Genomic DNA, 72,089 nt, shown 5'->3' with positions numbered 1-72,089 from the left:
ACAATTTTTACGTCAATCATCTGCGTATGAAGAAACAAGGAACAGTTCCGAATTAAATATCAGTACCGGGCACGAGATTCCGGGCTAACTAAATGGGTCATGTGCACCTAGCGGTATGATATATGGTAATATGGCTCAATAATTTCACCAACGCAATGGATGTTTTACGGCAGTGTAGAGTATCTGATGGTGTTTGAAAGCATCAGACCTCCATCTGCCAAGAAAGCGTTGCTTGAAGTCAGAGATACCTCTAGCCGCTGCAGGGTTGCAGTCCAAATCCGGAAGATATGGCTCTTGTACAAGTGTGTGATACAATAATTGAAATTCAAAGCGTGGCGTAATTCAGATGATGGCTTGTTAAATGGGTGTCGGATACAGTAGTCCAGGAAGCGACTCCTTTGATTTCAAAAAGGCATAAAGGATATGTACGGAGACATTTTAATATCACTAGATGTTATGAGATGGAAAGGTTGACATTGCGAGTGTATAAACTGAAGAAATGTTATAGTCAAGGCAAAGAGATGGTCATTGTGAAAAAGTACATTAGAAAGCTGTAATAAATTATCCATTCAGTTGAAGGACACCACCTCACCGATTCTCAAGATATAATGCTTTTAAAAGCAGGAAGACAAATAAAAGTCAGCAGTTAATTATAGAAATAGTTAAACACGTTTTTGTACTTGCGAAGAACATTATATGTTATAGGAAAGCGAACATCTACTTGAGGATTATATCGTTTGCACGAGTAAAAGGTGTTTGTTTGCTATGTGAAGAGATGGGGTCTTGTCGGTTTTGTAACATATGTGCATAAGCAATAGCTGATACGTATGTGGCTACTAAAGATGTGGCAAAGGACTGAGAATGTAGATAAAACACAAATAATGCTATGTCAGGTAAAAAACTTGGAATTGTGTGCTGTGTTGTAAAGGGAGAAAAAAACCGAAAACATTGGGACAATTTGTTTTTCTTCCACCAGAGGTGGGTTTTTAGGTTAGGTCTTGAAGGTTGTGTGTTGCAGGTAGTGTGTCACTAGGTCACAACTGTGCATGAGATCATCAATGAGATGGGTGGTTTTGTTCACATCACATCATGTCAATATTGTGGTGTATCTGGTCGAATTGGGGTTTGGAGGAGAAGAAGGAAGTTGGCTGCAGTACACCACCAGTTCCCTTTGAAACTGAAAAGGTTGTACGCTGGAGTTGAACTTTCGGAAGTGTCGAAAGAACTATTTTATTCATTTATGACAACGAACTGCTTGGTTGTTTCCCCCACAGTTTAAATAAACACGTTGATAGTCATATGCAAGTCACTTGTCACAATTGTTGGCATGCTGATATGACCAACATACACATTTTGGGCATTATAAACCTTCAACCTATTTGGGTTTTTCCAGTTTGTGTTGCCAGAGAGTTGCTAGTTACATACTTCTGCAACATGCGCTTGCTATAGAATTCTATGTGCGTCATGCTCCAATGAACTGATCAAATCTCGGTATACTGTATCATATGCTCGAAATTTACACCCAATGTATCTCAAAATGTGCAACCAGTTTCCCATGTGTAGCAAAATGGGAAGCAACAGAAGAGGCGAACAGACCACTTGCTGCAAGGTAAATTTTTTAAAACTAAGGCTTCCTACGAAAAATGAAGAAAAAAGGAGGGTGAAGATATCACTGCTAGAAGGTTTATGTTTGAAAACTAAGGCTTCCTACGAAAACGACAAGTCAATATCGTTAAACTGTCGTTTGTTTAACAGTCTGGACACTTATTTGAGGTCGTGTCGCCTCTGCTGCTATAATTAGTTCATTATTATAAATCAATAATATGGCACCAGGTGCTAAATCTTACACGTCTAGATTAGCTAGAGAAAGATTAGAAGCGATCAAAAAGTTTTTGCCTGTTCGTGATTCTCTTAGACAGAATCTTCAAGAACGTCAAGAATGTCAAGTTGAATATGCAGAAGGCACATAACAGTTATTTAAACCAATTACAAAAGTTACTAAAAGAGTTGCAGAAGCAACTGAAGGTCTTCGTCCAACGTTATAACAGACTGCTAATCAAACTGAAAAAAATAGCAAAAAGAACTGAAGAAACAAGAGATATTTTGGAAACTATTCCAACTTATATAGTTGCTACTAAGCCTCCTCCTGCTGATGTAGGTGGTGCTGAAGGTGCAAAAAAAAGTGCAGAAATACAAGCTGAATTAATTGAAAAATGTAACGATATTGATTTGAAACGTAGAGAAAAATCATCGAATTTAAGTGAACAAGCTTCATTTGATAACAAAACTATGTATTTAAAACCTGAATATCTTGAAAGACCGGTAAGTCGATCGCAATGGGAAAACTGGATAGTTCGTATAAAATTGAATAAATCAAGAGCTTTCTATAACGATGTGACTTTTGTGATGTTTAAAAATAAAGTAGATAAGCAGCGGGAAAATATTTATATGACAATGATTCAGACACGAGGACAACCATCAAAACGTTTCCCGTTAAAACCTGTCCCTCTAATTCTGTCATCAGAACCTAAAGTGTCTCAACAAAAACAAACAATAACATTTCAACAGGAAGAAGAAGAGGAGGAGGAGGAGGAGGAAGAAGACGTACCAGAACTAATTAATATCAAGAATAAATTTATTCCTAAAGGTATTTTAAAAAATTCAAAATTTAGTATGGGCAGATTAAAAAATGTTGCTACTACAGGAGATAAAATGGAAGAATTTGTAAAACCAGAATATATTGATGATTATATAGCAAATCAAGAAAAACGGGCTAAAGATTTATATTCTATATTTTCTAATAACATTCCAAGTGATGATGACATGGGTTTTGAGCTTTCTAAACAACATGTCAAAAGAAACAGAGAGAGAATTTGGCATCAGAAGAGAGATTGAAAAAGAGACAAGAAAAATCAGCAAAACAAGCAAGTCTTTATCTTCCTCCAGAAAAATGGAATAAAGATTCTGGCACGCCTCCCGGTGCCACATGAAGTTGTTTTTCTACTCAAGGAATCGATCTTTTTACTTGTCCTGACAGTGTTCTTACCGACGTAGATAAATTAGAAGTTCTGATTGGAGGAAAACGTGCTGGAAATAATTCGCCGGAAATAATTAATGAAACACCTGATTTTTATCGAAGATTATTTACTGGTGGTGTTATGAATCGCTTATCGTTCTCTCATCGATGAAATTGCTGATGATTATCACAGCGACTAAACAATTAATTAATCAGTATGTAATTTAAAAAAATTATTGTGCACAATGCACAACGTGGACCTGTAATGGTCAGGGTAGTAAACTCACGATTGCCAACTTACAAAGCAATTTACGGAGATGGACTTGGTGATACATTTATGGGTTTTTCAGAAAGATGGCTCCAAAAGCAATACCGAAAAACAATTAGGGATGAAGGCTATTGATGCTATTCGTGATAAAGGTATTAATGTTATTGGTAATCTTGCCGGTAAAGCGTTCTCGACAGTCAAGGATAGACTAGCTCGATTAGTACGAAGTAAACCACAAGCAACAGTGAAACTGGCCAGCACTGAAGTTATGCCTGGAAATGTCAGCAAAATAATAAATTAAGCCTCAAATAAAAAACTATCACAGTTGACAGGTGAAGCAGAAAAAAATATAACTGCAAGTTTAATAGCAGGAAGTGGTCTTCGTGTTAGACGATAACAATTATAATAAAATGTTCAAACGCGTATCCGATCCGGTGTTCGATATAGACGCATCAGTTCTCAAAGATGAATCTATACGTGATTATCAATTTATTCTTACGATGCAAGACAACCAAATCAGCGTGGAAGAATCGAATTACAAGTTCAAGATGCAAGCCGATATTTCTTGCTCGCTGAAGCATTTATTGAGGTAGAAGGTGAAATTATAAAAGCAGATGATACTGAATATGCAGCTGATATTAGAGTTGGTTTTGTCAACAACGGTATCATAGCGTTATTTGACAGTGCAACCTATATCATCGACGGAAGAAATATTGAATCAATTCAGAAGGACGTTGACGTTGCCACAACGATAATAGGTCTAGCAAGATATTCTGATGATTACACAAGATCAGCCGGGCCGACAATGATGTTCTACAAAGACGGCGCTGACTTTCCTGACCACGGACCGTATAATATAAGACGACCAAGAAACTTTGCCGACAACACCGACGCTGATATATGGCCGGTGTCTAATGGTGATAATCAAGATTACAACTTAGGATTCTTTTTCACGACGATCAATGCTGAAAGATGTTCGTAGGAGACATTCATGCGCAATTCCACTGTCACATATTTTTGGATTTTACAGAAATGCTAGAAAAGTTATATTTGGAGCTAGACGTACAGTTGCACTTGTAAGAAAGGCTACTGATGATGATGCAATTTGGCGACCAAAAACTACTTTCTTTTATGGATTCAGGTGGTAAATCATTACTATCATGGTTGACAGTGACCACAGACTGTGTTCAAACTAGTGTTAATGGTTTATTTACATGGTACATAGCATCACAGCAGGGTGTTTCCGCACCACGACATATATTTGTTGCTTTTCAAGATTATGCGCGAATAAATTCACAAACACGTAGTCATATAATATTTGACAAACTTGGAGTAAATGGGAAAGGTGTGAGACTTCCAGAAACACTTCGTTAATCCGTTCAATGTCAAATTTTGATTTACTTGATGCTGCTAAAAAATTAAATAAAAAAAATCAGAGGTGTTTTATGCGTGACCAATTACCAAAACAACCAAACAATTTTGAAACAGGCATTATTAATCTTGATGATAATTCAGGGCGTGGTACTCACTGGGTGGCATACGCAATTGATCCACGTGGAATCGTTTATTTCGATTCGTATGGGCTTCCTCCACCAGTTGATTTTTTAAAATATATAAACACAATAAAAACTCCAGTTTGGTATTCAACATAACCAACACAAACAATGACAGATCCGCTAAAATGTGGTCGTGAAGTAATTAATGTACTTTACTCTCTATTAAAGTCTTCCAATGCACTTCATAAAGTCGTGCATGATTATATAAGTAATCGCGTCGTTTTAAACAGATCTTAAAGTATAATGGTAGATATTTACGGAAAATCCTCTTCTGTCAGGGCAAGAAAAAAAAAATTAAGACATTGATTTGTCAAATTACGCGACTAAAGATGAACTCGCTAAAATTATGAACCTTTCTGGAGTTGACCGAGACGAAGTTGTTATTTTTCAGGATAAATACAGTGTTTTAAAGACGAGCAACAACAAATAGAATGATATAGTTAGAGTTCTCGGCGCTACTACGGATAACATTCCAGTATTTACTGATGGTGGTAGAATCAGAGACTCAAATATATCACTCGCTACTATTAGAAATGAAATTACAAGAAGCGTTGATAATCGTTTGCGGAATACCGGTGATACAATAACAGGCGAGCTCAGTATGAACGGAAATAAGATAGCTGTTTTAAGAGATCCAACATCTGATGAAAATGCCGCGACAAAAAATTATGCAGACACAGTAGATACTAAATTATCCACGCTACGAGCTGAGTATGACGTTCACGTAAATATGTTTTTAAATACTCGTAGACATTTTCAAAAACTCAATAAAATTGCAGATGATGTCTTTGGCACCCCGTTGACTGTTCACGTGAAACTCGTTGATATCAAAACAGCTATTTCAAATATTGAAACGATTAGAATTAGATGTCATAAGTGGGATTCCTGATATCGTTAAAAAATTAATCTAATTCTAATCCCCCACGGGCAGATTACTAACATAGTATACACAGTATCATCAGGATTCTCAACATGGTCACAGCAAAATAAAACTCTCAAACATACTGCTGAAGTCACTGGTGTGTACAGGCTGTCTGTGTTCAGTTCTGCAAAATTTGAGATATTTCCTACGTATCCCTGGCAGCATTCAACCGATAAGTCTTCTGGAGATGTGTCTATCATATTAAATAAAGGAAACGAAGAAATATTTATTCTGGAAGTAGCTGATAAGAAATTAACTGCAACGTCTTACTGGTGGTGTCTGGAATTTGTGGCTGAAACACTTCAATTGGTTACTAAGTAAAATATAATGAGCACTTCAATCGACGTTCAAAAATTAAGGTACAATCAAGCACGTGAATGGCAGACAAAATTAAAAGATACCGTTGAACAGTATAAAATAAAAGTAAAGAAATATCGTACACGTGTAGTTATTGTTGATATAATTGTTTATTCAGCGTCTGCTGTTATTGATGGAACCGACGTGTTATTGTCAACAATAACAATGATGGCACCAGTAGCTGTAACAATTGTTGTTTCAACTACAACAACGATTGTCGGTGTTCTCAATATCATTGCAAAAAAAAAAACAATATGTACGGCAGAAATGCAAAACTGCATAATTATATAATAAAATTGCATACAACAACGCTAGCATGCTCGAAATAATCCTCATTATTATCAACGAGCCTTGGTGATGGAAAAATATCAGAGTTTGAGTTCATGGAGAAACCTACAAAGAAGCAATGACAGTGATTTATTTAGAAAATCAGGATTTAAATAACAATGACATCGCCAAGCGAGCTACTACAACAAATCGTAACGAATATGACTCCAACAAAAACAACGATGATATCAGTAAATTCAATTAATCAAGAATTCAGTGTTAACTTTCCAACTGCTATTCCAGTGAAAGAAATCGCAGTAGCGCAATTACTTGTATATTATAGTTGGACAAATATCAAATCAAAATCATTTGGTGGATTACAGGCGAATAATTCACTTGTATTTGCAAATAAAAATAAAGATGATGGAACCCCCGGCTGGTTAGTTGTTTCCATTCCTACAGGATATCAAAAACCACCATAATCAAATTTGGATGAATTCCTCACAAATGAGAAAATGTTAATAACGATTCCAGAATATAGAGAAGAAATATCTCCATTACACCCTGATCTTCATGTTTTCTATCTTTCTTCTATGTTCAGATCATTAGAAGGATATTATGCTGTTAATGAAGAAACATTCGGTTCATTAACCGGTAAAATTAGAAATGAATATAAAACTGCATATCATTAGTAAATTATTTAAAGATTATATTCTGGAGTATCCTAATAACAATCTAAAAAAGAAGATTATTGAAACTATACAGCATTTAAATCAACTTATATCAGACCTTGACTATATTAATCAGAAAAGTATTGAGTATATAACTAAAATAACTATAACGATTGAAATACCACAACTTAATGTAAAAGAAACATATAAAGAAATATTTATCGATTATTATAGATTAACCGAAGCTGAATTACCAACGTTTGTACTACCATGATTTGAAACCGACGGACTAAAAAGATCACTTAACGATCTTATCAACGAAAACTTTCCTAAAATCGTCGAATCATGGGAAAAAATATCGCCACCAGCATCTCTTCTCAAATATAATAATAATCCGTACGGTGAAGGTCTCCATATTTCACAAGGAATAGTTAATTCAACTCATCAACGATTGCAGTCAATCTTGTATGTGGCGTAATTGATGGCAGCTATCAAACTGATCTTGAAAAATCAAATCAGGCTCAACAAGGATATATTTTATATAACTCCGTAAGTACCTCATGGATATCTGATTGTACAATAACCAATCAATCCTGTTTATTTACGTTGTCATAATCCGTTATTATCAAGAATTAATTTCAAACTTACTGACCAGAGAGGACACTTAATTGACTTAAGAAATAAAAATCTGAATTTAACTCTGTATGTCAAATCTTAATGATTTTTACAATTAATCAAGAAGTATGTTATATAATGTACCAACATGTGAAGGGTTTTATACACGATAAGGAGGAGGTACTTGAAACCGCCATCAGAACAATAATGACAGTCTCCAGTCAACACATAACAATTTAGTGTTAATATAGTTATTGATGAATACTGTAACGAAGACTTTTTTGACGCAGGAACAATTAAATCAGCTCTGGCGAGAACATATTTCTATGATCACATGTGATAGAGGTCAGATTCTGAATTATGCACATTCCTGCATTAAACTCGATCAACTTAAAAAAATACTGCCTAGTTCTGAATTTTAAAAGATAATAAAATATATTAAACAATCTTATTTTTACTGATTTTTGCTAATCACTCTCACCAGTTAGGTTGTTACTACAGTCGTTGTCATTTTCATAAGCGAGAATGTTTTCGCTTTCAATATCATATAATTTTTTCAGTTGTCCCACGCGTGTGTTTATAATCTTTTCTGTTTCATATTCGTCATATAATTTTGATCTAATATTATCAATTCCGATAGAAAGAGGTACACATTTTTCTACTTCTATATCTTTCACTGTTGCTAAAGATTATAACATAATTTCGTGTATATTTTTCATCAGTCTATCTTCTGATGATAGTGTATATCCACCCAGATATTTAGATTTTGTAATGATTCAAAATCAGAAATTATCTTTTCAGGATCAAGTTGAATATTTATACCATCTTTTTCTAAAACTTTTATTGCAGAAATAATAACATTAATATTTTCAAAATTCATTTTCTTATATATATTTTATATATTTAAATTATATTACTTAACCAAGACGATAAAGTACATATGTAATATAGCGCAAATAATAATAATAATAATAATAATAATGAGGACTTTGTATAGCGCCTAATCTTTAGAAGCTCTAAGCGCTTTACAACATTAGACAACACCTATAACATAAAAAAACATATATAATGATATGATTACAAAAACAAACACCATGAAATTAGAAAACATAAAAAACATGCTGAAAATATTTAAGGTAGGAAACATTATTAGATCTTTAAGTTTTTTCTTGCAGTCTAAATAAGTGAGTTTTGAGAGCTCTCTTGAATGGGATCACTGTGTCTTTGTGTCTAACTTCAGTGGGTAATTCATTCCACGTTGTTGGGCCCTGGTATGCAAAATAACGCTGTCCATATGACTTTGTTTTCATAGTGGGAATACTGAGTATACGACTGTCAGAAGAGGAACGTAAGTAGCTTGCTGGTGTATACACATGGGTGAGGTCGGATAGGTATGTTGGACTGGAGTCCGTCAGTGAAACGTAGCACAGAAAGCAAATTTTGTGTTTGATTCTGGATCGACTGGATAACCAGTATAGGGTACAGAGCAGCGGGGAGGTGTTCTCTGATCGTGGTACTCTAAGTATGATCCGAGCAGCTGTGTTTTTGAACTTTTTAAAGTTTCTGGAGTAGATATTGAGACGAACCAGAGAGAATTTAGTTACAATAATCGAGTCTTGAAAGTACTAATGAACACAGGCAGTTATCGAGTTGTTCTGCTGTTAGAGGTAAGCAGGTTGTTAGGTTTGCTTGGATGTCATGCATTAGTTTGGTTCTATTTATCATACGGAGGTTTCTCTTAGTAACAGATAAAGGTGGAGGGTTAGGAACTGATACGTGAAGATGGCATATAATGCAGAGGTAATCTGATGCAAGTTCATGGGATACCAGGGAGGACCGTTGAATGTTATCATCAAGTCTATGAAGTGTCCAGTCTAAAATGTGACCATGTTTATGGGTGGGTTGGTTAACTGACTGTTTGAGGTTGAAACATTAATGGAATCTAGGAGTTTTGATGTGTTTGGGTTTCCGGGACAGTCAAAGTGAAAGTTGAACTCTCCAAGAATAATCAGGCTGTCACCTAATGAATTTCCATACTCCAGGAGATTCGGAAACTGCTTCAAAAAAAAGGATTCACTCAGCTTGTTTTTTCTACTAGGAGAAGGGCGGTGTAGGCAGAAAAAATGGACTGACCTTTGTTCAATTGTGAGTGTGGTTTGGACTAGTTCAAACGATGTGTGGTCGAAATTGAATGTTGTGGTGTGGTTAAGACGTTTGATCATGAAGTTCTTTGTGATGACAGCAATTCCAACTCCGCGAGAGTTACGGGGGAATGACTTGATGGAGTAACCAGTGGGTGTTAGATCCGCGCACTTGGGCTCATCGCCTGATGTTTTTAGCCATGTTTCTGTCAGGCAAAAGACGTTGATACAATTACTATTTCTGTGCACTTTTCCGGTGGTCCTCCTGATTGGGCATTGAATAATGCAATACGCAGAGGTATCTCTTGGATACTTGACACAAAGTTTGACGAATTAATAGGGATTTGAATTAGGTTACCTAAATAAACGGTCAAGACTAGTGAATAACTGTTTTACTCACCTCTGCTCTCTTTTGAATTCAGCTGTAGTCCGACTAGGGGAACAGAGAAATTCTGGTTGCTTTTATAGTCAGATATTTTGGGAAAACCCACAAGTTTCGAGAACCTTCCAGAGACTCATGTGATCAAGTCGTTCTGGAAAAACCGTATATCATCCACCCAGAACCTTTCGTGTGATCGAACCGTTTTGGAACGTTCCAGACGTTACGGTTTTTCCAAGATGTTTGACTATAAAAGACAGTGAATCGCTCTCTCTTAGTCAGTCTGGAAATTCGCATTTTGAAGTGGACAGGAGGTAAGTGAAATATCTTCTTAAATCACGCGTGTTAATTATTGCGCAGATAGTTTTATTGCATGTTTACAGATCGAAAAACTTGCATGTGACCGTGATGTTACAGATCGAAAAACAACACGTTACCATGATGTAATAGATCGAAAAACAACATGTGACCGTGATGTTACAAAATAACTAAATGTACGCGTGCTCTTCTGTCTGATTTCGCTTGCAAGTTATAAACCTAAATTATTTTTCTACTAATTTGAACTATTATATAATCATGTTACTTCACTGATATTAATTATGACATAGATGGTTATAATCACCATTTGACAAAACGAATTGCTATCTACGCAGAAACTTCAAGTCATTGACCTTAAGAAAGAGAGGTAACCGCTAAAATTACTCAATCAAGAAACTTCAGGTCATTGACATGAAGAAAGGGAGATAACCGCTAAATTATTCTGTCAAGGAGAGGAAAGTTATCTCTCTTCCTACATAATTAGCTCTCTTGTAAGTAGTACCAAGACGGGGTTTTCACACTTTCCATCTACAAACCCTCCACTATGATTTTTTAGTATCCCATCGACATAAATCAGTTTAAAATGACAAATCGACAGGTGTATCATATTTAAATACGGAATGATAACCAAAAAAATTAAATAAATAGTAAATACAATCGAGATAACAACTTAACTCTACCGGAGATAGCTTAGCTTGACAGTTTTTCTCAACAATAATGGAAAATAATTTTTTGTTTATATTTCTTAGAGATAGCAGATTTGATTACATTATCCGAGACGTATTTTACCGCACGCGAGTTAATATCAAAATATCTCCCAGCTGAGTTTATCGATTGAATTATTTTTTCTTCGCCAGTATCTACATTTAAAGATTTAACCGCCTTCCTTGCAACTGTTTTTTCATATTTACCAGTACCATCACATACAGAATTCTGACCCTGCATGATAGCTCTGAGATTATGCAAAGAATTATCAAGACTTTAAGCGTTGATGTGATCGATAACAAGACCTTTTTCGATCAATCCATTTAAACTTACGTAAATGAATTTATGGCAGAAATAATTTTCTTTCCAACAGTAAATCTTAAATAGCCAAGATTATTAACATCTCCCACTAAATGTCTTTTTCGTCGACAGTGCCTAATTACACCATCACGAGATGCGTCATGTTTCGTTATAATAGGATGTCTCATAAACGTATTTTGCTCAATTTATATATAATAGTATTTGTTTAAATAGTAATTTGTCTACATTATTACTTTGAGAATCTTATTAGATAATCTTCTACACATTTTATAACCTTGTCACTGTCATTCTTTTTTTTATCATACTATCTGTCCAGTTCTCTGTATTTTTACCACGACGTTGCATACACAACTGCATTTGTCCTCTAACACCAACACCGCATTTCAAACACGGTTTTGGTCCTATACTTCCGTCACGAATGTTTTGCAAATGATGTCCGCAGAATTCGCTTACGCGAGCTTTGTTACAAGGAGTCGTAGAACCTATCATTAACCATATGCATTTGTCCTTTGTTTGAATCATTATATATATATATATATATATATATATATATATATATATATATATATATATATATATATATATATATATATATATATATATATATATATATATATATATATCGATTTAAATATTTGTCTTAATTATAGTATGAACGAATTTGAGAGATTATCTAAGATCAAGCCTTCTAAAGATAAATTTAATTTTTGATAGAATATAACTGACTCACCGATAAAAGCTCTGGTTGATCCGAAGAATAAAACCTTGATTAATAAAATTCACGACGCCAAGAAGGAATTTCTCAAGGATGGCGAATCTCACGTATGGTCAACATTCAAAATCACCGTTGGTGTCGATGCTACGATGAATGACAAACGAGCGGCAACGATCATTAATTATCTCGACAATCGAAAATATCTTTTGAAAGCAAAATTTGTTGTACTAGCAGAAACAGACAATTTGATTATCCGTGACAAATATGATCCTGTCCTTCATAATGAAAAAATTGCCATACTGAGTAAAATTTCAAAACCAGGAATGTTGACTGGTATTGACAAGTCATATTATGAAAGAGCGTATCCTGTAACAGCAGTTATTTATGGAATTTATCAGATAAATGAAAAACCCAGCGTTGATAATCTAAAGCTTGAATTGTACAGTCGAACGAGTAACGGAACATTTTACCGTTTCGATTCGTGTAAACGGTCTAACAAATAAAAGACTTAAAATAATAAACGAGTGCGGAGAAATGGTTAAAGACACCGGAGCGTCTATCAAAGACGTCGCTGAACTAGGAAAGAAACTAAAATTTCCAATATAAGTAAAAACGATAACCGGAGAGATTTTTTTACGAATCAAAATATAAATCAAAAGGAGCTTCGATCGAAATTGTTGATCATAATGCTCATGCGTGGACTAAATTTCCACGAAAACGATCTGTTAAATTTTATAACGATGATATATTTGATTTCATTAATAAAATAAGTAAAAACGATCCTTTATCAGTATGGTTATTTCAGAGTTGTGAAGATGGAAATTATAATCAGTTTGTACGACCTAATGGTGAGATTCATCGAACAGATTCTCTTCATACAAAAACGAAAAATCTTGCGTTAAATTATACCCATGAACAATTACTCAGTAATTATTTTACTGTTCCGTCACTTGCGGCTCATTTTGCTAGAGAGAAAAATTCGTGGAAACCAACTCGGTTTAAATTTCCTCAATGGTATAATATCGAGTTGTGTCAAATACGGACACGATGGATTGTGGAATAGTAAATACGATCACAGAGATGTTATCTCAGTTGATATGGTTGCATGTTATGCCGGACGTTTTGTTGGTACGGGAGAGTGGTCTGTATATTTTAATAAATTCGGTCATCCGACACACGAAATGACCAGAGTATCGATAAGCGGACCATTACCAGATTTTGACCTGACTGGATTCGCCTGTATGGACTCATTCGAGTTTGCTAAATGTCTTCATCCTATTTGTTATGTTTGGTTTAGCAAACATTTTTCAGAAAAATATGGGCACCAACAGTATTATTACGATATATGCTCGACGTAAAAATACTGATATTTTTGACAGTAAGTGAAGCAATTATATCATATCGTTCGCAGAAAGAAGTTTGGTCATCACAACAAAAGAAATATTCTGATGATGAAAATCCTGATACAACCGATTACGAAAAAAAATCGGAAAACATCTCGGCAGAAAAATAATCGGTAAATTCACACAAGGAGTATCATATGATCATAAACGACATTGTACAAGACTGATTATAGACAATGCCGAGTTAGATTTTATAATCGCTGATATAACGAAGAAAAATAAGTTTATAAGTCGAGAAATAGCTTTCATGCCAAATGGAACAAAATTAGGTACAATTGTGCGTTATAAGGACGGTGAGTCTCCGCAGTTTACTCATTTAAGATCTTCAATGCTCGCGTACATTTCGATAAATCTATTATCGATGCTAAACATAGTTTCTAAGTTTCTGTCAGAATCGTTACAGATTCGTTTTATATTAATAAAAAATATTCAGGATTATTGGAAAAATTAAATATCGATAAGTATGCATCATGAGGCGAATGGAGAATAAAACAGGAAAATATACTCGATTATTCTGAATCCGCTGATGTTGAAATCAGAGATATGTATTGCAGAAAATATCAGACATTAAAGTTATCATCTGCACCGTCACTGTATGATCCCGTAGCTAGACATAAAACACTTTATCTTAATAGACCTGGGGTTCTGGTAAAACAACTCGAGTGATTGAACTATTTCGGAATTTTGATATGATCGTTTTAACCCCTACACACAGACTTGCAAGAGAGATGAGAGGAAGAAATATTAATTCATGTACTTATCACAACTTTTTTCGATGGAAAGGATACTCATGGACTTCTGATCGAATGGGCGAGACATACATTCCAAAGATTATCGTTTGGGATGAAATATGTACAGTTTCTAAAGATACATTAAAACAAAAACAAAAAATACTGCTGTAATAATGTGTGGCGATCATGGACAACCACCACCTTTTGTTGGATTAAGGGACTCTACCAGTACCATTGTGTTATCGACCGGTTGATACGCAACGGCAGAATATCGACGTTGATATACCAGGATCGTCAGAGAAACATAATATTGTGTTAAATGATATTGTTTTAGTTGATGTCAATGTTGTTGAGAGCTCGTTAGCCATGGATAAAACTCTGTGGACGCTAGGATACGCAATGACGATTAATTCATCTCAAGGGTTAACTATTTCTGATACGCGAGTTTGGATCGTCGATGATCGTATCGAATGGTCAAATTTAGTTTATCTCGCAGTGTCTAGAGTAAGAAAAATATCTCAGTTGCGGAGGGTTATTATAGACATTAAAGAAACCACTGGCGATGTTATTGACAATGATATAATAAGAAAAAAATTAGTTAACTATAAACAGTGTGACAAAAAAAATGAATGCGACATTGACCTTGATGCTGAATTTATAATGACGCTGAAACAACAGCAAAATAATCATTGTGCGAGCTGTAATAAAGTAATGTTGTGGCGATACTCGAGTAATGATCCAAGACAATTTACCATAGACAAAACTAATAGTAAGTTTGGTCACACACGCAAAAAAGTAATGCTGACCTGTCTTGAATGTAATCGACGTCGAGGTGCTAGTTAAATGAATGCGGTGGTAATTGTGTGTCTTCAGGAATTACTTGCAATTGTTGGCGTACAAATCCACGTTGAGGAGCAATTGAATCTAATATGTAGATTGCAGGTCTACCAGTAGATCTTACCACGCTAGATATTTTATGTGTCGTTACACTCCAAATAGGATCAGTCGCTTTCTTTTTTACCGCCTTCAAGTTCACCGGGTTCATATAAATAACTGAGAATAATATTAACTAATAATGGTTGTTTTGAAAAAATCGTGTCGTTTTATTGGTATATATATTTTTGTAATTGCATTAATAGGTTTCATAGAAGTTGTTAGAGTAATTTCATTATTTAGTGCAGCTATCACATTTGGTAATATTGTAACCCATTCGCGAGATCTCGTATCTTGAATTATTTCGTTCGCATACTGATATCCAAATAACCGCTCAGCGAGTGTTCGATTAAATCGTTCAACAATTGCCTCATCACTATGTATTGCAGTATGTCCTCGTCTGAATTCGACATTATGTTTTTTCATCAGAGATGATACTACCCCTAGAAATTCCTTGCCATGATCAACTTGTAATATTTGTGGCCATCGTAAGGATCCTCGTTGACAAATTCGCTCAAAAGCAGATATAACTTCAGCAGTTGTTTTAGCTGATAGTGGCTCTGCATCTTTATACCTACTTGCAACATCAACGACAGTCCATGCGTATTTGTATGCTATTTGACGTATACCAATTTTAATAGTATCATGTGGTAAAAATATAATATCTGCTTGAAGAACTTCATTAGGAGTGCTGACATCAAAACGTGCATGCCGAATTCGTTTAGGTGGTGGTAGATAATTTTCCATATTGCCTGTCGTCCTAACCAATTTACGGCGGCAGAACGTTCGACACCTGCTGCATCAGCGAGTTTACTAATTGCTGCTCTACCTCTCCAATATCCCCTTGGGCTATAATAAATTGATTCCATTATTTCAATAATTGGTTGATTAATTACCGGCTCCGAATACTAGTTTGCCTTTCATTGCAGATTTTATTATCAATCTAGCTATTTTCTCTTTAAAAGATAAATCTTTTATTGAATTTAATGCATGAATTAATTCCACATCTGCATTATGTCTTTTTTGTAAATCATTGTTTTTAAACGCAATATCATGAATATGACACGCTTTATCAATTTTATTTATTGGATATTCACCAGGTCTTGGTTGATTTTGGTTATCAAGTCGGATATCATGTCGGGTTCTAGGACCACAATAATTGTATCCTGGAAGATGTTTTTCTCCTGGGTATCTAGCCCATGGAGTTCCTGGAACTTTTGATATTAATGTAGCAATATCACTACGTCTTTACGTTGAATTTTAGGTAAAAACGAAAAGAAATTTCTGTTACATATTGTACATCTTCCACCATATGCTATTTTTTCTATTTTTGTTGAAAACGTGACTAAATCAGTGGTTGGAGTTTTAACTATACAACGTAAACAGTAGAAGTGGAAAGACACAATTACCCATTAATCTTATAATGAGATGGTTAACGTGAGATAAATTATATTTAGTTGCACCATCCGTTGATGATCAGACATGATACGATGTACTTAAAGATTTTAATGAAAATGCAAAATTGTTAAATGAAGATGGCGACGACATTATTATTTTTATAACAATATTGATGAAGCGCCGAGTGTTGATGAATTAGACGGATTTATTAATAATCTCGTAGTATAAGATGACGTGATGCTGGATAAACAATCAAATCCAGCTAGAATATTTTCCAGAGGCATACATAAAAATACGGATATAATTTATGTCACTCAACGATATACACAAATACCAAAAGTGATCAGAGATAACTGAAATATTTTAATTGTATTTAACGGAGTTGATACACATACCTTAAGACATATTCATCAGACTTGGTGTTCAGGAGATATGGATATAATTAAATTTAAAAACTTCTTTTCAAAAGCACAAGGTACCCCACACGGATTTATAACAATAAATTTACATGATCCTCGATCGCGATATCGTATAGGCCTTAATAAAATATATGGTTGATAATTATAGCAGCAGAGGAGGCGCGACCTCATATTAGTGTCCATTAGTGTAAACAACAGTTTGATGTTATTGACTTTGCGTTTTCGTAGAAAGCCTTAGTTTTCAAAAATAAAACTTCCAGCAGTGATATCTTCACAAAAGAACTCTTGTTTTTTTCTTCTTCATTTTTCGTAGAAAGCCTTAGTTTTCAAAAATGGACCTTCCATCAAGTGGTCTGTTCGCCTCCTCTGCTGTTTGGGAATACTTTTTAGATACATATACTGAAAACGGTTCTAAGCAATGACTAACTGATTCAGAGCCAGATTGTTCAGGTCTCTGGCAGAACATACCAAAGTTACTATCGGCATCCAAAATGGAGAATGAAGGCTGCTTATTGCGAGTCGTACAGGTTTTGTAGAAGCTGTGAAAATTCGATACACTCATTGGCCCATGTGACTTTGCTGATTTGGTATGAGTATGGAAAGAGGACATTTGAAGGTAAGATTGGGATCAACACCAACGTTCCCTCTAAGGTTCTCAAATATCCCCGGCGCAGCTGAATTGTTTTCCGCGCAGCAGATCAAAATTAACAAATATTCAATCCAACATTAATGCTAAAATCTATCCAAAATTATCATGTTTATCTCTCTTCGGATTTACTTTCGGGAAAATGATTATTCATTGATCATAGCAATCGACTCGGTTCGATGTAATTAACACTAAAACGTTCATTATATATCCATTAATAGTTATCGGCCCAGTGGGTTTGGGTTTACACTAATTCCAACGTAAGATGGCAGTCGGCTCTCTAATCTAGAGTGTCACGCCTGATGTATGTATATCTGAAGTTGGTCTTTACAGACGATACGATAGCAATTAGCAACTGAGTCACCCGAACTGACAGTGACATGTGCTTTACGAACGATGTACAGTTTTCCAGAGAAGCTGTATATCAACCAGAGAGGCTGTACAGTTTGTCAAAGCAAAAATTTCTGAACTGAAATGACAATATTTGGAAGGAAAGATTCCCAGATGGCGAATTAATCGACTGGGCAGCGTTTGATACTCAGGCGATTCAGAATCAAACAAACTTGGATTATTGGAAAGCTGAGCTAAGCAAATTAGCGACGAAATACGAACATTTACTTGGCCTAACTGGAGAAACGACACATGCAAAGCTTCAATCGGAATATAACGAGCCAACATTTATTTTAAAGGAAAAACTTTAATCTGGAACTTTAAAACTTTTGCGGATGTTATTTGCTTCGTGCTAACAGAGAAGTCTTCAACCATGGCGACATTTGTGGATACATGTGGTACATTTCAAGCTTCGAGTGCTGATGCTGATTGTGGTTTTAGTCTGATGAACAATATCAAAACAAAACTGCGTAACGGATTTGAGGTTGACCATTTTTACATGATTATGCGAATTAAATTTTATCTAACAAGTGGACAAACTGTTGATCTTAAACGGGTAAACCAATTTTGGAAGGGTTAAAAAAAAACAGAAGAGAGCACACCATATAGACATTATAAGAGAGCTTGTTCTTACTCAGTTTCTTTTCAACGTACGTAATACCGAGTAAGTACGAACTACGAAACTTATATAAATTTATCATAAAAAAATGTTGATTTAATTTTTCTATTACGTATTGACTCGTAATAATGATAGTGTATTATGCTCTTTTTTTGCAATTTGTACGAATGTTTTATGATGAACTAAAAATTTAGCTCAAGTCACCGCAATGCTTGCACAATGCAGCGCGCATAGCGCGCACATCTACCATTCGCTTAGAGGGAACGTTGATCAACACCTGATCTGATAGCGCATAGTTTATTATCTCAATAGATGCAGCACATATAGAAATGAAAGTAGAGGTCCTATACTGTCATTGGAAGGTTCGCATAGGACGCCATATACCCTTGCACCAGTCCTGACAGGAAGAACAATCAAACACTGAAACTAATTATCATTAGAGAGGTAGTGTGTATTCGCTCATTTGCAATTAAAGTGGGAAGGTGGTATACATACATTTAACGGCAGTGATAATAGCTCCGCGACAGTACTGACCTTTAGAGCTCAAATGTACGCCGTCGAAGAAAGAAACACGGCAAGAACTCAATAAATTTGAGTGACTTTAGAGAGGAAGGCTAAATTCAAATACATGAATAACAACGTGACTCATTAACCTCATGAAATAGTCTTGTGATCATGAAATCTTTTCTACATTTATGTATCGTATGCAGATGTATATTTTTGTTTGATATGTAGTAATATCGTCGTCCTCGACTTGACTCTGGACTTGTTTAACCTGCTGTTTTCTTAACCCAGCATAATTTGGTTGTCTTCGCTGCGCAAACATGTCAATACAATATATTTAGTAAAATTTCGTGGGTTTTTTTATAGGCTTTACGGTAAAAACTAAAAGGGGGAAGATATTAAGACGAAACCTAGGTCCTGCATGCCTAATCCACGACAAACCATTGATGTAAACCGTTTGACATTGACAAGGTCAAAAGGTTAATACAGCATGTCACGAAATGAATTGTCGGAACTTTATAATTGCGTAACGATTCAAGTATGATCCAAATATCAATGAAAAAGAAAATTGTATCGTTGACGTATAAACATTTTCGTAAATGGGACTGCACAAACGTACACATAAATTATGATGTAAAATATATTGTTTCCACTGAAGCTCGAACTCAGTACCTTATGCGTGTTAAGCATATGTGATAACCACTAAACCACAGAAACAGTTCACTTTGAAATTGTCAAACACAATATTTATAAAACCCTTCACGCTCATATATATTCTAAATTATCATTGTATTTGTGGATCCAAAATTGTGCATGAGTCGTATTGAACAGCCTTGTGCGAATTTAGCACCATCCTATTACAAAGGTCACACCCTGGAGTACAGTTTGAGCAAAACTTCATAACTTGAACTATTTACAACCAATGTGCAAAATACGTGTCAAACCCTTTTCATCAAATGACAAAGGAATTGTGACTCTTGTATGTGTAATACATTTTGAACACATTATTTAAAAATGTAGGCACATATTTGACGTGGCAAATCATGTAATGAACTTTATACTGAAATCGGGATTTTACGATCGTGCTGCATATATAAATTGTAAACCCCTTACTAAAATATTATACTGAACTATTTATGTGAGAATTAGATTATAATTACTTCTTCTTTTGCTATCTAACTTCAACCATATATATGTCATCTTCGCTAGCCAAGGTTACGATAAGCTTAGCGTGGGTCAGTGGTTCTTTCCGGGGTTTTCCCAGGTTCTTCCTCCACCATTAATACTGGCCGCCATGTATAGCCTATCGTGTGCTGAAAAATGGCGTTAAACCCTACAATAACAACAACAAGCTTACGATATGATAACCCTATCTACATCTTGGCATATCGAGCGGACATTTCGTGCCTGTAATTTCATTGGATGCAGCGGCAAGCAACCTCGACCATTCAAAATCTAGTTGTTCAAATTTGAAGCAAGTACTTAAGCATGGGGAAATTGAACAACTCAGAATAATCACATATATGTATGAATGTATGTATGTATGCATGTATGTATGTATGTATGTATGTACACACACACAGTCTAGTAGAAATGAACGTCGACTTGTACACGTGATAAAGACTGTGATAGCTAAAACATGGCAAGGACATGTTAACCTGATGTCATGCTGCACTTGATGACTAGGAGACCCGAGTTAATAATACTAAGCCAAGGTGGAGTGGCGGTTTATTGATATCATACGTTGCATGAGGACGTAGGCCTATAATCTGGTGGTAATTTTGCTTCAATTTGTGAAAATAAATTTGGTATGCATGAAAATATATCCAAACATGCCATCAGCATACAAAAAATGCATTTAGCTTACAAATCAAAGTTTCACAGCGTACAAACGTGGGGGGTGGGTGGGTGGACGGGGCGGTTGCACCGGGAAGCAGAGGCTTTGAGGCGCAAAAACAGATGACATGTAATGTGCCATTTGGTGAGAGAAAAAAATATTCAAGTCAGTGGTCATTTGGAACTTGCTGTTTATGGCATGTTTCTGCCAAAGAAATAATGGCGGATCATCTCTCCCACAGTGAGGCTCTCAGGTGTCAATGCATTCTTTTACAATTGTCAGGGAGATCTTGGACACTGCATTGGCACGAGTAACAAGAAAGATCACCCCCAAACAAAATACTGTATAGCAGCCACACTAACTGAGTGCGAAGATATATTCACCTAGTCAGGCCCGGCCCTAGGGCATGGCGAACGAGGCAACCGCCTTGGACTGAGCGCTTGCGGGCAATGCAATTTGTTTGCTTGGGGCCCCGCACTCATCACTTTCTGCCATTTGCCACGCATTCTGCCTTGGGCCCCGCACATCCTAGGGCCGTTTCCGTACCTAGTGATTAATGGACTGTGTTTGGTTTTCCCTATTATTCAGAGCACGTGTCGTCAGCTTGTTAACACCAGAAAAATAAAGTGAAACCTAAAGAACGAGCCAAACTTGATATTATAAGCCGATCAATATCTTTGTGACACACTCGTACTCAGTCCGCGTCCGAATTAATAGATTTTGCATTTAATCGCTTTATTCTTGTTTGAAATGTTATTCAGATGTTTTACTGTATCATTCAAATACGCACGATCGAGACTTTGTGCTATCGCTCTCCATCAAACAGTCTTATTGAGTTAAAAGACGTCTTCGTCATAGCGTATACAATAGAAATATGTCTTCAGAACGACAGGATAGCAACGCTTCTGTATTCCATAGAATCCTATTTTCGAAAATGCAAATCAAGAGCATATGTTTTAAATGATCTTTGGATATTTTACTGTATCATTGAGATATTCATACCCTCATTATTATAAACATATTTTAGATAAATGTTGAAAGGTAGTAAAACTTGCAACAAACATTTTAATAACAAAGTTCAAATTGAATTGACGTCCTCCAGATAGCATAGAAAGCAATTCATAATACAGATATTTAGCATGTACAACTTTTGCACGTAGCGGCGGCAATGGGACTTTATAACTTGTACTAAGCTGTTTGAGAGAGAGAGAGAGAGAGAGAGAGAGAGAGAGAGAGAGTGTGTGTGTGTGTGTGTGTGTGTGTGTGAAGTGTCGAATTTCGAATTGCAGTGAACTTTCAAGTCGAATGCATTGAGCATTAAAATGTTATCGCATTGAAGCCAGAAAAGTCTTTGCGAAAGGTCACTTCGATCTTTCTTCGTTTATCTCCCCCATGTCAGTGTAAACTTCAAAAGGGGCAGCTTTCCAACTCAGTGAAATTGACCGGGGTATCTTAACACGGTCCTTAGAAAGTAAACATTTGAGCTACCAACCCTAATCGCTTGGTAGGAACCTATGTCAACTTATCATTTTGTTCAAAGGGCAATTGTTGCGCACCTTCGTTCACAGATTCTGAGCTGTCTAAAGCTGATGAAAAGAATTATTTCTTTGGGAAAAATTAAGGACCGCTGCCTACGATTGGGCAGAATAAATTAATGCGTACACTTTAGAAGCGATCAGACTTCAACGTGACGACCTTAGTCGAAATTCTTTTGTCTGAAATTTCCTGAAAAAGGAATTGTAGTCTTGTCTCCAAGGGAGGCCTAAAGAGAATAGTGCTTTCCTCGTTAAACAAGAAAGGAACCAGGTGTCCATCTTGTAAAAAGAAAGACAGGTTTTAGTGCTAGGATGCACAAGTTCTGAAAGAAAACAGCAATAAGGTATGCAATTTTAGTTTCACTTAATATTATATTATTTGATTGTTTGTTTTATGCAAATGTGTTTGCTATGACTAGGTTTCCATATTATGTATCTTTTATTCAATATCATGGAAATGTGTTGATGCTAGAGTTGTTATGCAATTTATTTTATTCAATTTCATGGAAATGTGTTGATCTAGAGTTGTTATGCAATTTATTTTATTCAATTTCATGGAAAGTACCATCCTACTGAATGACGCTGCTTTTCTACAACGTGGTAATTTAAGACCTGCCGCTGGAAGTGAGGTCAATGTCCTATCGTACTAAGTCAGAATGTACGCAGTATGTGGATAGCCTTTTTGCTCTGAGTAACGTGAGGGAATTTTATGTACGTCTAGAAAGTGGGGTATACAGAAATTTAGGGGTAATTTTGTCCTTTAATGAACAGCTTTCTGGGAGACAGACGGGACAGCCTGAAGACAGAAGTCCAAGGAAAAGAAGGACGAGGTCAGAATAAAAGGACCAGGAAGACCATCAAGGGGCAAAGCATAGAGCTTAAGTAGGATGAACTAGGAGATGTTGATATACGGTCAAGAGAGGAAGGTGATGCAAATCAATCGTGGACATTGCGCTCTTTTCACCTCTCGTTATGATGATGAAATAAATCCAAATGGGACACTCCTGATAAATTCTATTGATATAATCTAACTTGAATTTGGAATTGCCGTTCTTAATTTGTTGTGATTAAATTTGTTATTTTCTTGTCAAAGGGGGCGCTTATTACTTTATTTCTTCCCAGTATTCTCGCTCAGTTCTCTCTTGAATTTCTATTCTTCTTTCACTCCCGCTGGGTTATAATATCGAGGAAGGTAATCCTCTAGATTACGCCAGCCAAATCCAATTAACAATCCCTCTTACTAAGAGGGCGACATTACAGTGTGTGTGATTTGGATTTTAACGTAGCTTTAACAATTTCTCAGTCATATCGCTACGATGTCTGCAATGTATCAGGTATCAGTTTATAGTGATGTCTAGTACGTGGGCATCACACCACTGACATGTAGCATCATGTCCCACCCAGTCACATTATCCTGACACCAGGCCGACCAGTCCTAACACTAACCACTAACCTCATAATGTTGAGCGCCAAGCGAGGCAGCTGTTAGTACCATTTTTATAAGTCTTTTGTATGACTCGGCCGGGGTTCTAACCCGCAACTTCCCGTATCCGAGGCGGACACTCTAACCATTAGGCCACCGGAACGAATTTTAGAAGCAAACGGAATGACACAAGGTGATTTTGAAAACCCGTCGATGAAAGAACACAAATACAATTTTTTAACTCCTCCGTAACCATCAGCAATTGAATTTGGTAGTAAATGCTTACTACATTGTGTCTCCAATCTTTAGGGCTCTGTGTGGTTGCTCCTCAGTAATTCACTCATCGTTCTATTCTACTCTTAGATGCGTGTGGTATTGATTTGGACGAGCCTTGACGTGTCCAGCGAGTAACAGGATCTCGAGTCACACTAACTTGTGCATCTCTGTGAATAGCTTTGGTAACATCATTTGGGACACTTGGTACTGACTAAAGTGTTTATCTGCTAAAGCATTTTACTTCCCCTTTAGTAAGTACTACTCCATATTTTCGAATAGTCTGGATCCAAGACCTCTCCTTGCATCCTCTTATTTCCGTGAGCGTCGCCTAAAGTTCTCTTTCGTATGCCTCTATTCCCGAATTTGCTACAGTTTGATTCTAAACATTATCATGCCTGAAAACGGTATATTATTCCTATTTGAGTCGGTGCTGGCAGCAGGACCAAACCTGTCTAGAAGTTGTACATCCTCAAAATCTTCCTGTCAGTAAATCGTATTTTGACAGCGTCGTTACTAGAGAGAAAATCTTGCACAAAATATTTTATTCTCCGAAGGAAAAGTCATAATAAAACTGTTTTTTCGAAACGATTATCCAGTGAAATAAAAAAAAAATGTATCATGTGTACCAAGGACTGTCTCGACAAAAAGAACATGGTTTAGACGTGTTAAAAGCAGGTTTCTTCAGTAGCACCCATCATAATAACCATGGTGATGACTCGAGGATTGCACGCTTTAAAACAAAATGCCGCTTTGACGTTAGGAAAACAAATTCTTCAAACTTTCCTCATTGACAAACAAAGTCCAAAAGAAACTTGTATCACAACATGAAGCACTGTGTTGATTAAAACTGGAAAAGACCTTTCGGTTGCGGAGATATCGCTGTAAATTGGTTTCACACTTCTTACCAAGGCATTACTACTTCTTCTATGCCATACCAAGGACGCGGCGGAAAGAAACGAGTAAACCCCTTTATATTTCATAAACACGTTCAAAGAAGAGAATAACGGGAGCAGCCAGAGAATTGGACGTTATTAAATACGAATTGAAACAAAAAATGAAAACAATGATGCAATGAGATTCTTGCGAATGTTCCAAGTCAGAACTCGATCTGTTTGCAATGCCAAAAATGATGATGACGATGCAAAAATCCCAATGGGTAGATTTTATCCTATGTCGTCTTTGACTACCTCAGCAACTATCAAAATTGAAATTAAAGGACACCCGAAGATTACATCCATATGAAAAATAGTAAAAATGTATACCTGACAATCAAGGTTCTCAATGTGGACAACAGTAATCCAGACTTCTATACCAGAGTAGCTCGCATTCATAATTTTATGCATTCGTTGTTATACGAATAACTTGAATATCAAATTGGTCAACACCAGCATTAATGTTTGCACTTACCAGGCGTACTTGGAAAATCTCTTGTTATACAGCAAAGAAGCTAAGTATACAAAGCTGTATGGCAACCTGACGCTGAACAAGTTGAACGACACAGTGTTAATTGTAAACGGTAATGCAGACCACAATGTTGGACTTAATGACCGTCGAAATAAAATCAAACAAGGACGCACTTTAGAACTGATGGATCGTTTGCATTTGGACATTTGGTTGCAAGACAATTATCTGTTAAATAGAATGGATGAACGCCTGACTTAAGAAAGAACCGTGTTCCATTTGGTGGACAATGTTAACGAGTACAAAACTATTACCGAAGAAGTACGTCGTGTAGAGGTCGTGCCTAAAATGAGAATCTGCATCAGTCAAGCTTTGAGCAGAACGATAGTCGGGTGTCAAATTCCTTTCAAGTTTAAACACGTCAATGTGTCCATATTAGAAGTGATTCAAGCTGGCCAGGCGTTTTTAACCAGAATCTTTGAACATAACGTTGCTATCAAACATTAGCTGAGATCTTACTTGACCCAGGTACCAACAGCAGCCGTTGTTTTCTACGAAGATTATGCAGAAATATATGCTTTATAGAGCTATGATTTTGCCACAGGCCAAGGCATCGACGAAGGACATTTCCAACCTGCAAAATTGGGCCAACTTTGTGTGGAACTTCAGTTTTCAATACCTCTGGCAAACACAGTGAAAGTCATCGTTTATGCAGAATTTGACAATACAATAGCAAAATGCCAGAACAAGAACACCATTTAGTCTCCAGTTTTGTTCACGTTTTGGCTGAAAGAATTACACGTTTCATCAGAGAACGTTGTAACGGATGCTTAATTGATGAGTGTATACTCTTGCTGCATGCAAGCATGCAATTCAAGGATTATTTTAATCATTCGTTAAATGGGAATTGTCCCTTCGACGCTTTAATGCATGAACAGCATGCTACTTAAAGAAAAAGAGAAGTCCTGGCAGCAGTCCCCAAACTCAGCAGAACCACTCTAAAATGATCTTGTTTCCCACTCGACGAAGAAATTAAGAAGTACTCATTAAGCATATTAACCGGTCTTTAAAGACCGTACGGTTGTACAAGACCTTAATCCATGATTGGTTGAATGAATAAATGATTCGTGCCATCAAATGCATAAGGATTTTCATTTTGGCTTGAAAACCCCATTTCGAAAATAACTCTTTTGATATGCAAATATCATCCATTTGCCCACCATTCAAATTATTACTCGAATATTACATAATTAAGACCACAAAAACTAATGGGTCACACTTACTTGGTATTGCACTCAGTTCTAAAACAGTACAAAGTAGGGAAATATTTCAGCTGCTTAGCTTGATCCTAATTGCAATATGTGGCTTACACAGAGTTGGTTTTTAGGAAACAGTCCGAATTAGATAACTAGGTACAATTTGATTGATAGTACATCCACAGAGTTTCAGAAAGATTCTGCTACCGCTTGGAGACATTAAATGGAATTCTTCTTTGTCGCTTCCAGAAATTTAAATTAAGGAGTATAGTTAGCATACATTTAAGCGTTGAATGGGTACTTGTAACCCATTCGACGAGTAATTAAGTAGTAATCGGTGCTTGCATTAACCAGTTGCACATGACCAACTGACCGAACGCGACGTTAATTCAAGCCAAGCCAAGAAGAGCCATGCTGATTGACAAGCACTGTAAAGTGGGCAAGATAATGAAGACCATCAGCTACATGGAAAGAGCATCGCAGCTCCTGGATCGGGTTCAAGAATTACAGTGTTACTCCAACAAAATACATCTGAAGAGGGATATCATCTCTCTGCAAAAGAATGTGTTCTAGCGGTAATGCAAAAGGACGGAGCGAAGATCAATGCGGCATGGGCGGAGGAAAGGAGACTCAATGAATAAGAGAAGAAAGAGAAGGAGGGGAAGAAGAGGGAGACGAAATTCCATCTTTTATATGCCAACTGGATGAAAATTTTCATCCAGTTGAAATTCCGAAGGATGAGCCATCCAGACTGGATTTGGAGGAGAAAAAGGAGAACGAGCCTATTTTAGGCCATGGTCTCAAAAAACATAAATCATGGGTGTGTGGTATCCGACTTAGGAGATGCAGTGGTCACAAAGGGAGTCTGGTGACAGAAAATCTCAACGCCCCTATTCTGAGCTATCCAGATCTCTAGAAATTAAATTTTGTGTTTACATATTATTTTGTCTTTGTTTGTATATCCTGTTGACAACTAAGTTTAAAGTTTAAAATCCCGTTATCCCTTCTGTTGTGATAGTGTATGTATACATGTAAGGGTATTGTGGTATCTATCTTCGCTTAATCGTAACTTAGTTATTCAAACATCTTGCATATGCATACATATATTTTACCTGAACAGGGAGATCAGAATGTAACAGAAAAGGAATAAACAACTAAAGTAGTATCATTCTTTATGCACTTATTGTGAAAGGCAATATTTGCACATAATACATAAGGTAAATAAATAGAACACAGTTGTCGGTCACTGATAAGGTTATTCACACTGTTCATTATCACTTAGTGTTACTTACCAATGCATGTAATTAAAAGAGAATTATGCAATTAATTCAAGCAACAGATGCTAGATTCACAGAGACAAGAGCAAGTGAGTAGACAGAAGGTGAGTAAATATATAGAAACACATCTTAACATTTCATACCAATAAATTGAACTCATTTTAAATGTCTAAGAATGATCTTTGATATTGAAAGAAAAACGGCAAAGTATATATCACGTTGATGACAAAGCTATGCAAGACATTGACACGTTTACATTATGTTACATTATAATTAAAACAATTTTCATGGCAATCATATTTTGGCTTAAAAGTATTTTTTAGTTCTAAATTTGCATCATCTGTAGAAGATGAAGATGGAAACCGACTGGTCACCAGGCAGTATATGTTACATAATAGATGGGCTTATTAATTTAGGTGTAAAATGAAAAAAACAGTCGATCAAATTTGTGCTCTACTGAATAGGAAGTGCTCTCTGCAACTAGTGAAAACTGAGTGACAACTGTGTGACCACTGTGTGACGATTGTGTGACAGTACATAACGCTCTACTCAAAGTATACAGGAAATTTTTGTATTTGTCCTTGTAACTGTACATGGCGAGAAATTGTATTCAGTAGAGTATTTCAAATATCTGGAAAGTGTCAACAGTAACAAAAGTCAATTACACGTTATATAATATCTTTATTTTACCATTGGGTTTGGATATACATTGGCATCGCTGTTCGCTTTCTTGTTTTTGCTTCTTCTGTGTTGAAGACAGAGAAATAAAAATATGACCAGGGTCAAAATCAGCAAAATAAAGATCCCTACTCCGATCAATAACCCAATCGTTACGCCTTCGTCCGTGCCCTTGGATACTGTTGGGGAGAAAAGAAACATTTATGGGGTTTTATTGTATGGACTCAAATATTTTTCAAACATGATAAATCATCGTCATAGTCGCTGTAATCGTCACTTTTGGCTGAAAGATATATGTAACCATAATCTTGTTGTAGAAAAGCAGCGTCATTCAGGAGGATGGTACTTTCAAAAAGTGTATAGAAAAGCATCTTTCAGTATATGGTACATTCAAAAAGGCTGCAACGTTTACGAAAATTTCTAAACGTGTGCACAGTATACACTAACCGAAAAATATGCCGTTCAACACAGCCGATTCAAAACCCAACCTTGACAACGCGGATTCCGTACCTCGCTAAGGTTAAAATTGTTTCCTATACCGTGCGTATTTTACCTCTTATTATAGCAGAATTAGTCCTGTTACATATCTCTGTTTAATATATCTGATAATACGGGTGAAACAAACTTTGGAATGTGGTAATACTGTTTAGTACCAAGACATACATGATGAAAACAATCGATGATGCAACTGGATTTAATGTTTTTCTGCGATCTACGACCACCTGAAAATTTTACTGGCTTACAAACTTGAAATGGTGTTTGCTTAAACAAACGTTTCTCTTCAAACGTTCTGCTAAAGAGCATGTTTTCAAAGGTAAATTAAGTTGTTTTACCATATAAATTGCAAGGTCACTAAGTCAACCTGGTATGTAATCTTATGTAATGTAGGGTACAATCAGTTTTTGTACACTGAGGCTTATTTTTTCCTTCTTTCAGTGTGAAAATCAACTATGCTTTAAGGAAAGAATTAGCAGCAAAAATCTTACCAAAACAATCTCATCAGAGTTGTTTAAGTGTAATTTAACTGGAACTGGAACGGATAGTTCCCGCGTCAATGACAGCTACAACTACGGCGTGTGTTCGTTTACATATTTACCGATTTTGTAAGTGCTGACAGGCACTAAATTAAAGTAAGCTGTTTACACGCGTAAACGTTACAGCCATATTCACAGACCCAGTATAACAAAAAGCAACGACCAACGTTTTGTCGGAAAGACCTATTAAGGATATCAGGATTTTGTTTTGAAGAATTTTCCATCATTCCCAGAACCATTTATTACGATAGAAGAGTAAAATGAAAACGTACATTGACTTTATTACGCTATTGAGTCCCCGCAATGCTATGCCATCTGTAATGAGGACAAAGAAGTATTATCATTTAAAATAAGACTCAGATGTCAGCCAACGTATTAATTTGCATCACCTAATGCAGGTGGATTCTTAAGTAGGTACACAGGTAGGTGTGTGAGTGGCTGGTTGATGTTATCTAGATAGACAGACACGTAAGTGGTGGGTGGGTGGAGAGGTAGGTCAGTTCGTAGATAAGTGAGCGGATATATTGTTAAATGGGTTTGAAGGTAGTTAGGTGTACGAGAAATTTACCCTGGCTAACACCATTCATGTTTTCATCAGAAACAGTCAGGTGCAGAGTGATCTGATACGTTGAGTTAGAGCTGGAGAATTCGTCAGCACCCCTTCTTCGTCGTCCATTAGAACTGCAATACTGAGGTTTGATATATATATATATATATATATATATATATATATATATATATATATATATATATATATATATATATATATATATATATATATATATATATATATATATCTGTGTGTGTGTGTGTGTGTACACAGAGACAGAGAGAGAAAATACAGTAAGAGGATGGAGAAACTGTATAAATAAAATATTTTCGTGATAAACTTGTACATTTCCTAAGGATTTGTTCATTCATTAATTTTCACACAATCCAAACGAAAATGTTAGTAGTGATTAACTGAGAGTTTGAGACTGCGTTTACTGGTCTGGGTCGGAGCCTTCTCCCCCTGTGACTTCACCTTTTTGCACACGCGATAGCAGCGTGTACGATTGTCCGACAGGTGCAACATGGGCTGCGTAGATTGAGTCCCACTGCAGTACTGATCAACGTTTGGAATTCACTGAACAGCAGCACATGGTTTGCACATGTAGTGGTTGACGGATTAAACTGAAATAGTTTTTGTATGCCTAAAATTCTCATATCATATACCGTTCAACGACACAGAGACGGAACAAATTCAAATGCTTATGCCTTGGAAAATATAAAATATAAAATTTCTAATACAGCATGTCAGTACGGATACTGTAAATCACACTCGCTCGCACTACGTGTCGGCACAGTCGCTCTCGCCCGGGTTTCGGGTTCAAGGTGAAAATTGTTCTTGTTGAAAACTTTACTATGCCGCGCACGTCCGCGGCAAGCTGAACTTCTTCAACCAACAACGGAGTTAAACTTTCACGTGGGTTGTTTCACAGCGGTACCTTTGTAATCTTGACTCGGGCAGACATTGAGGCCATGAAGAACAAAAGCGATAAAGGTTTTGAAACGATGCTCAAAAGAATTGATGATTACACCTGAGAAGATTCATGATGCACATAAGTTCATGCTAAGGTTTTCCCTGTGCAAGCCTTTCAACGGGACGAGTTTATATTTCAGCGTCAGCGTGTTTTCTACGGCGAGCAGTAATAAATGTAAAAGACTACGGCAAAAGGTGTTTCAATGAGCGACTTTACCTGCGTTGCATTCCTCGATCATTCAGCTTAAAAAACGTTTGGGTGAAATTGAGTTTGAGAGCATATAATTCCCAGTACAACTTACAGGCATCGGCAAGCTTGAGCGATTCAACACTGACATCTCTGTCAATGTGTTCTCTTGAAAGAGCGGTCTTCGGTTTATTGGACTCTCCATACAAACACAAAATAAAGATTCATGCAGGAGATTTAGCGTTGATCTGATGTTGCCGAGCATCATGGTTAGTCCAGAGACGTGGCAACATTACGTACAGATAAAAGGATTTATGTTAGTGGTTTACCAGTACAGCAAGTGCCATAGGAGAAAGTTTCCATGTTGACGCTAAATGTATGCATTCAACACCACCATCTTATTGGCGAACATGAGTTTTACTGCCGGCGATTCAGAAAAAAAAAACGTAGGGCTCGATCTTGCCGGAAGCTGACAAAACCGTTTTGAAATTACCGCATCACAACGGAAGACGAAAGTTCAATATGTGATTTCCGCGGACTTTGAATGCTAAAACGTTCCCGTGATAACTAAAGGTTTCAAGGACACACACACAAACACACACACACACCGCTGTTCAATCAAATATTATACACATTATTGAACAAGTCCCATGAAGGTTTCACTACACTGTAGTGAGATGCGGTGAAGTAACTGAGCCGAGAATGATATACCACGACCAGGGTTCAATTGAAGCATTATCAAATTGCTTGAGTTTAAAGCGAAATGCATTCGAGAAAAGCTCTCCTCACCCTAATTCTGGCCGATAACGACATTTGCGAATTTTTCGCGGAGACTTATTACTAGGTCTGCTTAGAAATTATTCAGCTAAACCTGTGCAAATGTGAGAGATCACTGCCACATCAATGGCGCATCCAGAGGATCCACGTACAGTGCATACAATCTACAGCTGAAAATATACCATAACCAAACAAGAATTCAAGTTGTGCTTCATTGTCAAGATCACCTCGAAGATTCAAGTCAATGTGATCTGTTGTGCCATCAATAGTAGTTACAGAGCTTCCGGATCTAACAAGTCATATCACTGTTACATGTTTGTGTTCTTCCCAAATATCCGTCGCTTCCCGGGGGAGTGGGTATCTGCTGTCGATTACTCCGGCGGCGCCCGTGTATTTTACCTTCGTTTTTTCCCCGTAGACCAATAGGGGACATGTCCTGCGCGCAGAAAGTGATATTTAACACAATGACGATAATACGCGTACGTGTGAGACCCATGCGTGTTGCCAACACGAGAAACTCCGTTTACGAGACATATTGCGGAAATGACATCTTTGATGTTGTCTATGGATTGTTGCAGGTGCGCGTAAGGTCTCGCGGCTCTAATCTAGCGCTTCACCATTTACTACACAAGTTAAAAGATGAGTTGTTGATAGTATCAAAAGCGCTACTGCGGACTAGTTAATAAAATCTTGGATAACGGGCGTTTAAAACGATCTGAGATCGACTACAACGATTAGTGACTCGGCAACTAAAGGCGATGGTGATTCAACTAGAAGTAAAACTATACTGATTCGATGATTGCAAATCTGACAATTGGGAGTGGATTACGGTTACGTAAATGCATTAGAAGTAACCAATATTTTATAAATGATTCCTGGATACGAAGCTGTATCCGATACCGCGTTTGATATGGGCGCGCCATGTTGCGAGGTTAAAGCAAGCGTGATTTTCAGTATTATTTGTACCCAGCTAGTGAACCTAATCAATCTGGACGAATAGAATTACAAGCGCAGGATATGTCCTGATATTTTTCTACCGTGTGAGACCTTTTTGGAACTTGGTGGAAAACCTGTACAAGCTGATGATAACAATTACGCCGCCTATGCCAAGGTTGAATTTGTAAAACAAAAAAAATTAAATAAAAACGGTATCATGTTGCTGTTCAGCAGCGCACGTTATCTCAACGATTATCGGACCCGCCTTTTTCACAGCGACGACTACGCGAGATTCGGATTCTGAGCTATGATGTTTGTCAGGCAAACAGCCGACCATGGTAATCATATTAAGCATGTTACAAAGGTAAAAGACTCAGAAGGAGATGAACCAACTTCGTGATTACTAGCATCAATCCGAATTTGAACCTTTCATTTGCACAGCATCGATAACAACTTCATGGAGCCACGTTGATGTTATCGTGTTTGTTTCCCCTCAGTTATATGTTCCGGTTTTGTAGGTGTCTGGAAGGCCATTTTTGGAACCAACCACACGTACATGTTTATTCCGAAAGGAAACTAAAGACAACGATGCGATTTGGAGTGATTATGAGCTTCTGCTGAAAATGTTGAATTATCAAAATTATTGTGGTGGATGTTTGTGATAACTTCTTCGCTAATAACAGAGATCTTGTTTGTTATCGTTTCTATGGTCACGAGGCACGTCAACGCAGTCATTCCTCATGGTCACAGGAGACTTAATAGATCGAAGTTTTCATGGCATATAACTAACCAACAAAGTGTCAGAGCATCCAAACATGTGTTCGTGGCGTTTCAAACTAGGGATATGGTAAATGGCTGACATACCACTAGTACGATATTTGAAACGTTAGTACTGTCTGAAGTTTCTTTGCGGTAATAAAAAATCATCTGAAACCCTCCGACGATTTTTGCTTGACTTCAAAAACTGTCATGTGGCAGTTACATATCACAAACTGTAGTCATAGATGAGTCGGGATCAAAACATGGATCAGTAGATTCCACAGCATAACTCTACTACGTTGTACCCGATTTATTACTTTACTCTCGATCATCATGACCTGTACAAGAAGTTTGTAGTTGGCATGAAATTGAAAGTGTGTGCAACTCAGCGTCACGTACCTTTTAACAAATATATTGTTGTAATTCTCTTGAACAATACTTGATTGTCGTAAGTCTCGTGTGGCCGACTGAAAGTTATCGACACGACTGTGGAATATTAAAATTGAACAGCACCATATAAAATAAAAATTGTTATATCACGAAGTTAATGGTTGTTCTTAATGAAAACCAACTTGCGAAAATATAGAGGTCAATATGAAATGAGTATGGGATCACAATGACACTTTCTCCGACAAAGTTAACTGGAAAAGTCACCGTGTGACTAACCCAAACGCATTTTGATCAGTTAAAGGCGGCCAATAAAAATATCAGCTCGGTAACATTAATGTTGTCCATGTATGAGGTGACGCAAATGCAAAAGAGCGGAATATAGCCTTTTCTCGCGAGGATTCCAGCGCTGTTTGCTGACGCTTTTGCAGCTACAAAAGTGTCCACGTCCGGATTGGCTCTTTGAAACGTGGATGGAGGCGGATCATCTAGAGACCGCATAGCGTCTATAAAAAAAAAACGGAAGTCTTCGACCACCCAAGATGGCTCAGAGAGGAAACACAATAGGGGATTATGGACTCTAGATTGTCATTTAGAAACTACGCTTGAAAGTTTACAGTGTCTAATGACATTTACACACTCACATAAACTCATCGCGGCGGCAATGTGGGTTTTACCAGGTTTGCCACCAAACGGATTTGTATGAGTTGAGAAACCGGGCCATCGTCGGTCTGGATCCAGACGAGATTATGGCTGTAAAAGCCCATTGTGGACATTAACGACATTGTTGTTTTTTAACGCCGTCTGTCGTCGTTGCAAAACAATAAACACTGGAAGGGATCAATGAAATCGGAGAATCCACGACTCTGATGTGTCGGTGGAGTTTTTCGTTAGCACACGCAATTGAACGTCAAAATGGCCGCTGACGTAATGAGCCGAGATTACCATGAACGAAAATCTAATCCGAAACATGCAAGAACCCAACTACGATGTCGATGCTGCGAATAACACTACTTGAATGTAATGGCTGCAGAGTTACTATTAGCAACCAGTACCCTATAACCAGTACGAGTATTAAATTCACGATACGTATTCAGTCGAATATTAATTAATTAGTGAATGGGAGGGAAACAATGATGACATAGCAAATGGCCGACTTGTTTTCACTACTATGATGTGATATTGTTAAGCTCAAATATTGAGTCTTATAGGTAATCGTACTTGATTATCTTAGCCGTATCTAAAAGCAGGTGGGGTACAATGACAATACTGATAAATGATCACCAGCATAATAGACTATTTTTTATGCGTACCATCACAGACGACAATGCTCAAGAAAGTTAGTTTCATATATACAGCATCGTTATCATTAGTCTCCATCGATGAAATCCATTTGAAAGGAATCAATGCCTATCCAAAACGGTACCTAACCATCTTTGGTGTTTGTGCTTAGAGTTATCATTTACTATAAGTTATGGACCCTGAACAGCTTTGCGTTGCTGGGAAATTTACCAATGGGGTGTTGGATCAGCTGGAAGATCATGCCAACATTAATAATGATTTATGCCGCTTGTCGACGAATATCTGCATGACAACATTTTTAACAAATCCTCGTATACGCTGAAATATAAACTAAGCGAGGAACAGATAGAAATCAACCGTTGTGACCACCCTGATCTACCAGTACCAACTCGAGGCCAGCTTGGAATCATCGCAAGAGCACGCGCAAATGCTTGGTCAGTGACCACGTCGATGTCAAGCGTGAAACATTCAGAGACTACCTCTACAACGATGGAGTGAAATTCACTTTAAAAAATCCACCGCAATAAAATTCTCCGTCAATTATACAAAACTATCAATATTAATTCGACAAGCCAAAGAATAACTGTAACTTACATTTACCAAAGACATGCTTGGTTCGTGAACAGTCCTTGGACAAGGACGATCGTTGAAAGTACAAAAAAAGGTGATATCGGTGTATTTCTAGGTAAACCTGGAAGCATGCAACTAATTGCAGGGCAGTTGTAACAGGAAGGGAAGAATATTGGTTGGAACTGCGTGTGCGTACTGCATCCGGTCGCGATGCATATGGACAAGATTTGCATGCTGAGCAATTATTTTTCGCGATAACTTGATTATTTTTAAAAATAATTGTGATAAACCCTCAAAATTACCGACGCGAATAAAAAATCGAAGCGAAACTACTGCTGCGAGATGAAATCGCCAAGAAAATAACTTTTCCTTGCAAAGTACAAACGAGTATGTGCGACTAGCTGCGGCAACCACCGTTTGCATTGGCGTGGCGGGAATTGCGACTTTCATAGGCACGCCAATCGGATTTCTTCTAGAGGCTATATAGATAGTAACGATTTACGTGGGCGGTGCTAGAAAAACAAGTTCATTGCGGATACATCAATGAGCACATGTCTATTCGGAAATTTTCGCGGCCGCCCAAACCGGTCTCACTTCAATTAGCGAATTATAATGGTTAGTCACCGAAGATGAAACTATTTCCATGGTGGATTTTGAGACGATATTTGCGGAAATGTATAACTTGTGAAGCCTTTGCGCACAGATATGAAACATGTGCGCTAGCGCATTGAAAAATAAAAACCAAAACCAGAACAGTGATTTGATTTAAATGCAGTAAAAATCGAGCAAACGGTTAAAATCCTCAGTGATCGCTATGGCTTCCGGAGAAAAACGTTGTAGCCACAAATCGTGATAGCTTCCGTAAAATAATTGGGGTTTAATAATCAATGAGGCTCTCGCAGAGCATTATACAAGGCGCTCAAGGGCCTTGAGCCCGCCAGACCCGTGTTTGTACGCGCAGGACAACAGTATGCGCTGCACTCACGTGTGCAAAAAGGGTAAAGTCATGGCTCGGACCTGAATGTTTATCATATGGACAGCGTTCTTTTGCATACCAGGGCCCAGCAACGTGGAATGAATTGCCCACTGAACTTAGACACAAAAACACAGTGATCACATTCAAGAGGGCTCTCAAAACTCACTTATTTCGACTGCAAAAACAAACTTACCTTAAATATTCTCAGCATGTTTTTTAATGCTTTCTAATTTCATGTTGTTTGTTTTAGTAATTATATCATTATATGTTTTTTATCTTATAGGTGTTGTCTAATGTTATAAAGCGCTTAGAACTTCTAAAGATTAGGCGCTATACAAAGTCCTCATTATTGTTATTATTATTATATTATTATTATTATTATTATTATTATTATTATCTGCGGTCTTAAATTCACAGTTTACTACTACTTCCAGGAAATGACAGTTGTACACGCTTATTAAGTCAGGCCCAATTAAAAAAATACTACAATGGACCATGAACTACAGGGCTTTTTTTCTCCGGTGAATTATATTTGCTTTGTGAATTGCTATGTAGGTGCCATTCACAGTTATATTAAAGAAAGACAGCCATCAATTGGATTCGCGACCTTGAACTTAATCCCAGACACAACTGAAACAAAGGTTTTCTCCGCAAAGCTCATGTTCCACTAAGCCCTCGGCAGGAGGCCATATCTTTATGACATCCTTGATAATAATGATGGAGATAGCATATAATACTTATGCATATCTCTTGTTTTAAAAATATGCTCCATGGCCAATCATATGACATTGCTTGGTGGTACCTATCATTACGATAACTGTTAATTCGAACGACTAATTCATTTCTGATAAGAGCCCAATTTACTGAGATAAAAACGTTTGCTTGAGAAAGAGATGCTAGCCTTGCGTAAACTATTTGGATGCTAACTGGTCATTGATCTATTCCATTTCCTCATGAAACATTGATTTATATTTCCTCGACATGTTCCACGTGATAGCTGGTAATCGATTGTAAAAACAAGAAGTCTATAAATGTCATGAGTATTTATATCAAAGAAAATCAAGGGCCTTAATGCAAATATGATCTAGGTATGTCTGGTATGTGTCTAGTATTGGTCCAGTATGTATCAAGTTATGTATACAATGTGTCTAGTTATTTTATTTTGTTTACCATCAAATAAAAATATGAAATATTAAATAAGGTAGACAGCGTATAAGTGTGCAAGACGATACAAAGTACGTTTCACGTATTTCCTGAATAAATGTGACTTTGAGTAAAACAAAACTGAAATGTAGGAGAGGTAGCTCAATCTTGATATCCACCGCTAAAGCAATTTGAGAAGAGCTTACTTAGGCCAACCCATGGGAAATCTATAATAAATATAGAAACTAAAGAAATAAAAACAAACAGTAATTCTTACATTTAGACATTTGCTATCTGCGTTCCTTATGCCGTCACAGAAGCCCAGGTCGCACTGGAAATAAAGGTAACTGTTATCCGGTGGTCGGTACATGCTGATGATCAGGTGTCCAGAGTGTGAAATAAACTTATTGCCGTTGGTCAGAGTAGAGGTAAAGCCAGAACTTGGAGTAAAGTCTATGCCTGGAATCGCACATCTGAAACGTCATAATACACGTCATGTCAGTTCTTTCATTTTATATTTTCAATTGAACATTAAGGTTTCGCCAAAATGTACTTCCTTCTTCGGTGATTGTCAAAACCAAAACCCTGCTCTAAGTCGAATATAAAACTAGTGATAATTACAGATGATATATATGAAATTTGTTGAATTATACAAAAACTGTAACTCGCTCAAATTCCTTGTGTCATATAATGTTGATTGCGCTACTTCAATTCTTGCTTTTTTCTTGTTTTTTTTCTCTTTTTCCGGAGGGTGGATAGATTAATGTGTAGTGAACGTAAGTGTATCTTAACTTTGGCGACTACACAAGTTTAAAATTAATTTGAGAGAAAACATACCAATCTACCGCAACTTACCCTCTTGAATCTATTATATATTTCGTCACGTCGCTCCGGTCGGGAAAATTAATAAACTTGCTCACTTTGCAGTTGTACATGTAGCAACCCCAAAAATCAACAGGCTCTGTAAAAAGAAGGTAATTTTTAAATTTTGGAAATAAAATATAAGAAATTTGCATCATGCCTGCTTTTATTGACCTCGATTAAATACGTTTAGGACAATTAACTATACGTTTCGGTACATCGTTTTACATTTGGGCGGCTTTGGACCAAGATAAACTATATCAATGGGCAAAAATCCATGGAATTTGTATAATCTTTACAACTAACCATTCTGATGTGATAATTCATAAACAGTTTATACAAGGTTTACAAGGTTTTCTGCAAATCCGCTCATCATGCAACCTGCTTCTGGTGCAGGTGTAAAGAAAAATTCATTTAAAATATTGCATACACACTGTGGCGACCATTTTTATTTTGCGTCAAAATAATTTCCTCTCTCTCTCTCTCTCTCTCCACACACATACCACCCGATAATTATTTGTCACTAATTTTGTCGCATTAGCATTCACCTTGAGCAGAACGGGGATTAAAGAACATGAAATCCAGGATGATTATAAATTTACATAAGACGGAAGATAAACATGTGTTGTTGATATTGAACAGTTGTTTGGAACTAATTTTAACTTAAATGCCGCAAGACTAAAATGTGCCTTGCAATTAAATTTCTAAAACCTACCTTAGACAGAAATGCAGCTTACAGTTACATTTTCAAAACCTACCTTAGCCAAAAATGTAGCTTACAGTTAAATTTCCGAAACCTACCTTAGACAGAAATGTAACTTACAGTTAAATTTCCCTAAACCTACCTAGACAGACATGTAACTTACAGTTAAATTTCCGAAACCTACCTTAGACAGAAATGTAACTTACAGTTAAATTTCCCTAAACCTACCTTAGACAGAAATGTAACTTAGAGTTAAATTTCCAACACCTACCTTAAACATAAATCTAACTTACAGTTAAATTTCCAACACTTACCTTAGAAAGAAATGTAACTTACAGTTAAACTTCTTAAACCTACTTTAGACAGAAATGTACATTACTGCTAAACTTCCCCTGTCTCTCTGACACTCAGCTTCTTGTGCAAAATGACTATAGAAAATCTTACAACACAAGAAAGACATCTAAACATTACCAAGAAACGTACCATTTTGTGGACATCACATTAAAATAGATCAATTATGCGCTGACTAATTACATTTCCATTACATATTTATGTAAAAAATGCGATGCACATTAGAAACATTTCTTTACATAAATCTTTTCTCAGATTTCGTAAGAAAACATTGTGTGTGTGTGTGTGTGTGTGTGTGTGTGTGTGACCGCTCCGTTGGCCTAAGTGGTTAAAGCGTCCGCATCGGATGCGGGACGTGGCTGTTTCAAACCCCGAGCGAGTCATATCAAAGAATGTTTAAAATGGTACTAGCAGCTTCCTCGTTTGGCGCTCAGCAATGAGATGTTAGTGTTAGGACTGGTTGGTCTGGTGTCAGGATAATGAGCCTGCTTGGGACATCATGCTACATGTCTGCGGCATGATGTCCCATTGCTAGACATCACTTGAAACTGCCACACTGCAGCAATCGTAGCTATATGACTAAGATTGTTAAAGCTTAGTTTAAAAATTTAAATATCACACACAAATACACACACACACACACACACACATGCGCGCGCGCACCGAAATTCATTGAACGTTCGATTGCTGATAATTGATAATTTCTAAATAATTTTGAAGCAATGCCATGAGAGCTTGACATAACTTAAGTCAATAGTCCAATCCCTAACCCCACCCTCACCTTCACCATCCATCCATCTGTATTTTTATGAATTTGTGAAAATATTTTACTTTTATAAGTTATGTTTACTTTTATATGCTGTCATCGAACAGCCATTGTATTATATTGATATTGTATATGGTATGATGGAAGACCGTTGTGTTATATTGCTATTTTATATGGTATAATAGATGAACGGTTGTGTTATATTAATATTACAGTTAGACTATAGAATTTCGTGATTCATGCTTGCTTTGATAAAGAAAGAAAATGTATCAAACGGTGAGTCGTTTTGTATTTAAACCATTTTAGTAGGTAATTTTTACTCTTCACATCAAACGCATGCAATTCAAATGACCAATTTACATAATGTTTTATGCATTCAGCGAACTTGGTCAACTTTCTTCTATATATGCATATTTTCAAGCGAACAGCATAGTACCCACTCCCACCAGCTTGGAGGTTTGGTGGAGCTATGTAAGCTCGTTTCAGTGGGCAAACAGAGCCCTGGCCGCCAACGATTTCCTGCAATTTAATGCCATTTGGTGGCTTTTCTTGGCTTCTAAATTCTTTCATTCACACATGACAATCAAGTACCATTTTATGCATGTCTATCATTTCCACATAAGGCCATTTCCACATAAAAGGCCATTTCCACATAAGGCCCATTCATTTCACCTCAAGCATCTTACTCTTAAGCATGTACAGAAACCGTAAATTTTAACAAAATCGATTTATTTATGACTTTGTTTATAAAAATATATATTCCCAACCCCTTTCCCATGAATCTAACTACTAGTAGATGTCTAAACGATTCGAAGATAGACGTTTATACTTGTGCCCAGGCGATAGTATTGATCGATGTCTAGATCCCTCTCACTCGCTATGGTGCAAATGAGGATCAGCGGGGTGTTGGAGGGCGCTGATGGATAGGTTAGCAATTTGTTCGTGAATTATACGCTGGCAGCATAAATGAGTTTGTAAATTCTTGTTATATGGGTGAGATCTTATCTGCTGTTTTGCCTCTCCCCTCACCTCTAGCACTCGGGGCAACGACCCCTTCTGCACCCCATCCCCTTCCCCCGTTAATAGGTTATTGACAATGACGTGAACGATACCCCTGGCGACTAGAAATTTACAAACCTGTATAAGTGTCATCAAGATTCATGTTGACTCGTAGAAACACTCGATCTCCAACCATAACTTTGGTGACGGACTGTTCGGAAGACACCAAAATTGCCTCCATCGTTAGAGTCTGGCGGGACGATTGAATCACCTTGTCAAGGTTGTCATAGCTGGACCAAAAAAAGAACGCTTAAATCAATATTAATCATCTCTGTATTGTTTCTGATCAGTCTGTAATTGCACATGTAGTCGAAAAGTTGCTTGGTTTTCAGTTGAGAGAGAGAGAGAATTTTATTTATGTGCAGCAGACTGTGCTTCGCAAGGAATATGCAGAGAAACAAATAAAATGATGGGATGCACACCATAGTGATTTGTACATATTTTTCACTCTGCCCGCCAGTCACTTGTTTCATGATCACAAATCGTATAGCTTGCAATGTTTTCAGAGCCATGCATGTTGTTCTCTCCTCTTGATTTAAAGTTTAGGGGCGGATTACAATTTTTGTCTTTGCTGTTGACGCTTCAAACAGGTTTCTATTTTCAAATTTTATGAAAATGTTTAAAACTGAGAACTATTTCAGTGAATCGATGCTTCTTCCAGAAGTGGTCCAAGCAGCTTTAATAAATAACTTTATTGATACATATCAGAAAACATTATCAGGGGTTTCTCTTTCCAGGAAATGGTCCTCCACATTTGCAATTCCTTGAAATCTTTGCATATTGGCAAATCATTTGATTAGTTCTAGACAGTAGATATCTGTAATACAATGATCTTGCTGTATTAAGGCATAGATTATAAAAAATGTTTTTAAATATTTGACCAAATGCACACTCCTTTGAACAAATTCGTTGGAAACAAGATCACAGCAAAAACTAATTGTAACGTGAATTACTTTTCCCAAGACGTTTGCATTTCAAATATTTGACGTACCTCACAGTGATTACAGTGGACAGGTAGGTGTCTATGGCACTGTTGTATGAACAGGAGAATATGAAATATCTGTCATCTACGTCATTCTTTCCGAGTTTTTCGTGCGATCGGAACATAGCACGAACTGTTTGCGTGTTAGGCTGAAAAACAAGGATCACGTCTGCACCAGATGATCAACAACGTATCCGACTATTGGAGAATCCTGGTAAAATAATCATGACCTATGGGATCTTTGAAAAATGTAACATGCAATTTTTTTTTTATTTTTGTTTTTGTTGTTGTTCAATTTTTGTTTGTTTGTTTTGTTAGTTTTGTTTTTATACATTCAAACACGATGAATCGCACACATCTGTTTAAGATCCAACTGAAAGTGTATAATATATTCAATCTCGTTCACTCGAATAACGCATCTCTCGAACAAATGTGTTAGGTAGTTTAGGTGTTCGAGTTACCTTAATTCTACTGTATATAATTTGTTTCTTTTGCAACAGCATCATTTTAAATTAAAACTATTACTTATTTCTACATAGAACTTTCACCTATATATAATTTATCAGGGATTATGATCTTACACATACCTGCATAGGGTACGTACGTATATCTCGGTGCACAGAGTAGAACAACAATGCTCAGTATGGTATAAATTAGTGAACACCGGATTTAATTTCCAAAACAAATGATTTTCTTTAAGGGGAATGCCTAGAATATTTACAATAAAAAGTATATATACTGTTACACGCACACGGGTATTTACTTGACCGAGCGGTTGTCAAACCCTGGCGCGATTCTCGCTAGAAGTCATAAGTTTCCCCGACTTTCCAAAGACTTCCATACAACCTCAGTTGTAAATCAGAAAGCCCGACGTGTCCATTCTATACCTAAATTTTCCTATAATTAATGCAAGACCACAGATAAACCAAACTGTCAACTATCCATCAACCGTACATCTGCGTGTTTTGGCTTCATTATGTTTCCGTACCACCAACCGTTCACGCCTTAGAACATATACGAGTACTCCCTAACAATGGGAACTATTTTAACTCCGCCACCTTAGGCCAGTCAATGTATGCTTTCCAGGCACATTTCGCCGATATAACTGCACCATATTCGCCCGCATGGCGACATAAACGGTCTCTGCCAAGTCCCTTTTTATTTATGCCCTTGTGTAATTTACCGGTTTAATACCGTAAGTGCTGTCCTTGCAGTCACGCTACCAATGTATACCACTAGATTTTAATATGTACTATTTTACGACAAGGACAGTCATTCGGTTTTGGTCGGAATTCACTACTAGTGAACCAGGACATCACGGAAACACACTAACACTTCACTCCGTGACGTTTGCTCCTATTGATTAGCTCATTAGTTCGGGCCAGGAATATTTCCATGGCGCCAAATTCCAATAATCAAACAAGTAATCACACAAATCTAAGAATTGCTTAAAACGGGGCACTACAACCACGTGCACATACTCTAAATTTACTACAATACTGTATTGCCTCCCTTTGGCCGGCGAATATCTGAAAATTGTACACCAATATTCAATATTTAAAAATGGTTTAAAATCCAGGACGGTGGGTGCTGGATGACATAAACGCACTTTCTTATCACTAGACTTTCTGACTTAAGGATTTGGTGAGGAAACTGTTTCCTCATTTACCAGCTTTATGGTTAGGATGGAGGGTGCTTTAGTTCAAGGGCATACCAGATATTCAAAGCCGCAAGAGTCCGGTAGAGTTGATGGTGCAGGACTTAGAGATAACGTCTTGGTCACCGTGATTTCAAGGTCAGTATAAATGACTGACGTACAGGTGGTGAGTTTGGCCCTTGTTCCAAAATTCACAGGGTAGTAGTCTTCGACAATGTCGCCGTTTTTTGCAATTGAGGCCCGAACCATCAGACTTTGCGTCTCCGAATTCTTGTAGCAATGCATATAGGCTGACAATAAAAAAAATGGTTGATTTTTTCCATACATTTCCTCAAATATACTAAATAATATTATAAAATAACAAAACATCAGTGTCCAGTACTTTATGTGACCAGAAAATGAATTTGTGCCGAAGTACGTTTTCTGGTACTCTAAAAACAGAATCTCGAAGACTATATGAACTTAATTGAAAACTTTAGGTATGCATATGTTATTGATTCTTTATTTTACTATTTTTCGGAACACATTTTTAATACCAGAATTTATTATAATTTATATTTACGAATGTATATGTAATGCACTAAATTAGAATAGCAAGAAAGGATAAAATTAAAAATAAAGCAGTAAAGAATGACAAATCTAGCTCAACATTCACCCATTGCAAATACTGGAACGATATGTAAGTGGGCATCATTTATACTAACCTTGTTTTGTATTTGCACTCTCTCCATCCTTCATGACAAGGGTCATCTGAGAAAAATAAAATCGTGAATGAATGAATATATATATATATATATATATATATATATATATATATATATATATATATATATATATATATATATATATATATATATATGTGTGTGTGTGTGTGTGTGTGTGTGTGTGTGTATTTATCTTTTTCTTTATTTCTATGTAGTATTTATTGCATTGTATGTGTCAGGTTTGACATCAGATTATTAGATTCATCAACTCATGTACATTCACTTATTAATTTAGTAATTCATAAATGTAAAATACAAGAGAATCAGTATGTAGATTTCGCGTATTTTTTAAATATCTTGCATTTAGTATATATATATATATATATATATATATATATATATATATATATATATATATATATATATATATATATATATATATATATATTGTTTAAATTAACATCTTATTTATTCATATCTTAAATATTCTTAACTTACCAGGAAAACAGGTAGTGACATTCCGTACCAGCGGGCCATTCTGACACGAGGAACTGAGAAAAATCAAATATAGTTGATATTAAATAAAGGATTTTTGCATGAGAACTCACTTAAAATTAAGCTAATAAACTTGTTGAATGATTTCTATATTTTGTATAGCATTGGCAGTTTGATATGATCTCAACTGCAAGATTATATATATTGATGGCAAACGCCGATTGTCTACAATAAAACGCAAACTTTGCACCATTAAACGACTGTAGAGTCCATTATAGATGCCGTAGTCTCGTTCGCTTAAAATAACGAGCAAAGCAAACATTAAAGAACCCATTTTGCCTTATCAGATATGTACGTTTTTCGCTGGAAATCAAAAGAACAACAAACACTAAAGAGTCAATATGCCCTATCATGAGCTATCGGATCTATGTTCAAGCTATTGGCATGATATCATAAGCAGAAAAAAACATTATAAAATCACGATGCCTGAGTATGAGCAATTAGATCTAGGTCTATGCTGAATGAACTATCAGATAAGTGTCTACGCTGTTCGTATTTTCACAATGTTATAAATACGAACATAAGATACGATGTTTATCTTGATTTTTTTCCCCTTCATTGAAAGCATCGCAAACAAAATACGGGTTCGGATCATATATCAGTAAGCCAAGACAAGAAAATGACAAGTTTTCCTGGTTGTAGTTTTAAAAATTAGGAAGAAAAACCAGATAATACCCGCAATTTAGATAGTCAAAGAATAGACAAGGACGTATATCAAACGTAAAGTATATCTTAGAGAATAATAATAATTCACCTTGACTTGCACTGGTCGGTGTTTGTGGTTTAAAAAAAATAAAATATTTTCAATGTTTTTGCTTTAACAATTTTTGGTCGTATCGCTACGATGTCTGCTGTGTGGCAGTTTAAAGTGATGTCTATCAATGAGGCATCATTCCACATTCATGCAGCATCATGTCTTACCCAGTAACATTATATTGACATCAGGCAGATCAGTCCTAACATTAACCTCTTAACAATGAGCACCAAGCGAGGCAGCTAATAGTAATATTTTTATAAGTCTTTGGTTTGACTTGGTCGGAGTTCAATCCCTCGACCTCCCGCATCCGCGGCAGACGCTCTAATCACCTAGGCCACCGGAGTGGTCTGCTTATGATATCATGCCAATACTTGGTCGGAGTTCGAACCCTAGACCTCCCGCATCCGCGGCAGACGCTCTAACCACCTAGGCCACCGGAGTGGTCTGCATTGGTCAGCTTATTTGCTGAAAATATTAAAATATTTATACATCAAAACCTTCTACTTCCAACAGAAAGTCGATACAATGCATGCACATCGTAGGTCGTATGGCCGACTTGAATAGCCGTACAACGTTTTCACATCCCAAAGTAAAACTATAAATATGATTAAAATGCGAAGTTAATAAAGTAAACTTCTTTGAGCAATATGATTGTTCCCGATATTCATTTGTAACTTAAACACATGTATCTTATAATTATATATTGTATTCTTTCATGAAGCAACGATCTGAACATTAGAAAATGCTACCCCTTATCGGTTAGCCATTCTGAATAATATTCAAGGATAATCTGTAGAAGAAAATCTCAGGCAAGCATTTCTACCCGTATCACCCTCCTCAACATTATTGTAATGAAAAGACCCGACCACTTTAGATTAGCTGGCGAGGGGCCTGCATAAACACAAATAATGGAGTACAGTTCTAGAAAATATCTTTTACAAAAGGGGTTGCTATGTAAAGATTTGTGCAAGCCAACAGCATAGATGGACACAACAATTGTTCTCGTTGTTGTCATGGATTTAACGCAATTTCAGCACACGATAAGCTTATTCATATCAGCCATTGATGGAGGAAGTATCCGGCAGTGCCCTTGGAAGAACAACCCACACAGGGGAAGCTACTGGCAAACTTTCTCACGTTCCCACTTTGGTCGAGCCCGAGACTCGAACCCACACGGACAGCGGTGAGATGTCAGTGATATGTTAACGCGATCGCCTTATTCCACTCTGCCACCCGGGACCCCACGCACAACAGTCCATGTGAAACTAGATCTGACGCTATGTAAACCATCCCAACGGTGACAATTCGAATACCAGATAATTTTAATTCCCTTTTTGAGAAAATAATAAGTACAATTTTAGAGACTACAGTGAACACACATATACAGAGAGACAAAATTTTAGAGATTACTGTGGACACACACACACAGATATATATATATATATATATATATATATATATATATATATATATATATATATATATATATATATATATATATATATATATATATATATATATATACCTTGCAGTCGACATCTACTGGTACAACTTCTAAAGACGTTTAAGTATTATAACACACATACCTCTGTTTTGTTTTACAGTTCTTTTTCGAGATTCGAATGTACTTGCTTCTTCCAGTCAATAAACGACGACTATTTGACATAAACCACGCTTGGCAACTTCCCAATAAACATACTTTAACTCCCTTCGTGAACCTAGTGAAATGCCAGTCATGTGGATCGAAGTCAACCTCATCAACGGAGCCACCGACCGTGCAATACATGTCAATGCATACTGAATACCTATCTCTATCTCTCTTTATTATTAGTAGCATTCTTATTCATACTGGCCAATTTACCTGTCGTTAAATCTGTTTGGAAATAAACAGGTCTCTAGTATGTAGGTATTTCAAAAATACTTACCCGAACGAACTAGATTCAATCGCGTTCTTGTACAAAATAAATAATTCTCGGAATATAAAAGAGATTTATAGCTGTGCGAAAATTCAGTAATGCTTTGTCATGTCTATTTCAATGTTAACATCAATACCACACCAAGTCATCAATACTACACCAAAGTATCCTCTCTATTTCAATGTCAACATTAATACTATACCAAGTTATCACGTCTATTTCAGTGTTAACATCAACACTATACCATGTTATCACGTCTATTTCAATGTTGACATCAATACTGCACCAAGTTATCACGTCTATTTCAGTGTTAACATTAATACTTCACAAAGTTATCATATATATTTCAGTGTTAACATCAATACTATACCAAGTTATCATATCTATTTCAGCGTTAACATCACTACTTTACCAAGTCATTGTGTCTATTTCATTGTTGACATCAATACTGCACCAAGTTAACTGAATACAAAAACAGTAATCCTTTTATCACATGCTTAAAGATGTGAGTTGGTGGGGGACATAACCAACCTTTAACGAGAAGCATTTTTTTATATATAAACAAACATTCGTTTATCTATATTACATGTGTCTATCAATCTGACTTTCCATTTTCCATTTGCCTCCGTCTAAGTACTGTTGACATGGTGTTTGTCCAGTGGCATCTCGAGGAGGCAGGGGTACCAACTGGCGCCAGACGAAGATGTGCCATCGGGAGCTTTTTGTATTTTCTTTCTTTTAGATTTATTTATTTATTTTTCCTGAAATTTTTATAGTATTTCACCTTCACCTTCGTGTGATGGAGTCAATTCTTCACAAAACGTTTGATTGTGAGCGGTGGGAGGTTGGCCATTGACATAAACATATATTCTCTGTATTAGGTACGCCACTTCAAAACATTGTCCCCGTGCGCCTTGGTAGGGAAGCCACAGCAGAACATTGCCCCCCTCCCCACCGCGCCTCGAACCCTAGCGAACACCATTGTGCCTGCACTCCTTATCTGTGCATCAAATTTTTCCAGATGGTCATCCACCCACCTTCCAGTCTACGTGTGTCTTCGATGACGGCCTCTTCTTAATATCATCACAAAGCTATGAATAGGGTGAGAAGAATCTTTAGGTATGAGAGTGAGACAGAGAGACATTATATTCCTGTTTTTGTTAGTGTTATTCCTACAATATAATCACAATAATTGCATTCACTCTCATATTCATGTATGCATAAATATGAATGTTACGTGAGTGCTCATTCCAGTTGAAATCCACACGTCCATTTGATGAACGTGTCGATGCTGATTTTTGTGCACCCATTTTTGTTCCCAGTTCTCAATTATAATGTATGTGTTTGTCTTTACGGGTCAGTTCCTTTTCATATATACTTTATGCAAATAGATTACATTTATGTACATAATCGTTTCCTCCACGTTGATGAATTTAGCCATTCGAATCTAAGCTCATTGTGACAAACACTAACTTCATTAATGATGCTTTCATCCAGAACACAGAAGTAAGAGAAACACCCAAATTTATAGTTACTAAAAAGAAAGGGGGGGGGGGGTCCTTCATGGAAAATGTTTAAGAAGTAATATACATATGCTAGGTATTTTTCCTGTCCATCTATCTTTCTTAGCTTGCTTTTTCTCGGCTTGGTAGTACTATATACAGCCTAAACAACACTGTTGTGTCAATAATAAGTCATATCTTATTCAAAGGTTTGATCATCTTTGAAACATTTAAAAAATATAACATCGCAAATCCACATGTTTTTCACATTTTACTTAATTTGGAACATAACAATGTTTAATTATGCTATATCCAAACCCCTACCCACGAACTTTGACACAAATCTGTTACAGATGTCTTCCTGCTATGAGTAAATTGGTAGAGAATTGATGACGTAAGCCTAGGGTTATGTGCTTTTTTTAAAAAATCCAAGATATTTTTGTATTTAATATTTTTTGAGAATTGCTTAATCTTTTTTTCCCAGCAAACGATGCTAAATGTCATATATTTAATTACTATTACAATGCGTGACTGCTAAAACACGAAATAATTCATGTACATTGCAGCGCTCACTAATAATTTTTTGTGTACAACAAATCCCAGAGCATCCGGATGTAGGTTTACGCCTTTGAAGACCAGATAATGATGCATTTATAAACTTTATTTTTTAATCATAAACTCTGAATCCTCTCAATATACATTTTCTTCATAAGACTGTGAAGAAAATGGCGTTTTGTGTATTTTTATCCCAAAGTGTCGATAACTTTAATTTTAGTAAATAAATTAAGGGAAAGAAAGAAATACCTATCTGATTGTGACACACAGATAATAATAATAATAATCATAATAATAACAATAATAATAATGAGGACTTTGTATAGAGCCTAATCTTTAGAAGCTCTAAACGCTTTACAACATTAGACAACACCTATAACATAAAAAACATATATAATGATATGATTACAAAAAACAAACACCATGAAATTAGAAAACACAAAAAAAATGCTGAAAATATTTAACGCAGGAAACAGTATTAAGTCTTTAAGTTTGTTCTTGTAGTCGAAATAAGTGAGTTTTAAGAGCACTCTTGAATAGGATCACTGTGTCTTTGTGTCTAAGTTAAGTGGGCAATTCATTCCACGTTGCTGGGCCCTAGTATGCAAAAGGACGCTGTCCATATGACTTCGTTTTCGTAGTGGGAATAATGAGTATACGATTGTCAGAAGAGGAGCGAAAGTAGCTTGCTGGTGTGTACACATGGGTGAAGTCGGATAGGTATGTTGGACTGGAGTCCGTCAGTGAAACATAGCACAGAGAACAAATTTTGTGTTTGATTCTGGATCGAATGGATAGCCAGTTTAGGGTACAGAGCAGCGGGAAGGTGTGCTCTGATCTTGGTACTCTAAGAATGATCCGAGCAGATGTGTTTTGAACTTTTTGAAGTTTCTGAGTAGATATTGAGATGAACCAGACAGAACTGAGTTACAATAGTCCAGTTTTGAAAGTACTAATGAACGCACAAGTGTTTTAGTGGCATCATCTGAAAGATATTTGCGAATGGAGCTGATGCGTCTCAGCTCAAGATATGCAACCTTGCATATGTTCATGACATGTTGGTGCAATGTGAGACTACTGTCCAGAGTACCACCTAGATTTCGTACTGACTGTGTGAATTTAATGTTGGTGTTGCTGATATTCATTGTTTGAGGTAAAGAATGTGAATGAGAAAGTCTTTGTGTTGTGATCAGAATAACATCAGTTTTATAATCATTCATCTGCAGCTTGTTACATGTCATCCATGATTTCACATCAGAAATGCACCTCTCTACACCTTGGATGGTGGCATCAACTTCAGTTGGGTGGCTAGATTTGTATATTTGGGTGTCATCAGCGTACAATTGGTGAGACACTGGATGATGATCTATGACACTTATGAGCGGCTGAGTGTATATAATGAAGAGAACAGGTCCAAGAACACCACAACATAGATCAACTGGGCTGGAGTATATTCCATTTGCAAACACAACTTGTGTCCTGTTAACCAAGTAGGACCTCGACCACAATATGGCTGTATCATGAATGCCAAATACATGCTGGAGACGGTGAAGTAATCATGGTATATTGTGTCAAATGCTGCAGACAAATCAAGGAGGTTGATGACTGTAATCTTTCCGCTATCCAAAGCAGAGAGAATGTCATTAAATACTTTTAGAAGAGTAGTTTCAGTACTGTGGCAAGGGCGATATGTAGATTGTACATTGCTAAAAAAACTGTTTGAATTTAGATGAGATACAAGCTGGGATAGAACAACCTATTCTAAGATTTTTGATATGAATGGGAGATTAGAAACTGGGGGTAGTTCTTTAAATCCATATGGTCTAGTGTTGGTTTCTTCAGCAGAGGCTTTACAATGGCAATTTTGAAAAATGATGGGAATTCCCCGGATGAGAGAGAGGTATTAATAACATCTGTTAGTGAAGGCAATACTGTATCTAAGCACTCAAGCAGCAGTGATGTTGGAATTGGATCAAGTTCACATGACTTTGGTGCACTCTTCATCAGGATTGTACGTGCGAAATCCATAAAGACAGGTTCAAATAGTGCCAATGGTTGCCGTTGAAATTCAGTATCCCAACTGTATCGTGACGACGAGTCAATTGAAATTGTAGTGTTAAGCTTATCTCTAATGGATTGTACTTTGTCACGGAAGAAATTTGCAAACATGTCCGGAAGGTCGACTGGAGAGAAGGTGGTTGGAAGTGGTGTACATTTGATCCTTGACATTTGCTTGTTAGTGATCTCGAAGAGCTCTTTGCAGCTGGAACTGTCAATGATCTTAAGTAGTGTAGTGGGCTGGTTTCGCTGCATGGACTATATTTGTGACATTCTTCTTAGTGGCTTCATAGATTTGCTTATGAATAGTGAGTCTGGTGGAAAGCCAAAGCCTTTCAGCTTTACGGAGTTTTCTTTTAGCAGTGCGAAGCTGGTCACTAATACTGCTATACCATGGAAAACACTTTTGAATTCATACTCTGCACTTGGTAGCTGGGGCATCTTTGTCGAGCAATGAACGCAGGCAGGTATCGAGTTGTATTGCTGTAGGAGGTAAGCAAGTTGTTAGGTTTGCTTGGATGTCATGCATTAGTTTGGTTCTATTTGTAATATGGAGGTTTGGCAACTTGAACTGACTTTAAATAATAATGCAAGAATGCATAATTTTATTGTAACCATGGACCAAACGCTACATTGAAAAAAAATGCACGTTATTGTTAGAGGATGAGCATTATCATTAAACTGATATCAAATAATAACAAAACTTTGAAAATCCATCATTTTCAAATAGAAATAGTAAAAATTACCTCGTTTTTTGCTATTTGCCTTACATGTAATTTTAAATCATTTTTAATGTCAAACCCCACCTTTTTACTAAGATTCTGGAAGTATAACATAATAAATGACATGGCATAATATTGCGACTGTTTCAACGTAAAGTTTTATTCGTAAGAATAAGATATATATATATATATATATATATATATATATATATATATATATATATATATATATATATATATATATATATATATACATACATACATATATATATATATATATATATATATATATATATATATATATATATATATATATATATATATATATAAAGATATATATATATATATATATATATATATATATATATATATATATATATATATATATATATATATAGAGAGAGAGAGAGAGAGAGAGAGAGAGAGAGAGGACAGACACAGATAGACAGAGATAATTTCTATATTAAACTAGCAAATCTTTTAGTGAATAAGTGCATTATTCTTCAAATAAATGTTTTGTTTCATGTTGTTAAGAAGAAATTAATATTAATGAAAACAAAGCTGCGCACATAAAACTGATTTTTGTTTACAAAATCAACATAGAAAGTGGTATGTATTTGGAAATATGTTAACATCTGCCTTTAGGCCAGTTATTACAACTATTAGTAACTATGTAAATTTATTTAATTAGCCTTAGCTAACTTTGCAATTAAGAAGACTCATTTCAAGGGTATTAGTATTAAGGGTATCTCTTTTTATACAAAATTATAATTATTATTTTTATAACGCATGTAATCTTTCAAATATTCCTGCTAGTAAATGATTTATTGTCATTAGATAGCAAATTTGGTAGAAATCCGTGTTATTAAGCGAATACATTGTGACGGAGATTGATTCGATGATGAAACTCAATTTCGACGTATACAAAACAAGTGATAAATTTCCGTTTCGAAGATAAAGATATTAAACGTTAATATAGCCATTCCACACGCATTTTACATTTCAATAACGCATACCGACGAATTTTCGCGGCCATTTTATTGTTTTATTTTATTTTATTCTCTTTATTGTTCGCACACCTCAGAGTAGCGTCAGTTTTAAACAATCGTGGAAATTTCACTGCGTCGATAGATTATATTTATAACATTTGTTAACAATGTGCAAGAGCTTTGTAAATGATTGAACACGAAATAAAGCCACCGCGAAAACTTCCCGGTATACATCGTGTGACACATAAAATACATATCACCTTAAAAAACAATCTGTATTAACGAGGGAAAGTGAATGACATAATACAATTCTGAACGACAAGAAGTAAATTTCAACTTTGTTAGGGCTACGAAATTGCATATAAATATTTTAAGACCTTGATTTTCGTCTAATATTCTGGAAAGTACAATAAAATGTGATTTTAAAAAATACTTTATTCGTGTCAATATTTGCTCACGTAACTACATGATAAGTAAGGAGGGGCTAAAAACAAAAACAAAATTATTTGTGTCAATATTTGCCCATGTCAGTGACCGGTACGTAAGGAGAGGCTAAGATAAATCGTTTCAATATTTGTCCACGTCACTGCCCGGTACGTAAGGAGACGCTTTATACGGAGACATAGTCTTGTGATCTTCGCTGATACCACTACGGTGTTTGAGGAAGAAAATGGCGAAGCAGACGATAGCAGATATTGCTATCAGCAGCACCAAAGCGGTCACAATCAAGATAATTGGCGTCACTTCCAAATGGGAGCTCTCTGAAATAAATGACAACAAATTCATTATTTTTTCGGAAAGAGTTATTTACTGGCTTCTGACGATACCGATACATTACACAATACGTTTGTTACGATTTTGTACCCTTCCAATGATTCGTACGGCTTAAAATACATAATACATCTTGTATACGATCCCAAAAATAAAACTGTGTGATTAATTTCTACTAATTTTCGACTCTTTGTTATTGTTGTTAGTTTGTTTGTTTGTTTGTTTTATGTTTGTGTGGATTTTTTAAATTTGTTTTTTACTTTTCGCTCCGGGATCATCTGTTTATTTCTTCTTCTTGAGATTACAGTTAACGTCCCCAAAACTATAATTAATGTAAAATTTCACAAGTTTTTAACAATCTTTTCTATAAATTTGTGGTATAAATTGAACGGCTGTGTTTACCTTACAAACCAGTCATATAGATTTTTTAAAAATATAGTCACAGCTGATATGTTAACCTTTTACAAATACTTATAACGTTGTAAAAAAAAAAACTATATAGATCGACTGAGAACAGAATACTATGTCAGTACCTAAAAAACAGAAAGAGATAAGGACTGTTTAATTTTGAATGGTTGAATAAAGAGACCCAGTGGTTAGCGTGACGGCTTCTTGAACGTAAAGATGCGGAATCGAATCCCATCATGGGGATCGGCTACCGTAACAATGCACCTAATTCCTAGTTGCCTCGTTTTTCTTTTAAACCTACTCGCGTTGATCTGCCGTAAAACACCAACAAATCAGTAACAGATTTGTTTCTTCTTAGGCACTTGCATGTCACTGTTACTGACCGTCACACTCATACATCTGCATGTGTCACTATTTTGTCTATCGATCGGCACTAACTTTATTGACAGGATCAAAGAAACAAAGAGTTATAACAAAATATTCAGAACTTTATAAATACCCTTCGTGTAGTAACTACTGCAGATCATAATTTAACAAAATACGCACATCATTATCAAAAGTGAATATCGAATTGTAAGGCATAAACAGCATATAATAATAATAATAATAATAATAATACAACTACTACTAATAATAATAATAAACGTAGAGCATACAATAAGGAATGTGTATCATATAAAGAAGTTTTAACCCAACATATTTTAAACGGATAACTTTTGACAGTTCTGGCGTTCTGTTAAAGACCGTTGTATATCAGTTCATTAGACCATTGGTTCCCAAACTTTTTCGGCAACCTTAGCTATCCTCAGCGATCCCTACCTTATTACGTAACAAGCATTATACATTATTCAGCATGAGCGCCCCCCCTCCCCCCGCGGTAATCCCACCGCTTCCAATTATACATTATTCAGCATGAGCTCCCCCCCCCCCGCGGTAATCCCACCACTTCCAAGGGACGGTACCGCCTACTTTGGTAACCAGTGCATTAGACCAATGTGGAAAACGGAGAAATGCCCGACAACACCTTTGCAGAGCGATGCTTTTCCATTTACGTCAGCATTTTAATTGTAGAAAGAAAACAAAATCCTTATTATTGAAAGATGATTCTACGCGCGTGGTACACATTTTCTGACGACCGGACAGAAAATGTTGAAGTTAGAAAAGCTTTAAAATTGTATAAATGTAGCAACGTGAACATTTTTTAGGTGTCCTACTTGTTCCTGTCGGAACATCTAACCAATATTCGTACACTCGCAATTACTGAAAAATTATAATCTAAAAATGAATGAATTACTGTCTTATTTGAAAGGATTTTATTCAATAGCCCATTGGCATATGTGACGTGCGGATAAGAGTTAAGTAGAAATACCTTTAAGTCCAGTCCCAGTATCTACATTTAGTTCAAGAATTACTTTCGTGCCCTCTTCTAGACTTGTCTGTCGCTTTCTACGTCCAGACTGAGTGGGGTTTAGACAAAACTGAAGGTAGATAATTGAAAACATGCATAATGAGAGTACATTTGTTCTTCTTCTTCTTCTTCATTACACATTCTATTCATTTTTCATTAAATCTTTATAAAGTCTACTACTTCTTCATTACATTCCTATACAGTTTACTCATTCTTCATTACGTTATTATACAGTCAATTCATACCATGGAGTACTCATTCTTCATTACGTTATTATACAGTCAATTCATTCCAATGAGTACTCATTCTTCATTACGTTATTATACAGTCAATTCATACCATGGAGTACTCATTCTTCATTACGTTATTATACAGTCAGTTAATTCTAGTGAGTGCTCATTCTTCATTACGTTATTATGCAGTCAATTCATTCCATGGAGTACTCTTTCTTCATTACGTTATTATGCAGTCAATTCATTCCATGGAGTACTCATTCTTCATTGTGTTATTATAGAGTCAATTCATACCATGGAGTACTCATTCTTCATTACGTTATTATACAGTCAATTCATTCCAATGAGTACTCATTCTTCATTACGTTATTATACAATCAATTCATTCCAGTGAGTACTCATTCTTCATTACGTTATTATACAGTCAGTTAATTCCAGTGAGTGCTCATTCTTCATTACGTTATTATGCAGTCAATTCATTCCATGGAGTACTCATTCTTCATTACGTTATTATGCAGTCAGTTAATTCCAGTGAGTGCTCATTCTTCATTACGTTATTATACAGTCAATTCATTCCAATGAGTACTCATTCTTCATTACGTTATTATACAGTCAATTCATACCATGGAGTACTCATTCTTCATTACGTTATTATACAGTCAGTTAATTCCAGTGAGTGCTCATTCTTCATTACGTTATTATGCAGTCAATTCATTCCATGGAGTACTCATTCTTCATTACGTTATTATGCAGTCAATTCATTCCATGGAGTACTCATTCTTCATTGTGTTATTATACAGTCAATTCATACCATGGAGTACTCATTCTTCATTACGTTATTATACAGTCAATTCATTCCAATGAGTACTCATTCTTCATTACGTTATTATGCAATCAATTCATTCCAATGAGTACTCATTCTTCATTACGTTATTATAGTCAGTTGAGTCCATGGAGGAGAAATAATAAAGTATTTCAATATTTAGTATCCAAAGACTTTAGTTAAAATAAGTATATGTATTCATAAGCTGTCGCTTAAGGTTAATTTTAACAATTTTAATTATGTTGGACATTTTGAACTTGTTTTCTAACATGACAAAATTTGTATTTAATAAACGAAAGACTAAAAGCAGACACTTTTTTTATCACCTACGTTGATATGGAAATCTGGTGCTGGTGGGCTCAATTAAGGAGTGCAGCGTTAATTGCAAATGAAATGTGTAACGCAATGAAAATGATAGCGTCATGAATCTTTATGATCACCATGGATATAATGGAGATTATGACACTGAACCCGTTTGGCAATTTTATTTTCACTGACACCCGTAGCTACATTAGTTTTCATATTGCTGTATTTTCTGTATTCAAGTATGATCCCCACTATTTGCTTGATATGAATTCTTTTCACACAACCTACATATTTCCCGCCTTCTCCGTCGAATGCCAACAGACACTAGGACCTTCGCATGTCCTTCTCTGTAAACCCAAAAGAGGCTCGGATAGTGCTTGCCACAGAATTTTCATCAAATCTATGTAAAATATTTGCTGCACGTGGGGTGTCTTCCAGGAAAGGATAGGCATTATTTATTACCATGGCTGCATTTATGATAGAGTTACCTTTCATGCAATCAAATATCACTACAATAAATTGACATGGTGTGATGTTACTGCATCGTATTATAGTCTCAAAGAAAATCGTTCATATTGTTCTCTGATTTTTCCTGGAGATTATCCAACTAGTGAAGGATTTGCTTGCATTCAGTAGCAAGCAGCATTAATGCTTAAACAGGGACTAACATGTTGATTCATTTCAGCCTCTTGATTCGTGCGTAAGATAGCAAAGCAAACAGATGTGATTCAACCGGTTCCGATAATATCATTCGCACTACACAATCCAATTAATTCAAATGAAACTATTTACAGAAAAGGCAACATAACCTAATCTGATTGTTGGATAGGTAATACCGAACTAAGTGCCAGACATAAGTAAGATAGTGATGGTGATTCTAGGATTGGTTGTATCGAAGTAAGCGCTAGACACATGTACAATAATCATGGTAATTGTTTGATAGATTGTATCGAAATAAGTGCCAGACATAAGTAAGATAGTCACGGTGATTATTGAATTAGTTGTATCAAAGTAACCTGCAGACATAAGTAAAATAGTCCTGGTGAATCTAAACTCATAATTAATACATTAGAATTGATACACAATGTAGAAGAATTAAGGAATTAGGCATGGAACGTAGTAGTAGTATAATATTGAAACAATTATATATATGCCGGAAGTGCATTTCCAGAGATCAACGGAAATGGCCGGGTGGTATTCATATTGGCTAGAAGAACGATGAGTAGATCCCTCTATCACTGGGAAGAGACAAAAATATTCCGAATGTCTTTTCAAATGATGATGCACAAGAATACAGACAATTATTGATCGTTAAGGGCAACAGAAACAATGGGGGATCTGGAAGACAATATGCCTCAAAATTATGTTCCTTGTATATTTCTTTGAAATTTTGAAATGTAAGTCTATGTTATAGTCATTAAATAAATTTGTAAAATATTAAATTCTGGTACTTACATTATCGCATCTCTTATCTGACGATGAGCTGCGGTTACCAAAGCAGAAAAGTACATAGCAAGAGAAACACAGTCGGCTAGGCTGTCCAGTAAATGTTCTGACTTCGAATGTCCCCGACGTCGTGCGAAATTCAGTTGTTGTTGTGACCCGCTTGATGAACTCTTTTGAGGGATCCAAAGCAACATTTGGTGCTATGTTAGGGCATCTATAGTTTTAATAAAATAACGACTTAGAATATTGACATTACTTACTTTTTCTTCCAAAGTATGGAAGGTCAGCATCAAACATTTTATCATTATACAGGAATAAAAACTCTTTGTTCATCGTTTGTTTCTTGGGGTGGGGTGTTTGGTTTTTAACGGACCATTATTTTAGGACAGTGACTGATGAGATGTCATGACATTTTTCAACACACAATTATTATGCATTTTAGTTTCAGTCCCAAAATTATTTTTCCTTTAGTGAAAGGTGATAGTTCAAAAGCTAATAGCAAAATACATCAATTTTAAACACAGTAATCCACCATCTGACTGAATCTATCCAAATATCCTCTTTGTACTATTGCCAGGATACTTAACCATCCTCTGTGTACTATTGCCAGGATACTTACCCATCCTCTGTGTACTATTGCCAGGATACTTACCCATCCTCTGTGTACTATTGCCAGGATACTTACCCATCCTCTGTGTACTATTGCCAGGATACTTACCCATCCTCTGTGTACTTTTGTCAGGATACTTACCCATCCGCATTTATTATTTGCTCGGTAAACTCTTGGTCAAAGTTGCAACTTCCACTGGCTTTACAGTTGTATGGGGCGACTCCATAGGGAGAAACATTGTCTGTTTAAAATAAAAAAGAAGTATTCTTACTATACGTTTCTGCTTCCCACAGCCGAAAAACTTAATTATGTACCTCCACCCATTAGTTGTTTGACGGGAATATTGGGACCCTGCTGCAGTTGTGGAGTTTTCTGGACGGTTGCTATGGAACTGAATGTGTCCTTTATAATTAGTAAAGTATAGAGTATATCTACTTCATTTTAAATTAGTGTTAATGTTTGAAATTGCAATAGTTAGAAACCACTATAAATATGCAATTTACATAATGCACTTTATATAAGTCTGCACTTGAGATTTCTTCTGGTTTCGGAAGCTACTGCTGTATTTGTGGATATTAATTTGGTATTCTCTTTGTTGATGGATTTCTTGTTTGTCAAGATGAGTACAAGTGTTTCACATTTTTGTCAGTCAGGCATATTTTATATCTGTCGGCTGTATTTTAAACATTATAAAATCCACAGTATTATCACCAGCTTCGTCCAACAAACTATTCTGTCTGATTACGTATTTCCTTCATTCAAATAGGCGATTACTTTGTTTTTATCATTATGACTCGTTCAAATGTGGTAAAGGATCAAAATTCCGAAACAACGCTAACATTTTGTCTTTGGAGAAACATATGCTATAATAAGCATTATGATATTAATCTACATAGCGTTTTTAAGATTTATTTCTACTGATTCATAGTCTCTCTAGGAAAACAAATGTTTTTACCTATCAGATCCATGGCCCTGATCCATAGTGTACAACTAATGATATTCCGTACATCTTGAAATGTCTGATTTTTGTCTATCCACATGGCTAAATAAAATCTCATAAAGAGCGTGGGAATGTGCATTGGTATCAAAAGAAACTGAGAGAATGATAAGGAAGAAAAAGTATGTAAGCTGGAGTATTAGTATGATTGACCACGAGTAAAGGTCCTTTTTAGATGACGTCATCATTGGCCATATTGGAAGACAACTCCTAAGTTTCATCATTATTAATTATAAATGCTGTATGTCCATTAATTCCTTACATCTTGAGAAAATACTTTAAGTCTTTAATTAAAAAGACCCAGAAAAATTTATCTTTCTCGGTGTCCATATGAGCAATTTTATGCTAATTTCATCTCCACGTGCCAGACTGAAAATAACAAATTTTGGCTGTTGTAAAGGAACAGTTGCGGCATAATACTCCACACAAGTAAATGTAGTCTGCTGAAACCAACGATAGTCTACAAGTCCCTTACTCAAAAGGGTCTCTATGAATGATGGACTGTATTATCCCGATAGTCTGTGTTAATGATAGACTGTATTACCCCAACAGTATATATGAATGATAGACTGTATTACCCCAATAGTCTATATAAATGATAGACTGTATTACCCTGATAGTCTCTATAAAGGATGGACTGTATTACCCCGATAGTCAATATAAACGATAGACTGTATCAACACGATAGTCTCTATAAATAACAGACTGTATTATCCTGATAGTCTCTATAAATAATAGACTTACTAGTCCGATAGTCTATATGAATCATAGAAAATATTACCCCGATAGTATATATAAATTATTGACTGTATTACCCTGATAGTCTCTATGAATGAAAGACTGAATTACCGTCTCTATGTTTAATAGACTGCATTGCCCCGATAGTCTGTATAAATGATAGACTGCATTACATCGATAGTCGCTATGAATAATAGACTCTATTACCTTGTTAGCCTCTATGAGCAATAGACTGTGTTAACCCGATAGACTATATGAATAGTAGACTGTATTAGCACGACAGTCTATATAAATGATGGACTGTATTACCCCAATAATCTCTATGAATGATGGACTGTGTCACCCCGATAGTCTCTAAGAATAATAGAATGTAGTACCACGATATTCTCTATGAATAATAGACTATATTACCCCGATAGTCTCTATGAATAACAGTCTGTATTATCCAGATCGTCTATATGAATAACAGACTGTATTACCACAATAGTCTCTATGATTAACAGACTGTATTACCGCGATAGTCTCTATGAATAACAGACTGTATTACCCCAATTGTCTTTATAAATAACAGACTGTATTACCCCGATAATCTCTATGAATAACATACTGTATTACCCCGATAGCCTCTATGAATAACAGACTGTATTACTCCGATAGTTCCTATGAATAGTAAACTGTCTTACCCCAATAGTCTCTATGAATAACAGACTGTATTACCGCGATAGTCTCTATGAATGACAGACTGTATTACCCCAATAGTCACTATGAATAACAGACTATATTACCCCGATAGTGTCTATGAATAACAGGCAGTATTACCCCGATAGTCTCTATGAATAACAGACTGTATTACCGCGATAGTCTCTATGAATGACAGACTGTATTACCCCAATTGTCTTTATAAATAACAGACTGTATTACCCCGATAATCTCTATGAATAACATGCTTTATTATCCCGATAGTCTCTATGAATAACAGACTGTATTACTCCGATAGTTCATATGAATAGTAAACTGTCTTACCCCGATAGTCTCTATGAATAACAGACTGTATTACCGCGATAGTCTCTTTGAATGACAGACTGTATTACTCCAATAGTCACTATGAATAACAGACTATATTACCCCGATAGTGTCTATGAATAACAGACTGTATTACCCCGATAGTCTCTATGAATAACAGGCTGTATTACCCCGATAGTTATCATTTAAATCCATCACCATCTCTAGCTTGATTATGTCGCCAAGTTTTACGTTCGTCACCCTTTGGTTATTGGTATCCACTGCGATCAGTGACAGGGACTCATTTACTGGCTTGATCGCTTCCACCTGTTGAATGGTATCCCTGTAGATCCCATGCAAAAAAGATAAACGAAATATTCTTTCGACTTCTCGCATTTTCTCCGACCATCCATATCTCACTTCTTAAAAACAAAGGACAGACACATTGTGATAGCTTCTAATGAAATCGTGACAGTCTAACCTGGATTTTACCAAATGGCCTTTATTTTATACTTAATTATACACTCCATCAATAATATTGAACTAAACGAAATTACAGATTCTGATTATCTGACTTCCGAACTTAACATTTTTGTCTTGGTGTGATTTTCAACTTGGTCCTGCAGCCAATATTCCTCTAAACAAAAACATAGTTGTTTTAATGGTCTGTGTTACGGACGTTTTCGGCCATGCATTTTGAAAGATATATATTCAAACGGTGAAAATAATATAACCTGGATACTTACTACTTAAATATGGGAAAGTAGTAAAAGATAATATCAGAACAATTTTTGGAGATCAATAGCAATGAATAATAAATAGAGCAGAAATCTGAGGTCAAATCCACACACAAAAAGGTATCATTGGCTGCAAGATGCATAGTATATACTACATTATAAAATTTAACCGAACTAACCAAGAAACAAATTAAAAGAAACATGGTGGTACCCTAACGTGCTTTATTTTTCCTCCTCTACATTTTCTCTCAGAAATGACAAAAGCATTATAATAAATCTAGCTTGATACCTATTTCTTGCCTGGCATGTATCCTTGGATCAGAAAAAGCTCAGAATCAAAATCCTCAATTTTTGGACTTGGGATCAGTTAACACATTTAAGTCAATATAAAATTTTATCCAAGTATGGGAAACTGTAGCATCTGATTTGGAACTCATTGACACAACTCATTCAAGAAAACAATATCAAGTTACGGTATTTGTTTATATAACCCCTCGTAGACCCGCGTCTGCCGCTGCAACGACAGATCAAGTTATGTTATGGTCATTTTACAAATGCCAAAAAGGGAATACCTTTATCTGTCTGAGCGTTATGCTACATCTAATCTTTGAGCTACGCTTGTCGCATTTGTATGAATATTATATACATGTACACACGGACAATTTGATATTTGAAATTGCTGTCTGGAATTGCAGTCGACATTTGAAATTAGTGAACTTTTTATATTGTGCCATACGCTAAAGCTCGTTGCTATTCCAAAACACTCACAAAACTTCAACAACAGTCTGTGTATATGTGTCAATTGCAGTATCGTAGTTGCATTCGATGACGTAGATATTGTCACCAGCGTGGGTCCAGATTTCACTCGGGTCCTTCCGGGTCCTAAATCTCCATGTGAACCTATTCGTGCCTGCCGTCTGTAATGCAACATGTCTTTCATCATTAGTTTCTTTTTCACCTTCATTTACTAAACACATTTTATTTGTTATTTATTTACTTACTTACTTAATTATTTGACTACTTACTTATTTTAGCGGTCCAAAATCATTTAAAAAAACGACTTTCATATACCATCGCCTATAAATAAACGAGATTAACGTAATAATTACAATGAACGCTGATTCTTGTTAATGATAATATCCTTTCACGAGTTCGTTGATGGCCTTGACATTCTTTGCACAAGTAGAACTACTAAACCAAAGAGCAGACTACTCATATGGCTATGATAAGTGGAAACCTTTTACTGATCTCTTCAACTAAGAACAAAGCTAATAAGCATGCTTCATAACATTGATTGAAATACATGGAGAAAAGATAGTTATATCATAAGAATTACATCAGTTCATGTTGAAAATGCATATACTTTTGCCACGTGATTTACATTTCTGTAGGGGCCCCGAGTGGCCGAGTGGTCTAAAGCGCTCTCCGTTACGGATCACTGCCATCTCACCTCTGTCTGCGTGGGTTCGAGTCTCGGATTCGGCTAATGTGGGTATGTGAGAAAGCCTGCCAGTAGCTTCTCGTGGGTCGGTGGTTCTTTCCGGGGTTTTCCCGGGTTCTTCCTCCACCATTAATACTGGCCGCCATGTATAGCCAATCGCGTGCTGAAAAATGGCGTTAAACCCTACAACAACTACATTTCTGTAAAGTTTTGCGCATATTTGCCACTCTTGACGACCATATGAGCAGTGCTTTGGTTGGCAACAGACCAGTTTACAGTCCATCCCTAAAAATGCGAGGAGTAAAAACCAAGTTTATGTGAAAATTATGTTGTTTAAACTTGAGAGCAAACAGGCTAACAAACTGCTCCCCAGACGACGCTACTATCTGCATAGATATTTTATTCCTGGGGTCAGCGTCATTTCATTTTTAGGGGCGCTCACCAGTTGTTATGTACTGTTGAGAGAGTGACGTATGTAAAATGAAGTTGTTTGCATTTAAAACATGCACATTTGGAGAGAATGTTGGCATACCTCTATGCTACTTTAATGTAATGGGGCTGACATTTCTTTTGATATTGTACGTTTGGAAATTGTACACTGCTAACTAAAATGACTGCTCCCTTGTGCTAAACAAATCAGCCTGAATTAGTCTAAAGTATACTGTCCATAGCAGCTATTAAAATAGGGAAAATGAATTTTGCCAGACTAGAAAATACCAGCTTTTTAAAGTGCAACGAATGAATTACCAAACTTACAGCATGTAAAAAAAAATGTTATCGTCTCTTTTTTATACAATTGACCTCTGGAGTAAGGCCAAGCTGTATACTCTATAACCCATATTACACCCATCAGTCATACACCAAAATAAAGAGAATTAAAGGTTCTTTGAACAATACCTAAGATATACAAGATCTTTTAAGTAGCCAGTATAACCAGTGAGGAAACCCGGGGAAATTCTTTTTCTTTAATATTCTAACTCCATGCAAAAAACGAAACTGTAGAGCGCCACATTGAGGTATCATTTTAGTAGTTTTTGCGTTGAATTTCAACGAAGAAAACTGTTAAGTTTAAAATTACAATGCCATATTTACTGTTTCAACGCCTAAGTTTATATGTTTGAGCTATGTTGTAAAATTTCTAATAAAATTAGATTAAAAGCAAAATAGTCGTTTTTGCAAGATTCTTGTAGAAACCGACATGTGGCGGTAGTGGAGTCAATAGAAAATGGCTCATTGCGCATGACAGGAAGTACGTTTGATGATACATAATCTGCTAAATATGTTTCATCTCCAGATGTTGACAGGTAATTTAGAACGAAAAAATTAATAAATGTTTTGAACCTGCTGAACATACCCTCTCTGCTCCGCACTCATTAGTGTACACCAGAGTGTCGATATTAACATAGTGAGTTGACTCTATTGTTGTTGAGGATGACATATCGATTTTGCAAGTTGAATTATTCCATTCGATGTACTGAGATGTCACTGGGTACACTCGGTAGATCATTTCAGTCCCTCTGATAATGTAGAGACGCATGCGTAAAGTCCTTGTTGTGGAGTCCCTAGAGCAATACGCATGTCCTTAGAAGAAGAAAAAAGTTTATTTTGTCAGACATGGCACTAACAAGTTTATATGGCATGATGCACTAGCGATATCCTTTACCGGGATCTTGAAATCTTTTTAATTTTTACGTCTTCTTAAAACGTATGCGGGAACTACTGTTTACTAAAATATATTTTTCTTGTGTAAGAATACGCTGTTGTTGTTGTGGTTTTTTTTTCCTCTTTGTTTTATTTTGTCTCTGTCTCTCAGATTTATCCTTATCGTTATAATTAATTTACTTATCCAAATCTCTCTCTCTCTCTCTCTCTCTCTCTCTCTCTCTCAGCTGTTGATATAAAATAAATTGATATACCAATACTGTTTTATAACAAATTGTGGTCCGTCTTTGGCGCATTAATACGCATATATCAATTTTGTTTGAACGGTAGGTTATCACTTCTATACTAGATCAGTGATGAATTTCCACCGATTAATCATTAACGACATTAAGAAAAAAAAGCAAATAACGAGAACAAATATTAAGAATCTCCGCTTTCTATATGAATTGGGTAATGTCGTTGAAAACCCTTCTGTCTTCCCTTATCTTTCTTTCACTCCCATGAGTAAGGGACAAAATACGTTCAAGTATGTGGAGAGAGAGAGAGAGAGAGAGAGAGAGAGAATTTGGGCTTGATGAAACCTTTAAAACTAAACTTCACCAAGTAAACTGCAAGAACCTAGGTCGTCATAACAGTATGTGTACACTTTCCATTGGATTTATCTAATACAAAAGATACAAAGTTGCAATAGCTTGTCGAGATTGCACACATACTGTAAAAACCTATAATAAGCTTCTTGAAACAGATTAGTTTAAATATATAAAAGTCAAAATGCTGCTCTTCTCCTCTTTGTTTGGTCAGGTGGCCGACCAATCGACCAACAGAAAAACATCGGAATGGGCAAGAAATTAGCATATTTCCCACAACCATTCTCTCTCTCTCTCTCTCTCTCTCTCTCTCTCTCTCTCTCTCTCTCTCTCTCAGCAAGATAGGGAGCGAAAATCCATTAAAACACTCGCGTTGTGGATTTGTGTTTGCGTCATCCAATAATGTCTCTTGACCTATGACTGATGGCAACATTTTCAGACAAACCTACCAACGGAAAAGGGGAAAGAGCGAGATGGAAGATAAAAACAATCATATAATCGGTGTCAATGTTACTTAAAGCATGATTATAACTTAGATCAACTGAAAATACATTTAAATATTTTCATTACTTATTGTTGGTTAGTCATTTTGCTTAGTTTATATTCACCATTCGTTTCAATATGCTCGCCGATAAGTAAACAGCTGCGCGTTCAGTGTATATAGTTACCTTAACTTTGGCTAGTTCTCTGAATTTTACAGACAAAATTTATAACTCCTTTCGATTCCCTTGCCAAGTTACCATTAGACCGTCTTATTTGTGTCATTTACCTGATTCTACTTGTGCATAGTAACGTCTCATCCAGATGGTCTGAAATAAAGAAATAGAATTAGAAAACCATAATTGGGTCATGTGAGCATTGGTATTCCCCCATAAAGAGACTGATATTTAAATTAGTGTTTTCATTTGAAGAGGTAGCATATTTGGTGTGTATGGTGTATAACCCTGATCTGTGGCTACATGAAATCCCATTAAAGTACCATTGCATCGGTTTTAAGACAATCTTTTATCAAAGCATTTAAAACATTAAAGGTAGTGAGAATTGTAAGACCCAACAAAACCAAATATTATTTACATGAAACAGTGTTCTAGCCCGTGTGCGAACAATGCTGATAGGATTTTTCCTCATGTATTAGAAATATTTTAATGACATTATTCTAATAGCTAATAGACTTATTGGCAAAATATTCTCTCTCTCTCTCTCTCTCTCTCTCTCTCTCTGTGACTTCATGATTAAATTCCACGCCATCATGACAACTTCATGACAATATAAAATATTATATATATATATATATATATATATATATATATATATATATATATATATATATATAATTATGCTTAAAGTCTTCCAATCGTTCATCCTTATAATGATGAGAATGCCACTTGTTTTCTTACTCAATCAAACTTTATCACACTTATTGCTCAGGGAAATATTCTAAAAGGATTTTGATTTTTTTACACTAAGGCGTTGAAACAAGTACTTACCAATAACAATATGACCTTCAATTTGTGATGGAAGGATGCCATATTATTTTATATTTCCTGTGTAATGATAAAAAAATACATACAAATCACAATACCAAATTCAGTCCAATAGTTTACTACTATTTGTAAGCTTACAGAATACATATTACTAATATTGTTAAGGTTATTAAATGCTATATGCAAAACTTTAAAACCGAAACTCAAAACGGCAAGTATACATACGACATACTAAAATGAAATGATACTCATCTTTAATATCATGGTTGTCACAGAGCATGCAGTATCTTTCATATCTGTCGATTCTGTTGCTTCCATATCTCCCAGTTTCCATTATCAGAGTATGGGCAGACAGTCGGAGTTTTGTCAAAGCTGATAGATGTTTAAGGTAACACAAGAATTTGGAATAAAGTTCGAAACCGAAGTCAGTTTTTATATGTTTATATAGAGAGAATTTGTTATAAATTTGTAGTTTGTTATTCCAATCTGAATAAAAAAGCACATGTGATACATTGTTTGAAAATTGGAATAAACTTGGAGCAATTTATAGAATCAGGAAACATCTACACTTACCAAAAATCAAATCCGTTTAAAGTATATTTTAGGAGTGAAACCCGGCTGATTCTATTAATTAATTTATTTATATGAAGTATTCAGAATAATATTTGCAGATTTTTATTATTATTCTAGACCTTTGTTTAACAAACTTAACTAGTCTTAAGTATTTCCGTTGGATTTTTCCAACTTCACCGTATACACCTTCTTGAGAAATAGATATTTTTATATTTAGCAAAATTGTTTTTTTAAACTTCGTTATACACATTCAGTGGCGTCAGCTTGATGGCTACTTGTGATGAGTAATTAAGAACTGGAAAAACATAAATATCAAAATGTCCAAAACATTCATTATAATTTAAGTAAATTACAAATAAGCATATTCAATGCGTTTGGTGCTTTATCAACCAATGTCTGTTCAGCTTTAGAGATTTTCTCCATTGCTTGAGAAAACAAGACCACAATAATTAAAATTTTCAACTACCTCAATATTACCCCCTAATGTATTCCATACTTGGTATTGTCTTAATGGAACACATTTTCTAAAGACCATAACTTTATTTGTAACAAGATTAATAATTAGATTCCATTTATTGCATATTATACTTTAGCTTCTGTAAACCATCAATATTTACTGAAAATAAAACTAAATCGTCAGCAAACAGCATAAAAAATAAAGAGAGCTCGTCTAACTTTATACCATTGACTAAATCGTTCTGGTTTTATATGTGATCATTTCTTAAGTGTTCGTATTCTCATTTAAATATTGTTTTCCCTTTCGACCAGAAAATGCTACTTTAATAATGATAATAATAATAATAATAATAATATAATAATAATAATGACGATGATGATGATGATGATAATCATGATCATGATGATGATGATAGATGATGATGATATTTGCTAGTAGTAGTACTACTACTACAAGTAATATTACTCTAATGACGATGATTATAACTTTACTAGTTGTAGTAGTATCATCATCATTATTGGACTTAGAAAATAATAAAAACATTATCAGTGCTAAATTTTACTTCATTTGGCAAGCAATACATCTTCATGAATATTACAAGGAACTATCATATTTACAGCACAGTGGTCGACAAAAATACATAACATTTTAATTTATAGTTAATGTAAACAAGATTTCTTTTAAATATCGTGCACGGCTAATGTCAACGCGATTTTTTTAATATCATGTACATTTAATGTCAACACGATTTCTTTTTAAATATCGTGCAATGCTTTGCATTTGTTCTGTGTATAAAAAGACGCAAGGTTCCTTAGCTAACTAAAATTTGGAAATCATGTTTCTGGCACTTCTCGCTTACACTAATATGAGCTCTCCCTATCCCAACATTTCCCAGTCTCTCTTTCTGTATGTATGTAGCTAACAAATTCATCAATTCACAAAACTTTGGTAGAGTTCTATGAAGTCAGCATGATTAACGATTAAATCTGGCTTCCTGACGTCATAAAGACTACGATGGACTGTCTTTACAATATATATTCACGTGACCTAATTTTTCATGGAAATAAACCAGTCGACAAAATCCTGGATTTGTGTCCCTAGCCTTACCTAAAATTTTGAAATTATAACATATTGCCAATGTATCATGATAAATCAGAAATAAAGAAATGCATACAAATACATATTTTCTTATCAACAACAAATCCAGTTCTTCTTGGCATTGTTTTACGTGCACAATTTAAATTACTGTCCTAGCAGAGGTAAAGCTCTCACAGTTCGAATATCATAACAACAAAATCAACGTCCAACAATCCCTTACCCAAAGTCTGTTCCAATCTGTTTCTGTCCGGGTATGAACAAAAATAAGGGAAAATACCAAAATGTATGTGCTCAGTATAGATTACGTGTTTTCCCTACAGAGATCCCCAACTATAGATGAAGGCCTTTGCTCACCTGCAGTCAATGATAACATTACGCTTGACTGACACAGGTTAATGTTTCACTCGAAGGCAGGGGTTCCTGAAGTGTAATATTATCGACGGGTTGCAGGGTAAAATTAATAATTATTTCACATATATTTTAAGAAAGAAACACAGTTTGGCCCCTGACTGAATTTAACTGGGAAAGAGAAATGATTTCTCACCTACAAGGGAGTTAAGCCTACGTTTATTTCTTTTTATTCATACGATAAAATGATACA

General features: G+C 35.9%; 2 protein-coding genes across 2 annotated transcripts; both read right to left on the bottom strand.

The window, feature by feature from the left end:
* Nucleotides 1-28,181: 28,181 nt before the first annotated feature.
* LOC149807419 (uncharacterized) lies at nucleotides 28,182-48,528 on the bottom strand. Its single transcript, XM_089938538.1, has 10 exons — nucleotides 48,491-48,528; nucleotides 46,152-46,204; nucleotides 45,654-45,699; nucleotides 45,007-45,239; nucleotides 43,302-43,441; nucleotides 42,389-42,540; nucleotides 39,426-39,531; nucleotides 38,848-39,043; nucleotides 30,580-30,700; nucleotides 28,182-29,156 (listed from the first exon to the last, which is right to left on the bottom strand). The coding sequence occupies exons 2-10, from the start codon at nucleotides 46,188-46,190 to the stop codon at nucleotides 28,981-28,983; spliced, it is 1,209 nt and encodes a 402-aa protein (XP_089794664.1). The 5' UTR covers nucleotides 46,191-46,204; nucleotides 48,491-48,528; the 3' UTR covers nucleotides 28,182-28,980.
* A 6,594-nt stretch (nucleotides 48,529-55,122) lies between these two features.
* On the bottom strand, nucleotides 55,123-71,850 carry LOC149807418 (uncharacterized). The gene is made up of 10 exons (XM_089966562.1): nucleotides 71,709-71,850; nucleotides 69,364-69,420; nucleotides 68,646-68,685; nucleotides 66,982-67,208; nucleotides 64,955-65,103; nucleotides 63,641-63,792; nucleotides 60,854-60,953; nucleotides 60,112-60,316; nucleotides 57,256-57,364; nucleotides 55,123-55,468 (listed from the first exon to the last, which is right to left on the bottom strand). Exons 2-10 carry the CDS (start codon nucleotides 69,403-69,405, stop codon nucleotides 55,275-55,277), a joined length of 1,218 nt encoding a protein of 405 aa, XP_089822688.1. The 5' UTR covers nucleotides 69,406-69,420; nucleotides 71,709-71,850; the 3' UTR covers nucleotides 55,123-55,274.
* Nucleotides 71,851-72,089: the final 239 nt, after the last annotated feature.

Source organism: Sinohyriopsis cumingii, chromosome 1 (assembly GCF_028554795.1).
Source record: "Sinohyriopsis cumingii isolate HCF-2022 chromosome 1, ASM2855479v2, whole genome shotgun sequence".
NCBI classification, from domain to species: domain Eukaryota; kingdom Metazoa; phylum Mollusca; class Bivalvia; order Unionida; family Unionidae; genus Sinohyriopsis; species Sinohyriopsis cumingii.
This window is presented reverse-complemented; position numbering and strand designations above follow the sequence as displayed.

Excerpts from the sequence above, each read along its gene's own strand:
- LOC149807418 (XM_089966562.1), bottom strand. The coding sequence starts at position 69,405 with ATGGCATCCTTCCATCACAAATTGAAGGTCATATTGTTATTG. Across the intron at positions 67,209-68,645 it reads CTATGCACAAGTAGAATCAG|GACATGCGTATTGCTCTAGG; the intron begins GTAAATGACACA and ends TCTTCTTCTAAG. Across the intron at positions 60,954-63,640 it reads TTTAAATGATAACTATCGGG|ACAATGTTTCTCCCTATGGA; the intron begins GTAATACAGCCT and ends TATTTTAAACAG.
- LOC149807419 (XM_089938538.1), bottom strand. The coding sequence starts at position 46,190 with ATGGCCCGCTGGTACGGAATGTCACTACCTGTTTTCCTG. Across the intron at positions 39,044-39,425 it reads TATATAATAGATTCAAGAGG|ATGTGCGATTCCAGGCATAG; the intron begins GTAAGTTGCGGT and ends ATGACGTTTCAG. Across the intron at positions 30,701-38,847 it reads CAGATAGCAAATGTCTAAAT|TATTGCAGTTCTAATGGACG; the intron begins GTAAGAATTACT and ends ATCAAACCTCAG.